Consider the following 72,089-nt stretch of genomic DNA (forward strand, 5'->3'; position numbering starts at 1 on the left):
CAAAATAATGGCTTCCTGTGAGCTGATACAGTTTGCTTTTGATAGCGTAATTCGAGGAAATTAAGGATACAATTTCGATGTGTTTTGCTAGGATCATCCGTGTCAGTGTGTACCGGACATTGCCGGATGACATTTTGTAGACAAACACGGGCTACACGTTAAGTCACAATGTAATAGCAATGTACGATGAAAATAGTAGTAGTCAATCTGTATGCCTATATATGAAGAGCTTGCTTCCAAAAGGCGCTAAATTCATTGAAAAAAAATGATGGATTTAGCGCCTTTTGGAAGCAGGCTCTCCATATGTGCTCTGTTTTTGATGCCCTGGTCATACCATTATATTTCGTCTTTTCCTTAGAGTTTGAATATGAGTGAAAGTGCCACGGGGTTGTCAAGAGAGCTGTAGTGGTATGCAGCGAATATCATCAACGACATACACTACATGAAACTGTTGTGGACATGTTGCATTATGCAGGGGCCTTGTGCTAATTGAGAAATGAGAGAGGTTGTGTTTAGGTGCGTGTGTGTGTGAGTGTGAGATGTACGTGTGCGTCTGTTTGTGTGTGTGTGCACGCATGCTCGAGTAAAAACGTGCATATTATAGCCTGAGGTTATACTAAGTCTTGTGGATCCAAACAGTTGTTTTGATCGCCGCCTGTTCATGACACTTTGCCACGGTTCATTCAGTGGCTTGTTATGTAAATAGACACATCATGATTTGCCTGATGAACTATAGGACAAAATTAAAAGCTAAACTCGTCTCATATGTTTTATGCTTACGTAATGGTTTGAAGTTGAGTGTGAAAGTGTAACAATGTGTGAATAAAGATTATATTTGAAGGGAAATTTTAGATATAGAAAATATAGTTGATGTCGACGCTGACAAAGCTGTGTAAAGTCGAATGCTATAATTATCATTCTCACATTTTCTCGTTGATGATAAAACTTTAAGACAGAACAGTTCGGGAATACATCCGAATTACATTACGAATTTTGAAGTTGGCATGGCAAGTGTTGTGGCGAGTCTGGGTCATCAGTTTCCATCATCGATATCAATGCAAATCATCATGCACTCAATGACACAATATTATATGCGATATTTCCTCTTGGAACTATGTATGTCATCTTTGTTATGTTTGTGTACTTGTGACTGGGACTGGCACTCTTAATACTGTGTGTTATGAGATTGGCAGAAAACCGAGGAATGCAGGCACAGCCAAAACTCGTGACCGTCATAGAGGGGCCTTGACACATGCCCCGGAAGTTCTTCCAGCTTGATCTCGCATAAAGCACTTCCGCTATTGGCGTCTCTCTGCCATTCAACCGGAACTTATTGTGCTTTCGATTGTTTTTCGGCGGTTACGGTGACCGATTAGATAATGCGCGTCTCTATCGCATTTCGCTTTTTTTTTAAACTATCTGCTAGTACTATGGAGTGTTTACAAATTCGAATCTTCATAAGTAGGACAAATAGGTCGCATTTTCTGTTGAGGGTTTCGAGTAGACCTCAACAGCACGGATATTACCCCGATACGAACTTGGACTTTCAGACAGCCACTGACAGGAAACTAAAGTTTACTTTAATTGATCCAGGGTATTGATTTCGATACGCATGAGAAGAGATAGAACAAAAAAAGATATAAAACCCTCGATCTTTCTCTCCCGCATTATGTCGGCGGCTAAACAGTATGATTTATGCACTGCTAGTTAGACGATGCTCCCTCAAATCAGATTGTTTTGATATTTTCTTCCTTCAATATTTCGTTTTCTTTTGTTATTGTTGTTTAAGAGGGGCATACCTTAAAGAGGGGGATATAGTGTAAAATCTTAGCACGTATTACGAAATTATGGGGAAAAAAATAAATAAAAAAATACTGTAGGACCCTCTAATGTTTCATCCTTCCCAACCCCATGCACACTTACAATTAGATTTTGTTGTCTTCAAGGCAGCGCATCACTGTATAATCTTAAAATAAGTATTGCGTAAAATCATTCGGAGAGTTTAAAAGATAAAGGCTATATATTATACTAACAAAAAAAATATTGATTTTCATACAGATGCTACACCATAGGCGGTTATTCGTTATCTATACATATGGTATAACCATGAGGGTATATATTATATGTATATTAAATGTACATTACTATTATTAATAGTAGTAGTAGAGGTAGTAGTATTGTTGTTGTTGTTGTTGTTGTTGGTGGTGGTGGTGTATTAATCGGTTCGACTATACTTCTCATGCCGGAAATAATTGATAACCCCTGAAATAGCCGAATTTGATATTGAAAAATACTGTTATTAAAAATAGAAAAAATGGTTATTTGGTAAGTAAAATAAATTCGAAAAAAGAAAGAATCTAGATGGTCTCACGTTCAGCCTATCTTGTTTTGATTTTTTTTTCTCTGTTCAACAGTTCGGCACGACATTCAACAATATATACACCTCTCGAATAAAACACAATTAAGTATAAAGTTTATACATACCTTACATAACAGTGATATAAAAGCTTGCTGTTAGAAAAATCATAAAGTCTTTACATTACACTATTTATAACTAAGATGTAAATAAAACACACACACACACACACACACACACACACACACACACACACACACACACACACTCACACACTCACACACACAAACACAGACATATTATAACACATACTTAAGTGTTTGTGGGTTTGATACTGCCAGAGAAGAAGAATATGCTGTCCCACGTTCCTCACAAAGAATTAGCAGATGGCGACACTTTCTTTTCCGGGGAACCATATTACAAAATGTTCCATTTCATTTGGAACATTTTCTGCATGTTCCTGACATTAAGGATCATAGTACGGATTAGTCAAGGTAAACTCAGTATCTATATCTTAGACTTGTCAAGAAATCTTCTTTAATTTATAGATCATCCTTCTAATAACTTACGAGGTGAAAAAATTGACACCGGGACATTTGATTTTATTGACAAAAGGTAAGTCCTTTTATTCTTATTCTTAAACAGTTTTTTAAAGACTTTTAATTTAATACAAGTTCTTTTTGGGGGGGGGGGTATTCTCTTTGCCGTTTGCTAGCGTCTGTCATTGATTTTGCCCACTCGAAATCAATTCTCCCACGAGAGAGCAAAATATCGGACAGTTCTTATCTTATACTCTCATAGTTGAAAGTATAGTCCTCCATGGTAGTATTTCTATCGTGGCACGCCATGTAGTCATTCAGAATTTTTTCGAGTGCATTTCTCATCCTCCCGTATCTGTCATCGGGATCATCAATGATCTTCGCGTCTTTGCCGGTCACTGACATTATATAGATTGATGGGTCGTGATTTTTGCAGTATCCGACGAGCTTAAATGGTCTCCAAAATTCAACAACCAGACATGTTGCGCCTTGTCTATGCGTTGTGTGCTAAATATGGTATATCAACTGTATTTCTTTTGACAGAGCGAAATAGGAAGTAACGTTATGTGTGCTCCCCCAATTGAAGTTAAAAGAATGCATGCGCGCACGATCGCAGCCTCCGCTTAAACCTCGATTAAAACGGCGGCAGCGGGTTTTAGCTGGGTGGGGGAGCGCTTCCCCGAGTAACGGCAGGAACGACGTGAAATACCAGCAAAATCGCGCGTGATCCCGCATTTGAGCCGGGGGATGTTCGGCGAAGGCGCGCACCTCTTGGGATCCGCTTTGCTTCTTTTAGGGCTAACAAGCCACAAAGGATGAGGATTCCTAGCCGGCTTAGCGATAGTGATGATTGCTCCTCGGAGTAAGTAGGATAAACGTTTGACAAGTTCGGAGGGCTGATGGCATTATCATAAACTTGATCCCCCTTAATCGCGCCAATTTCTTCCTCATCAGTAGTCTCGCCTGCCAGAAAAATCAATTGTAGTCCGACCGTTTCCAAACAGTCACCAAAATTAATTTCCAGTTGAAAGCGAAAGTGATCAGCAGACAATAAAACAATCAATCCAAGCAGTAAAGTAATTAAAACTATTTCAACTTCCCTATAGAACTAAACTGTATTTCGAAAACTTATATTGTGATTGATGCTAGCGTAATGGCTTGCTACCAGACTACGGGACTTGACGAACGCAGAGTTCCAGCGCTATTTATCGTGTGCGCGCAAACTCGTGTGGGGAGATTAAGACACTGATGAGCGGGAACAAATGCGGCGTTCAGCAGTCTCCTAGTTAATCTAACTGGCTGTTGATTAACGGGCTAATTGCGTATCAAGCATAATATTGTTATTGATGTGAGTGATACTGAATCGTTAGTCCACGCAGATGAAGCGTGCCCACTGAAAGCATATTTTAATATTTCTATGAACACGGACAAACGGAAACAATGGATGAGCTCGTAAGCGTTTAGGGGTCCAGTGCAATGTTGTTAAAAATATATTATCTTATAGCTAGGTTTTGTAATTCATTGTCAATAACAGTATTATCTTCCATCAAAAGGATACAATGGATGAAAAATACAGTTGTTTGAACTGTCATATTTCTTCTCCTTTTCTCGATCTTCTTCATCGTCTCAACATAATCATATTTATTATTTGCACAAAAAGAAAGAAATATTAGTGCTTGTTATGCAGTTATAAAACAATATAGGAAATAATTATGCTAGACATTAATCTTCAATATTGTCATCATAACTATTGGAATACTGTATGGCATCAGGCCGTACTCAGAAACACTGACAGTCACAAAGGACTAAGTCATATAATGTCGTATGAGTGTGTCTCTTTTACTTTGCTGCCACGACGCGTCCTCCAAAATTCAAGGTTTAAAATCTCCGAATCTCACCCGTGTCTCCATTTCATTTTCGTTTTAATCATTGCTTTCATTCTCGTTTGCAAGATTTTTCTAGTGTTGAAGGGAGAACGAACATCATGGGTGATAGTAGCCGAAAATCGGACTCGATTTTCGCGTCTTTGGAGCAAACAGAAGAAAGAAAGACAGAAGAAATACAGCTGCCCCACACTTCAACCCTCCGACAAGTCGTTACGTCAGTGCACAGCTGCAGTCAAGATGGCAGGGAAAGGCGAGAGGAGGAGAGCAACCAGGCTTGAATTCTCTGTCTTGATATTCCTGTAGAAAGACTCTCCGTGACATGAGTGATGCGGAAGAAGACGTAATTAAAGGCGATAAGTACATCTCACACCAAACGCGAACACCTTGCACATTTTTAGCACCGTAAAAGCAGACAGGGAGTTTATGATAGTGGTGGAAAAGAATTGATTACGACGCGCACGTTGATGGTTTGCAAGAATAGTGGGGAGGAAAGATTTCAATCCATAATCTATAGCTGGACAACTTTTCTTTGACGAACCAGCAAGAATCTGATTGGTCGCTGTTGACTACAATTACTTGTGATCACGGAAAGAGAGTGGAGGATAGGTGATGACAACGGCTAGAAGTTCATTTCCTACATCGTCCACTTTGAATTAGCCCCAAGCTAGCACGCAGACGTTCCCGAGAGAGTTTTCACGCCATTTTCAGACATTGGAACAAGGAAGAAAGAGAGACAGAAAAAGAGGGGAGGGGTGGGGAAGAGAGAGGGGAGGGACGGAGTGGGCGAAGACAGCGATCAGTCTTTGACGAGTTCTTGATGAGATTGTGACCTAGTCGTGTGATCTGAATCGCTCAAAGTTTGATGCGAACGCACCGCCACTCGCTCTGTCACAACCAATCAGTGCACAAGGGTTACGAGTATTGAGAGCCCGGATGTGGTGATTAATCGACCCGCAGGTGATTGACAGACGGTAGTGCCGAAGCTCCGCCCACTCAAGCGGACCCTGCTTCTTTTTTCCCCTCTCAACTTCGTGCCTATTGTTGGCGCGTGAGTTTGTGGATACTTTGCACTGAGTGGGAACACTTTACCGTCTGCTCAGATCGTCTGCTGTAATGGTGTCTACTAATAAAGATCTCGCTAGCCAAGGATTCGGGGCTAAGTAGGCGCGAGAGAGGGCTGCCTTGGCACTAATCTTCAACTTCGCTCTGACATCACCTTGCAGGTTCTTGTTTGTTGTCATTTTCAGGATCCCCTTACTAATTTGTGTACACTCTTATACAAGGTCAGAATCGGAGCAGCTACCAAGCCGGTCGGTTTCCATTGATCAGGACCTACAATTTCTTCTTTAGGCTCGAAGGATTTTTTCCTCACATGTCTACCATCCAGTACGCCATGCCTACCAGCGGAGCGGGCTCGGGAGGTTTGGGGATGGTGAACCATCCCAGCCCGCTGGTAGCTCCAACTCCCATACAACAGCTACCTGGCCTCGCTGGACATCATCACAATCTCCTAACCCACTCACATTCACCTTCACATTCCAACGCTTCTCACACGCCGTTTTCTATTGACAATATTCTCGGACAAAGTCGAGCCGCTGCGCTCCAAAACATATCTGCCCTCTCACCTGTCGCCCACCCGACTACTCCAACGAGACCTACCCCGACGTTCCCCGGGCATTCATTTGGCCCGTCTCCATACGGACAGCCTCAACATCCTACCGGAGCGTACTATGATCCCGCAGCCGTGCCCGGCGGCCTGGCGGCGTCAGGACCACTCGGTTACAGCTCAGCTGCCGGATTTACCTCGCCCACGGCTATCTATCCGTACTCAAGGAGTGATTACACTCAGTCACTATTCGACCGAGTTGACCACTATCAGAAAGGTATGTTGAACCTTGCTTTCTCGGTGAACAAAATTGCACAATCATTGCTCATTTGGTATCGTTCATGCTATGTAAAACTGACGATGAACATCACTATTAAACTCCAAATTTTCACCAAGTACAATTGGCAATCTTACGTCCGTCGTTATCACACACATTATAAAGTTCGTTGATGACATGATGATAATCACGTATTGCATAAATTGGCATACATGGATTTTTACTGATAGTTAAACAAATTAAACAACGGATTAATTCACGTAATATGTTTCTTGCTAAAGAGTTAACATACTGTATACAAGTAACTAAGAGTCCGTTAATGACAAGTCATGATAATAATCAGGTATTGCTTGGCATGATTGGTATGCATGGTTGTTAATGGTAGTTAAACAACTTAAAACACGGATTAATTCGTGTAATATGTTTCTTGCTAAAAGTATAAACACATACACAAGTCATGAAATCCGTTGAATACATGGTAATCAGCAATATTTCATGAATGATAGGTGTAAACATGAATTGTTAATGATTATCAAAACAACTTCTAAAAGAGACTAATTCGCAAATTGTAAATTGAAAGTCCATGGAAAAACACAAATGCGAATGTTTTTCAGAGAAACATGGAAAATACAAGCTTAATTCCAAAATGCTTGCTTTGTAAAACTGGGTTGAAGAATCTCTTCGCAACGGTGATTTGATTTTGTGGTATAACTTAAATGTGACAGGTGTTTTCATGTAAGTTTTTATTAATATGTCTGATAAGATTTGTACAAGTTTCTAAGAAAGCATATAGTTTTATTGCACCATTGATGAATGTTTAAGGTTTCTTTCATTATTAGTTCATGGGGGAGTAACTGGCATAAAAAAAAAGTGTGTGAAAATTCTTCGCCTACAGATTTACTTTCGCGAGAATCCTTCGTGAGATATCTGCTTCTAGCTGTTTAAGCAGACCGAAGTATTAAGATGCGTTTGGGCATTATAGAGCTAACTGTGTTAGCATTGTTGCACTACCTAAGTTTAAGATTCAGACCAGGTCAACCGTCCACGGCGTGGGAAGAGGATAATATCTCATTTTCATTGTTTCTTTCTCAGAAACGCACCTCTGAAAGATCTGATGTTTAACTCATCCAAGCTAATAAGAAAGTTTAACTCTATGATAAGGAAACCTGATTCGCTGTGAAGACGATAATTTAGATATTCATGAATGTTTTATGATAGGTTCCTGTCATTCTGGGTTTTGTTTCTTCCTTTCTTAACTGTTTTGACATCTTCTCATTGTTTTCTTCTGTTCTTCTCTAGCTGTAAGCTCATCTTAAAAAAAAAATATCTAAATTGCCCTGATTTATTTCTCTGTATGCCAAAAAGCGTGTCAAACATCTCATTTGCTATAGTTATCAGTTCACCCAACATATCCCGCGTTTATTAATCTTTTATTCTAAAGCTAAGTATAACTCAGGCACACAGAGAGACACGTGTATTTCTTTATATCCAAGCATTTTTAAGTAATGTTTGTGGATACCTAAGATGAGCAAGTTACACACAGATCACACGAGAGAAAAAGACAAACAGAGTGTTACCGCAAAACGTGCCACTTTCCTCAGTGCTGAGATCATACAGGTCAAGTAAAACTTGTCAGAAATCTTGACATTAATTATTTCATTCAGCTTTTATAATTTCCATGCAAAAAAAAAAGTGTCACTCCAAGTATTTTGCCAGGAACAAGGTAATAAGATGATCAGTTTATCAATCTTGTCAGTTCAGCCGTAGACAGAAGTAAGTAAAGGCAAAACTGAGTAAAGTTATTGTAACTGACAAATTGCCCTGTTATCGACGTAGAGCTCGAGTTAAAGTAAAGCTTAGTTGGTAAACATCGAGTATAAACTGATGAAGTGTTATGCAAAGTGTTCAGCAAGTGATCGAATGAAATCTGGTATTTAAGGTCCTGAGTTGGTTGAGAGTTTGCAGAATTTAATCAGTGTCAGGAACAAATGGCATATTGTCAGGTACGCCTTGCTCCTGGTTCAGAAATTCCCCTGGCGGTGACGGTGTCCTGCACACTTACAAAATAGATTCGCAGGTCGAAGGGTGTGCTTTGTCTTAAGATTCCGTTTTCCGAAAGCTATATGCTCCCCTAACGTTTTATTGGTGGCAATTTTGTATCTAAACGACAGGAAATAGATTATATTGGCTTCAGTCAATTGCTGTCTTGTCTGGGTGGTATGATAGCCAGAGTATATGGAGTACGAGAGAGACAGTGTACCGGGCGCTGCGGGGACCATAGTGTGCAGCTACCACGCTAGATCACGCGGGATGTGAGGTTAAATAGTTCAGGATATATTTCTCGCGAACGATCGCTTCCTGATTCCCCTTATAAAGACATACACTTCAAAATGGCGATAGTAGTATACTTTAAAGGCAATATAGCTGCCATGATTGCGCTAATGTTTGGCTAAATACTTCCGTTGCAGGTCTGTTAGCATAATAACCGACCCTGCGAAGTTTCCTGTATGCTGGCTACATCCACTATCAATTGCTCGTATCAATATTTATGTTGTGAACTGAGCGTGTCGCGTTAATTTTTCTTCGACGTGATTTGATTGCGTGCATTTATTCTCCCATTTCCAGGGCGATATTTTTCTTTCAAAGTGTAACCTTTAACTGTCACGCGAGCCTCCACAATTTCCTCTATAACATTATTTGATGCAGTTTATCTATGGCGACCGCTTCCTCTATGATTCTGGAGCGACCAAGTATTTCCTCTTGTCAATAGTTTTTCATCGATATGTATACCAGGGTGCTGAAGCAGCAAACTCGACACAGGATGTGAGGTTTCATCGGGGAAATTAATTATTTGTATTATACGGTGACAATAGTTGTATATCCTGTATTTCGGAGTGTATATGGAAATACAAAACAAAACAAAAACTGAGCCATATGTTATGGCTACATCCACATCAAGTGTGGTTAGATAGATAAAGAGATAGATATTAGTTTATTTCGCCAAAATAAGATTGTTACATAGCAGCCCAGAGGCTGAAATGCATGCCATTGATGTAAATGCACAAACAAATCTTGGTACCGGTATATAACCTTTCATTGCATAGCAGTTTCTGCCATGTCCAACCGTGACACCAGCAGCGTCAGGTTGATACTAATTTATAGTTTAATTTTGTTTCTTTATGATAACACGAAGCTAAACAGAATACCCTGTGGTGTTAAGTTCAATAGTTTGCAAACATTAAGGGCACAAAATAAACATCACCCTTGCCCAACGATGAGGGCGTTATGACAAAGGTCGGCTTGTAATGAAGTTATGACTAATATAGAGTGAAGTGAATTCACGTTCAACGATATCAGCAGAGACTCCAACTCTCCCGTTTTCGACGGGAGATCTCCCGCCGAAAACCCATATTTGCAAAATCTCCCGTTCTCCCGTTTGAGATTTAATTTCTCCCGCCCTGGCTCTTTGTCACATGTTGGAAAGGATTTCTTACTTATTTCTATCGTATGTTGAAAAAGTAAGCCTTAGATAGCACCAGAGAGCATCTAGAACCCTGGGAATTTCGCGCTTCGCACACATCAAGTTGGAGTCTCCCGTTTGCTAAGGGTTTCAGGCGGGAGAATCTCCAGATCAGAAGGTGCTTGGGGTTGGAGTCTCTGTATCAGTTATATTTCAAAGTCAATAACGGTCGTGATAATTAAATCGCACATTACTAGACTGTTGAAATTCTCCATTAAAGAGACTAAATGGATTTAAGTCATAAAGACTTCAACAGGAATATCACAATGCTGTGTCTTTACCTCGGATAGGACATAAAATGGAGGTCCCGTGTATGAGAGAGTCACAGCTCATGCACGTAAAAGATCCCGCTTCATTCATTCATCGAAAAGAGCAGGGTGTCTAACCCGGTGAAGTGGTCCCACCCCACATCCAACTGGACCCCATGGAAGACCAGCTTAGTGTAGCTGAATATGGGCTATCCAGCCATCTTCACAGATGGAAATGAACAACAACAACAACAACAACAACCACTTATTTCCTGACAGTAGACTTAACCGAGTTTCCGTGACACGTTTATGTATTATTTCATATCAATCGTTCACGTCCCTGCCAGGAATCACGAGGCCCGGGTTATTCACCAGACACACACATGCACACTCGCATAGAAAAAGGTCCGAAAGAAATAAGTGAATTAAACGACTCGCCAACGAATCATAATACAGGCGTGATTCAGTCCCTATTTGATAATAATTCAATTCAATTCAACCATCAACTTGTTGCCCCCCCCCCCCCCCCCCCAATATTAAACCGAAAACAAATGCAAACGTTTAACACACTTTCACCTTTCCTTTAAACGCCGTTTTAACGTAAGGCTCATAACACTGTACTGGAGTGAATCAGTTTCGCTTGTACCCGTGGGAGTAATTGTGTCTTTATCGCCAACCCGTGTCCCTTGCGGGGAGCAGCGGAAAGCAGCCCAAATTAACATGTCTATTTAGATTACTGGCCCAAATCAGTGAACATTTTATATTAGATTGCAGTCGATTTCGCAGTTATCTCCGCCTTCTTCGTTAAAAGGAGGGTTTAAATGTCACTGTTATCCTGAAAACTCCCGTGATAATTTTCAATTTCACCTCATGCGCATGCATAATGCCAATAACCGCGTCTTGTATCATTTCAAGACCAGTATTATGTTTGTCATTTATATGTATTTCTGTTGGATGGAAATAAAAACACAATTGAATCGAATTGAATTGAAGAATTGAATTGAATTGAATTGAATTGAATTGAATTGAATTGAATTGAATTGAGTTGAATTGAACTGAACTGAATTGAATTGAATTGAATTGGATTGAATTGATTGAATCATTATAGATAATAAGTATGGTGTGGTAATCATCCCCACCCATGCTATTAACCATAAGAATCCCGATTAGGTATTATGTTTGTCAGTATTGATGTGGAAGAAAAATCAACGACAACATAAAACACAATCAGAAAACCAAATGCATGCCTTGCGGTGCACATACCATTTTAGTCGTCGACAACACAGATGAGACAGGAAATACAATATGTTCTAATATCTGATAAACATCAAACACCAGTATCGGACAACGAAAAGAAAGTCAGTAGGTCGTATCCATTCGGTTTGAGGCTGAAAATGGTTTGCATACTGACAGGCAATTTGTGAATAACAGAGGGTATAGCGTTTAGCTACGAGTTTGTTTAATGCGAGTTTTAATATTTTATTGTTACAATAATGATAAACTTGGAAAAGCGGGCATTTTTCGATCCTATAAAGATATGCAATCTTCATGTAGGAGAAAAGCAACAACAGGCACATGAGAAAAAAAAAATGATAATAAACTGTTACGAGCAAGATCAAATCTTCTTAGCGTGCGACCAATATGTCAGCGTTGATACTGCAAGGCCTGGGCTGACATTCCGAACTGCGTGTGGCGGCGAGGATTATAGCAATCTATATTCAGCAATATTATTCGTCCATGACTGTTGGTGTTTCGACACAGCCCCCCGTGTGGGGATGGCCAATGTTGATAAGCGCTCGGTGGTGCCCTATCACACAGGAAATGGGCCATGAGAAGCACACATACAAAGTAGTGAATCACTTTCCGCCTGTAAGCTATCCTTTGTTTCAACTGTTTCCGGACTACACGCTATAGTTGGGGCTATTATGATCATCACCGAGGTTTCTGTGTAAAGCGCAAAATACATTCCAAAGTGTCTATCTGCGTCAGTGGGATACCCCCATCCCGCACGCCACCCCAGCAAACATCCCTGACCCCCCCCCCCCCACATGTGTATAGGAGTTTATTGTAAGTTCTTCATAAACTAGACCTAAATACGTGAACTTACTGTGTAAATTCACTTTCACAAAGACGTATGTCGGTTTACTGTGAGGACCGAATGTTGTATGTCATTAACGCAGTGTGATACTGCAGGGCTCACGGTAACAAAGAGTCGAAAGTTCGTGGGGCGTATTTTCTTTTGTTTTGCTTTGCTTTTTGTTTTTGTTTTGATTCATATAATTCATAACCTCTCATCGTAGTTCATGAAGTATATAATTGCTGCTAAAGTCACTTCTATAATAGACGAGTGAAGGTCATTAGATACGCTATCGGATCTGTGCGCAAAAGCCGAAGTGCTATTTGTAATAGTGTGTAAAGTGTGATTTGTAATACGGACTATACGGTAAGCGCTTTACGCCCATTTCGTCTCCTTCATCTCCCTCCCCCTTCTCTCTATCTTCGATAATTCCTAATTTGATAATGGGTCGTCTGTGCCCTCCCCCTTCGATAGTTAATTCAGAAGGATCGTGTTGATCACATTTTGTTTTGCCACGATCCGGGAGAAAATCGTAAGAGAAGACGCGTCTGTTTCAGTAATCCCGCTTCATTACGAATCGTGCCAGTTTGGGTCATCTGTTCAACAGGTGGTTAGCTATATACCTCATGATGGCAACATTGCGCCTCGCGAGATTTTTTTTTTCCGACGATCTATCAGGGTGCAGAGGAAAAGTGCAAATCAGATGGACATTGCAGACGATTTTTTTTTCTTATCTAAATTCAATGCAGGATGAGGTTGAGAGAGATGCTGTATGTAACGCAGGAGAGATACGAAAATGTAATTTGCTAATTCCATGGCTTATTCATCGAGAGAAGAGAGGTACGATTCGAACAGAACAGGCGTACGAGTACCCGATTTGAGTAGCAATATCGTTCTTGTTGGCGCATGAAGTGTAGTAACAAAATGGCGACGTCACGTGACAGTCATTTCTTGTGTTTATTTTGTCACATGTTACTGAATTATGCTTCTTTTTGGCATTGTCAAGTGCAACACTCGAGCTTCCAAAATACAATACAATTATTATGATCAAGAATTTGCTTTTCTGCGCAAGCATAGAATTTAGGATGTCATTCCCGAGAGTTTTTGCAGGAAAGAAAATGACAGTAAGAAAACACAGCAGAAATTCAATGTGTCATAACGCAGGCCCATGTTTTTATGGCGCACTTTACCGCAGCATCCGCATCAGCAACTTTAATCATCCACTTTTTGGCGCGTAAACGTTCATGCATTGTTTAGCGTTTTCCCGTCAAATCAGCCGGGAGAAAGAATCAACCAATATAACAGATATTTAGTCATCTTGTAGGAGGGTTCCTTACACTCGTCTAAAATCCTGTTTCGTGTTTTGTTCACCTCTGTTTTATTTGGCTTTTTTTTTTCTCGCTTAATCAGAGGGGAGACGTGTGACGGAGTATATGAAGAAAACGAGGGAAACCGCTGTTGACGTTTATCTCAATCTCAAATCGAGTGGCGCGATATATAGAACCGACAGGGGGTATAGGGGTCTATACGGAAGCCAACAAGTCAGGTCTCATTATAGTATGAAGACATCAAACAACTTGTGCCAGTTGGGGAGAAATGTGGTCGTGTGACGTCACACCGTGGTGCGGCTGAGTGACAATGTGCACATATTGTTATTGTCTTTAGCATACCGGCGTGTAAATGTTATGATTTCCCCGTTCTGGTTCGTCGCAGACGCGCAGGTGAATTTAAGTCAGGATCGTTTAGAATAAATGTCACCAGTTTAAGGTCCGACGCTGCAGTCAGCGACGATTCTTTGCCCTGCTTCGACCCTGGAGAAGAAAAAAAGATGGCGTATGGAGTCAGAAATCTTATCTCCCCCGCAGTCAGGTTCAAGGTGGCTAGAGGCGAGGTGCGAAAGATTATCTTCCACTCTTTGATTTGATCCAAACTCTCACTGAATCTTTCACTGATGTTTCATAACTCAACTCGGACTCTGGGTGTCTTTTAAGTCAAAGAGGAACCCGATTTGAAATCGCAACAGTCCCGAAAAGACTTTAGCGCCATTGCTTTTCAACAACAAACAAAAATCATGTTACTCCCCCTCTATCTGAGTGGCATGCTGGTGCACAAATCTGACAAACAAAATTGTACAATGCAGAATGCTGTTTGTAAATTGTATCAGAAACGCAAACACATACTCTCACTTACAATCTTTCGTATAATGATAATAATACTTGTATTGACATCCTGATTTGTCTATTATTTCAGCTACATCGACCGGCTCTGGAACGATGATTATTTCATTAAAATTACAAGTCTAGACTGATCGTAACAATCAAGCTTCCCGTGGGCTGAAAAAAAGGGGGCTCTTCGCTTGACGGGAGGGTATTCCCCAGATAGCCGTTTCGTTGACACTGTAGGGTGACTCACCCCTCCCTACAGGTCCCGGGGACTGCGCCCGGGGCTCTGTCGGCCGCAAAAAGCCCCACCCGCTTATTTACGCTCCCCTTAGTCCCACACGCACTATTTTTCTACCGGCAATGGGTCGTTGCGGAAGCGACCCTTGCGAAGTGGGCTCAGCGATAATTTCCTGGATGCGTGTACAGCATCGTTAGTGAATGTCAAATTTACGTCGGGACCGACGGTTAAGTAGGGCTGGATTAAAGGATCATGCAAGAACAACACACAACCTGATTAAAGTAAAAATAATGGCTTATGCATTCAAAAGTTGTTTGTGCACAATCCGCCAAAATTGAACAGCGTTGAAAGAAAAGAACCCTTGCAGTTTGAAAAAAAAGTAAACTCTCCCAGGCCACTAAATAAGCATATATTGTAAGCCATGTTCGTAGCATTAGCATCCTTTTGTTGTAGCTCCTCATTCTTTTCTTGAACGTTTCGTCATACCAAAGAGGTACTCTAACTACTTGAGTCTCTCCTTGGTCATACTAGACCAATTACACTCTGCCATGATTTTGACGCACACTCACACACCAAAAAATAATGATAAAAAATAATAATTGTTTTTGGCAACCATTCCTTTCCCCTAATGCACCGTTGCTAGATCATTGCAAGACCACTATAGTTTGATGCGCAGAATACATCTTATTCTTATTGATTCTTGTGAAATAGATTGACATTTACTGAAGATTTTGTGTACGAATGGAAGCTTCGATGACGTCACCATCTCCTCTGCCAATTCGATTGCTGTGATCCCGACTCATGTCACTGATTCCTAAAGACACAGGGAAACTTTGAAATTACATAACTTTCTTATAACATTTTACGTTTGAATTTGTTCGACTTTTACAACCGACTTTTATTACAATGTTTCATGACAAGAATGTTTTGGTATTGTTTCAATATACTTTGTTCATTTCCACAATGTATTGTTTACATTATTCTTTTATCACAAAAGAGTGTGAAGGATATGTTATTGTGTTATGTCGAAAAATGAAAACACATTCGAATTGAATTTTATTGAATTAATGAAACTTCCACCATTTTGTGCGTCTAATTTATCCAATTAACTAAAAACGAACTCCATAGCATACATTGTGGAATTGCACATTTTAGATGATAACGATGATGAAGGAAAGAGTTTAAAGATGCAGTGATCAGGATGATAACGAAGAGCTGAAAGTTGATGATTAAGCAGTACATATGCCTTGTTCAAATCATAGTTGAAATTAAGATTAGGATCATTTCAATTCAGGTTACCTCCATTCTCAACCGATATTATAAGGATGTAACTGCCGAAGTGAATTTTGTTTCAAACATAACCACAGAGCGCATTATTGTAATTTTCAAACTCGAACATAATTGTCCACGACCGTAAAAATGTTTTTATCTTTCGCAGGAGAAATGTCAATGAACATCATTTCACTCTGTCAATGGTAGGCGACTTGTGTATGAAGTATTGGAAGATATAAACACAAGCAAAAATTATAGCAAGGTGGATGGTGGTCACGTCAATAAATGAAAACTTTACAGCGATATGAAACTATAGATCATTCGGCGTTATACAAAGTAATTGAGAAGAATGACCTATCTGGAAAACGTCCAAAAATCATTCTTCTTTGTACAAAAACTGCAAAAGAGGGACAAATTGTACATACAAACTGAATACGAAAGCTGTGTTCCCGGTTTTTCGGTTCATGTTCGCATGTTTTGCAGGACACATGCCATGTCACTTTTTTTTCTTTTTAGAATTAATCATCCTTAATGTGATCTGCTAGGTACCCATCATGATTTTGATTGATGAACCATGCAATGTTTATATGGTGGTTGAATGATAATTAAGCAGCATGTGAAAGTCACAGCGCGTAGCTTTTATACTCGTTAATTTGTCATTATGATATTAAAAGGTGAAACTGAAATTGTTCCATGCCATACAAATTGGCGCTTATTGTGGGCTATCTATTAAAATGACAAAGGTCTCGAAAGTATGCGTATGCAGAGAAAGCCACAACGCATCTTTGGAGAAGCGAGCTCGCAACTTGACCGCTCTTGATTTTAGAATTGAAGTCAAGCGCTAACGCTTTTGTAAATAATGTGTGCCGCGGAAAGCGTGAGTCTCTGCCTACTAATAGCTCTGATTTGAAATAAATGGTAATGACATGTTACTCTCAAAGCGAGATTTAATTAGCAGGGTGACGTAAGTCTGTCTCAAACTGGTCTTGCAGCCAGCTGAAATAGCCGGAGAAGTCATAGTCTTATCACAAAACCGAAACTGTCTTCTCTGGTATGAGGTTATTAGAAATCGATCCAATTTATTGCCTGTGATATAACTGCAATCTATTTGATAAATACATAACCTACCATGATTGTAATGAGGTATTTAGTCACAATGGAGTAAGGATTGGTACTCTACTGTCATTAATTTTAAGTAAAACTTTCTTCACTCATAGCGTGGTGAGATGTAATTGCACGCTGTCACGAAATTGAACATGGTTATCAAACATGATGATAGTCGTTATAGGTTTTGTTTTTTTCAAGTTAGTTTGCTGCGATGGTGTAAACGTTTCAGCGTCACCTCATTTCATCCAAAATAATATTCTCGTCAGTACTGACAAGTAATGCAAACATTTTCATGCTGGACAAGCCATAAAATCCGCTTGTATTGATCGCAAATCGAAATATCAAAAAGACCTACTTTGGTATTATATGATTTCCCCAGTCCGAATGCTGGAGGTCGTGGCGCATGGCACACGAGGTCTGCGTATATAACTTGGCATGCGCTCATGCTTATTATTGGCGGATAGATAACACATGGATTGATGAATGGCTGAAGAGTGAAGGGGTGGAAAACGAAAATAGTTAAGGGGCAAGGATGTTCGGACGCAACAAGACCTCACGGCCAGTCCTCGCCTGAGTGCACAAACTCGAAGACACCAACTGGCAGTTGACTGGTGAGCGAAGCTTGTTAGGCGCCACAATGCGTTTCGTCATAATCATACTAGTTATTATATCGCCAGTTTAGATGTGTCACTCAGTGCTTTGCTCCAAGATGATTGTCTACCAATGTCTCTGTTGCAGTATACATCAACGATGGGATGAGACAAGTCAAATGTATGCCTCAGTTTATTTTAGAGGCAATATCGAGCGGAAATGGTCCGTCAATTAGCTATTCAGACTTGACACCGACAAGGGGAAGACTCCAACATTTCGAGGGACATGTGGTATGAAACGCCCCCTAAATGTAAACTTGTTTGCCCTTAAACAAACCACATAATGGCAACTGGCAAAAAAAAAAGAAAAAAAAAAAGAAGGAACGCGCAGAATTCGGAGAATGATTGGCATAAGATTGCGGCAATTATACAAATTGGAGAGGTTCTGCTTTTCCGCGCTGTTGTTTTTCATCGTCGGCAGGTCGACACACGAGTGTCGTCAGCGACTCGGCTCTGTGTTGACGACTGAGGTCCGGGCGAAGACGTGTCCCCAACGAGATCGGAAGTCTGACGGGGAAAAGCCGTCAATCAGTCGTGTCGCAGGGGCTTGAATGGTGCGAGAAGCGACTCTTCCCTCCATTGTGTGGACGCCGTTCGCGCTCACGACTTTTATGTGTTTGCTCCTCCTTCTTTTATCATAGCCATTGCTTGGTTGGCAATCTCAATATTTTCGCGGCGGGGAGTCGGCAGGTCTCATGCATTGTGTCACTGAGACCGCGCGGTGTCTCGCAAACTCGTCTCCACAAACACGCCCATTGTTCATCCCCCCAATCCAAACTCGCCTGCCTAATCAGGCGTGCTAAATGATTCATTTAAATAATTATATCAAAACTAGTTGTTTGACTAAGTGTATGTATGTGTGTGCATATGTGTGTGTACGTGTGTGTGTGTGTTGTCGCAGTATGGTCATATTTCTTATCTCTTCGTGCTTCTTGCGGTGAAAAAGAATTGAAGATCAAGCCATCAGCAATCCCATGAACACAACAGCTACCAATATTACTCATTGATAAGGTTTTTGACTATAACTACGTGTGCACTTCAATCATCATGCACTAGTACAAATCGAGTGGAAGCTCAAAATCTATGGCAGATTACGATATAAAAAAGTGTTTATGTCGCTCAAAAAAAAAAACAAGAACAACGATCATTTTTTGGAGCACACGGCGCGAATTGAAAGAGATAATGGTGGAAGCAGCGAATAAAGAGAAGGACCAGTAATAGTGTCGGTGCGCTTTTGAAAACCGTATCCTCATTGTCCGTGAATAATATTGGAACTTTTTTTTTTCCAGTGGGGGAAAAAGAGGACGTCGTTTCGCTTTGGATAATTTCCGCTGTTGGGCTTATCAGACGAGTCCAATAGACACGATTATCCTCTACAATAACAGCTAAAATCGACGGCTAAATGGTATTTGCAAATGTTCAGGAGATACTTGTTTTGGGGTATCATTTCCTTGTGTACGAGCGCTTTACTGCCCGCTTCCGTAAGCGCGCCGTTATCTGGTCCTAGCACGCGGGTCGCGGCACGCTTTGGGGACTGGAAGGCAGAAACAGACCAAGGCAAAAGAGGCCAGGAGACAAAAAAGAAAAAAAAAGTGGAGGAGAGTTTCTCTCTCCCCACCCCCTTTTCTCTCTCCTTTTTACTTCCTGTTGAGTTAGGGAATCATAGACCGGAAGTTGCTTCATGGTTTCTTTGTTGTTTGACTCGGATGCTCAGCGCTCCCTCGAAACGAACAGAATGTACCCGTGTCGTCCCATGAGCCTACTTGCATCGTACCCAGTTTTGCTTTAGTTTTTTTTTCCCTCATAGGAGAGAGGGAGAGAGATGGAATATCACGTAATTACCATAATGCTAATGGAATCTCACAATCTTTTTCACTGATTACGAGGCAATAAACTAATATGTTTCCCAGCCTCATGAAAATAAACTAGTGTTTTTAGATACTTTAGAAGCAAGAGGAAATTAAAATTGCAGACACAATAAAAATTCAAAACGTCGTTAGAGACACGACTTTTCTATAGATATATTGAAGGTCCTTTTATAATGCTCCCACGTTGCGTTTTTAGTTTTTTATTTTTTTTCGCTCTTTTTTTATATACCTATCGTGCGCATTATTATATACCTTGCCAAAATTTATTTTGTTCCATGCATTTATTATGGAAGAGTTAAAACTTTATGATGGTAATCTTGAGAACGATGATAATGGTAATGATAGTAATAGTAATGATAATGATAATACTTCTTCTACTACTGCTACATTAACGACTAATGATGATAATGATGATGATGATAATAATAATAATAATAATAATAATAATAATAATAATAATGTAGTAAACAAGAAGAAGGAGAGGGAGAAGACTATTAAAAGCAAGATTATATTAATCATTTTTATGGTTATTATAACATTTATTCCATTCTCATGTCGAACGACGACGGTGGTTTTATTGGAGAGCAAAAAATATTCCTCAATTTTACCATCTTTTAAAAAGGGATGATCGTTGATCACAATAAAACTTCAGTGTAAAGGATATATTAGGTCTCTCCATTATAAACGAGAATATGTATCCCGTAAAGAACATCACCGATCAGTCACAAAATCCATTTACCTAATCAATTCCAAGCCCTAATTGTGACAAGCAATGTTTCACTGAGATTACGATGCCAAGTTCTGGAGAGAGAGAGAGAGAGAGGGGGGGGGGGGGGGGGCAAGGAAGAAGATATTGATGGAAACTAAGAAGTGATTGGCGCGTACAATTGCAGGCACGATAAAAGCATTTAGGACTTTTTAAACGCTTTTCTGGTAACATGTATGACTCCAATCTACCAAGACGTTATGCTCAACAGACGAATTTTAACTGAAAATAACATAGAAAGAAACTCTGTAAATTTGATTTATAGTACAGCTCAATTTTTTTCCTTGTTTCGTTTTTGAATACATTGCACTCAGTATTGTTTGCAACTGTTTGTCCAAACCAATTACCACGTATAAAGCATGTCTGTCATTCTCTTCCAACTGCTCGCCAAACGCACCTAATAGTGTCATCTATCAATCAAATCAGGCCTGTAGATTTTTTTTTCTTTTTCTTTTTAAGTTGGCGTTCGGAGCAATATTTGCCAACTTTCGGATCGATTTCTCCAAAAAGAGATAAAAAGACCCTCGAAAATATCGAGCTAATTATAGGTTAATTAAAATTTGTTTTACCCGAAGATCATGTTAGACAATGGAGTTACGGAGAGTGCTTAATACAGCCGTGTTTCCGGTTCTGTTACATCTTAATGACACAATAATCATGAGCGGACGCGACAGTTTATAGTTAAAGACCCATAATGATAATTTTCCCCATTAATGATCTCTATTTGTTTGCGACAGTTTCTACTTCGCAACAGTCATTTAATTTGTGTGCCCAAGTCTGAGTGTGTTTGTGTGTGAATGTGTACCCGTCATCATCATAACACTCCTTGATGGTCGTCCCGCATGTTGGAAGAAAGAGAGAGGGGAACAAAAATCGATAGTTGATTGTTGTATACGCAAACACTAAGTAGGGAAAATGGGCGAGCTAGCAAAAGCCATCTCTTGCGCTGCGCTCCTAAAACTTCTGTGATATGGACAGTGGGCAAGTGGCAGTCGTTTGTCAATCTCGTTAGGATGGCCTTTGTCTTCATGTCTGCCTTAACAGAAAACAAAACAACAAATAGACACCGTTTGGTTCTTCATCGAAGATGGACAGTGGCTACAGAACTTTCGGTAGCGTGGTAAGAGAGGTAGAGAGAGACACACAAGGATTTTATGTCTTGTTATGGGTATATCACAAAGAGATAGCTCTTTGGGATATCACAATTATGTCATGCGCGTATGCGCGACCTTCCCGCGCATCCATATGGGGTGCAGTGCCACGTGCAAAAAAAAAAAACAATCATTTTACGGACACACGGACAAAAGAGAAGGGAGGAATAAGACTATACTAGTATTCGATTGTCAATTTCCATTAAAAAGGTAGTCATAAGATCAATTCAGTCGTGTTGAATCGTAGCTGAAACCACTTTTTAGTATTTCGTAAGAATGTGAGGAAACTTTCCATTATAGTCCGTTTTATAAGTCTGATTGAATTATTTGCCTCCTATAGCATCACATGGAATCACTTAGCTTGAAATGAATGCGTTTATCATTAACATGAATAAAAGTTGGAGATATGAATGGCTACTAGACTTTCTGGCTTTTTTTTTCATGCAATCAATCCATTTTCATCCATTTCGTGTTTTGTGCATTGTAACACATATGCTTGCTCTTAATAACATAACTTGTGACAAGAGAGAGAGACAGAGAGAGAGAGAGAGAGAGAGAGAGAGAGAGACACACACACACACAAACAAAGTTTTACTCATACCCAAAGTCGATATTCTATTGATGGATAGACCTATGGCTTAGGTTTGAATCTCTTTTTTAAAAAAGTTTATGAAAATCGAGAAAAAAAATCCACTCGTGGTGTTAGCACTTTGAGAGAATAGGCAAATAAAGAACACATTCTATTGTCCTGCTGGACATTATTTTACTCAGGGTATCGTTTCAATCTAACCCGGGAGAAAAAGTTAGAAAAAAAGACAAGCCCTGCATTCCATACACGATGTTATCTCCCAATGCGAGTAGAAAGGCAGGTATGACGTCATCCTTTGCATCGATCCCATACAGCAAGCTGAAATTGGCAACACAATGTTGTCTGGGATAGTCTGAAAACAGTTGGAGAGAAAAAGAAAAACGACAACAGCTGTAACAGAAACATCTTGATGTTCACATTCTCCATGGTGTAACCTGGCATTTATTATTGTTCTGAGTCATCTTCAACCAACCAAACGTCACATTGCCTCCATAGTTGATCTTGTGGTTTTTTTTCTCTCTCTCTCTCTCGAAGTGATGGTGATGTCTGGGAAAAGTTTGTCTGGTCACAGTTTTCAGCGATCTCGCTTCCTACACACTGAACCAATCCTGAGAGTTATTATCCAGAATCCGTTATTTCTGTAGTTACGCGAGCGAAGGCGAGAGGATAGGAGGGGTGGGGGGGGGGGGGGGGGGCTGGGCTATGGTGACACTTATGGTGAGGGGGTCAAGGGGGGCACAAGAAGTCTTATCAAATCAGATTATTTAAAGAGATTTCAGATCCCGATGATACAGACTATCTGAGATCAAAAACATATCAAGCTTGATTTGATTTAATTAGATATGATTTGATCTGATTAGATTAGATTAGATTAGATTTGATTTGGTCTATTCACAAAATGCATATACATACATTATACAGCACATATTATGGTGTTTTCTGATCACGCTGCAAAGTTTTCAAAAATGTCCCACTCTTTGACCGTTTGAAATGACTCGCCAGTGTCTTCGGTTAGTCCAGTCGAAGACCCTGACTCTAGACGACAATCTTCGAGACCCATTCTAGCAATAGAGCACTACACTGGCCATTTAGACAATTGCCTTTAGAACCAAAGATAGTAAACATATTAATGGTCATCGATTTTCAGCGCAAGACGTTTACCCTCTGACGGCTCTGATAAATCTACAACTAAAAGAAGATGGACAAAGAAATCGCAGTTTTCGTTTTAAGTGTTGGAATAACGATTTTCTTTCTTGCCTAATCCCCCAAAGTGTATTTTCGACAAGCCACTTGCCCTGGATCGATACTGTACCAAGCACATTATTTCCTGGATTACGTAATTGGCAATTGTTCCACACGTGATGGACGTTTTAGCAGGATTGCTCTTCTGGCTTTCAGGCTTTTTTTTTTAATCATTCACTACATTTTTGCTCTAAAAAAATTGATGCATTATATAAATAGTCATCCATGTTAGCAATTTCAGAAAAGGTGGATCTTTATAAATGTATGCCTCAACAAGACAAGTAAGAGTCAAATCATGTAGGCAAACTGTTACGCTTTGAGAGCACCAATAATTTTTTGTTGTCCGAAGTAACATGATGACCCCCTTCTCTTTAGTCTAGAGTAGATTTTTGTCAATTCTTGCGTTGATGAAGATCAAAGCCCTAAAACGTATTTTCCCGTCAACCAGTCTTTTCAAGTCTTTATGATTTGAAATGTGTCTGTATTGTATTAATTTTGTAATGTATTTTTCTTCTTTCAATGAATATGCGAGTAGGTCTCCTCTCTTTAATACCCTTGTTGATGTCCTACATTACAATCAAAGAATAAATGGGAAAAACACTGTCCTATATGTTGTAGATATTCACAAATGCTCATTTTTGTCGTTCTCAACTGACTGTTTTATGGGGTGGTATTGTTGTGGGGGGGGGGGGAATCTCACTTTCTATTTGACAGGACCGCATCTCTTCCGGCGCGTTCAAAACAGAGTGACTGTATGATTTGTTTAAGGTATTAGCTCCGAGATTTCTGGCAAATGTGCGAAAATTACACCACAAAGGATACAGACCCGAGAGGCTATAGAGCCGAAAACCTCTTTAACACTTATCACCTTCCCAGCAAATCTCGCATGAATAGGGTGCGCTTCTCCACCCATCGGATAACGAGCCGAGAAGGTTGGGTTAAGCGGTTGTACCCCCTTTGCGCGCTCGTGATGTGTGTATGTGTGTCTGTGTGTGCACAGTACTCTATTTGAGACAAACTGCGAAGTCAAAGTAATACAGTGTGAAAAGGATATAATGTTCCCCATGTGGTCACCGTAGGTGGCAACACGCTGACTATTTGGATTTGTCATCGCTCCTCAATGGATGCCAGAATGTATGCATTGCTGTATAAAGTCACGTGCTTCACTCGAAAGGAATTCGACAGTCATTCGCTAGACGCCAAACTGATGTTTCTGTGACCACATATTCACTGTGGTCCTGTTTATAGTAACTGCTTTTGAGTGATAGCGCCTCCAAGCGGCATGTTCTGAAAATGGTTCTATAGTGTATAATAATCTCTGAAGAAAAAAAGAGTTCAAGGTAAAGTAGCAAATATGCAACTGAAATATTGATATATTTTCATATCACAATGAAGATACATTTGTTTCATATCCTTCTAATTGCTAAGAAAAACAAATATTTGAGGATGTTTTGGATGGTCTTAGTCATGTTGTATTCTCCAAGTTTTGAAGATGATTTTGTTTCTTTTCTAAGTCCTTGCTACAATGAACTAGGATCAATATTAATAGACACGATTTTTCTGGTATTTTTTTCTTTTCTTTTGTGTGTGAGTGTGTGTAGTATTCGGAAACACATTTAACTACCTCGTCTGAACTAAGCAAGGTTGCCATTAATTGCGTATTGGACACATAAAGAGTTAGGGAAGCTGTGTTGTTTATCGTTATACTATCAACTAGATTGTTGCTAGGCACTGTCGTAACAGATTCATGTGGCCAAAGGACGTAGTTTTTTTATTGTTATCTTTCTTTCTTTTTTCACGGCCACTGTTTGGACCCATTAAAAGGCAGACGGAGTGAAAAGTTGGCAAAATCGCTGACAATTATCCCCCAAATAAGTAGGCCGTTAATGCGATTCGACGAAAAATAAAAGAAGTCATTTAAAACAAAGCAACAGCAGAACTTTAATGAACAATTTACGCCCGAAGGATAAAAGCCGCGCAATCATGCTCGAATAGCCTCAATCAAAGGCGGTTCTCCTTTTCATGTCTGCTTCGTTATCAAGATAATGAGATAATACGGGTCATCATTGACATGTTTGACGCAGTTAAAAACCCAAACAGTGGCCGGATTGGCAAATATTGCAGCCGCGTCGTTAACGTGCGACTGGGATTCGAAACAACTGGAAACGGTTGCTTGGAAAGGAGCTGTCGAGAAATCGGCAGAGCTTCTGTATTTGCCTTGGTAGGCAACAGTTTGTACGCCACTTCGTCTTCTTCTTTTTTTTAAACGAGAATATACTCCCTGTGTTTGATCACCTGTGTTTAGGAAATATCAATCAATCGTTTGAGATAGGATTGCTTGTAAAGAAATGGGATGGCACTCTTAGAAATGAGAACGTTATTGGCAATAGCTTGGACAAAAATAACTATACCCTCCTTCACCAGGAGGTCAAACAAATCAGTTTTTCCAAGTGAACCAAAGGATTATCATCTTTTTTTTTCAACTTTTTGGAAAGTTTACGATGAATGATGGCAGAGAGTCAATTGGTGATTGAATTCCTTTTTTTTTATATGTATCTGTCAGAACTTTCCCTGGAAGAATAATTTTAAGGTAATTATATTAATGACGAGAAATTACTTCATATAGTACAACAGCCAGCCATGGAATGCTTTGATAAAAATTAATTGTTCGAATAGATAGGGCGATAGTACATGAACCACCGTTCATTTGGGAACAAAGATAGGTAGCATCAATCTCCAGCTAGTTATTTGTGAACGTTTTTTTTTTTTTTTTTTTTTTTTTTGGGGGGGGGGTGTATACTATACATTATCGTACGCAGGTCATGCCTTCACTCACATTTAGAACTGATGGAATACATCTCGATATAGCCATCTTGGACGATTATTAAGTTTGATCAATTACTTTCTTTCCTCTCGAAGTAGTTCGTTAACGGTTCCATGGCATTGGTACCACTGATGCATATCTGACAGCAATTTCTTTGGCATTTCTAACCGAAAAAGTGTGCGAGACAGTTGCATCTCAGATTCCATCTCGACAACCGTTTCCTTTAAGATTTGTTTCTCGGAAACTGTTTTAAATGTCATGCACGCAGAAAGCACATCAGCGAACCCCCACCTCGTATTGTGTTCCACCCACCCACCTCCTTTTAGCCTCAAAGCTGGCCACGTCCGTCGTGTGTCAACCCTATCCCCTAACAGACAATGCACTACATTGGCGTAGAGTTGCTGCGAGGATACACGGCCCACGAGTTCATCTCAACAAGTCATTTAAAGTGATATAGGAAGAAAGTCGTTAATTACTGGCCCTTCCTTCATTAAGGCGCGAAAGAAGTGATCTGAAATTATCCAAGCAAAGGGAGCACGCGCTATTGCCGAATCCACCCCTCCGTGTTGCCCCTGCGGCGGGACTTGAGTAACCTACTACCCAGTTTCCTTTTTGAATTAAAGTGGGACGAATTGATTTGCTTCATATGATTTTCTCCCTTTTATAACCTTGTCAGCAATACTGTTGAGACAAAAGAGAAAATATGCCTTGAGCAGATTTAGTGTGACTATTCCTCTCATTTCTTATAAATTATAACAATGAGGCCGTTCTTTTTTATTGTCGTTTAACTGGAAACACCCGCGCCATGTTAACCCCAGCGCTATTTTACCTGGCGCTTGTCATTGAAATGGCACTTGCATTAGTATCTCCTTGCTTGTACTAAATTTGGGAATCTGATTTAGGGATACAGGGCTGATGACGTCACAATGAACTAATCCGAAGTCTAGACAAACATATTGAGTCGACGTAAAGACGTTCTCCCGACATAAACATTCAAGAAATAAGAATAAATATGTCCATGCGTGTGATATGGAAATTTCTATTCAGTACCAGACGCATTTCAATCTGTTTCCTGCCGGTCACAATTACCTACAGTGCCATCACAACACCGATCTGAATGAAAACAACCGTCACAGTCTGCAACTGTTTACAACTTTACCCTTGGCTATTCACGCGATTTCTACACGTACTACATACAACTTCAATTGACCGGCAAGTAATTTCGTCCTGTGGCAATTCGCCCAGTCAGTCAATCGGCAACAACGCTTTGCACATCGTGACGTTGCCCCTGAAACGACTCAAAACGAGGTTGGACGAATAGGAGCAGACAGAAGAAAGGGAGATAGGTAGGGAGAGGGCCGCAGAGGATCCGCGCGTAAACTGTCACAGATCTGATGGTTTCATTCGGGAAAGCAAGCAATCCTGTTTCAAATCGGTGTATATCCCTCTATAATTCGAGAGTTTAGACACAATTTCCTGCGAGAAGCGGATAAATTTGTATTGCACTTGACAATCGATTCTGTCCGACTTTGTCTGTCTCATTTGCTGCCCCAAAATCCGACACGAGTTTCGCAAATTCGTCACCCTATATTTCGGTGGATGAACCCGACCATCCTGCTACTTGTAATTGAAAACACGCAGCCCGACGTCTTCAAATAATTTAGCCGCTACTCTACGCACGTGCTCCTCATACTTGTTTGATTTGTGAACTTTCATTGTCTCTTCGTTGGCATCCTCGATACATTCGATAAAGGCTTTCAGTGTTGGGGAAAAGGAACAGCATCAGATGTACAGATTACTGAACCGCTGTGGCTTTTCTTTCGTTTCGTAATAATTTCATTTTTTCCCCTCAGAGCAAGGTGCAGCATCCATATGCCCTCTTGTTAGAATATGCTAGACTTTCATTTTATTCGTTTGTTGTCACACTCCCTCTTTTTCAATGTTTGTTTTCACTCATTCTGCGAGTTTTAGGGCCCTTTATTTTGTCTCTTGGAAGGAATTTCAAAGGAAGGTAACAAAGACGTAATATAGACGTAAACTCACATTGCGCTCACGCTCTTTCAGCGTAGTGCATCGTGAGGCCGTGAGGCGTAACGTGTTGCTTTGATTGTATTTCGGCGTACTTATTCGGAATCTCATTTTCCTAATACATTTTGTCTTTCATTCTTACTCTTTCTCGGTCCAGTGTCGGGGAAGCAGTTCCTGTGGAACCCATTCATTCAGAGACCGATGCACAAACGTAAAGGGGGACAAGTCCGCTTCTCCAACGACCAGACGATGGAGCTGGAAAAGAAGTTCGAAAACCAGAAATATCTCTCGCCGCCGGAGAGGAAAAAGCTTGCCAAACTCCTCCAACTCAGTGAACGACAGGTACGTGATAGTGAACGATTGCTTGTGATCCCCAGTAGCACAATGAAATAATTCTTCAAAGTGCTTAAAATGCACTCATTTTGTTCATTTTTAACATCTTACCACACCAGGTACGTGGTAGAGAATTCTTGTTATTTCTGTTATTAGCATGAGGTCGTTCTTAAAAGTGTTTGAAATATAATCGTACAGTCAACCAGAAAGTACATGCTAAGACAATACGGTACTGATTACTTATCACCAAATCTTACACAAAATGTCTTTATATCTTTCATTTGTTCATATTTACCCACTAAATGACTTTGCTAGGGAATTGCTTTTCAAACTTCAAAGAACTTTGCTGATTTCACTCTCACAAGATAAAGTTGTATCGAGTAAAATCAACTTCAAAGTTCTATCAGGTTGAGGAAACTAGCGAGTCAAAATTTGAACCTCAAATCTTAGGGAAAGCTACAGTATCGTATGACAACGTGGTGCTTTTTTCGTCGTCGTCGTCGTCGTCGTTGTTGTTGTTGCTGTTTTTCTACGTCGGGAACATAATTAACCTAAGACTTAATAAATGATAATTCTTTGGTGGTCTTGATCATGTATTTCTCAAAGAGATGACAAAGATCAAATTCAGCGTAGACTTAAAACGATGTTTGCCTGGTAGAGAAGGCAATTAGAAATAGGAATTTTCTCCGTTTTGATCGCAGTATCAAGAGACTTCCTGTCTCAATATTAGTTTCAAGTTTACAACATTTTGATATGGCAACGATAACAAATGGTACTTTGTGCATAGTCGCTTCCCTTTTTTTATACACTCTCGAAAAAAAAAATCGATCTTATTATTTTTTTTAATGATGACGATAATGTGGATTCAGAGAAACAGGAATAATGTTGAGCAAATGAATCAGTAAAACTGCACTCGGACAAAGAAACCCCATTGGTTATAATCTCCCAAGCAAGACAAATATGTCAGTCTGGCACATAAAGTGCCTTTTTAAAAGTCGGTCGATTACCTCTTATCATTGCATGGTGATAAGGCCATGCATTATACAAACACATCTTCCCGGTAGGACGTTAATGTCGCGACTGTCATATTATTACCAGCCATAGCATTAAAAAAAAAAACCAGAGACAGAAATAATTCAGTATTATTTCTATTAAAAAAAAGGAACAAAGATCCCCAGCCATTTGATGCGATCAGATATGGCGTATCTTCAGTCGGATATTCTCAGTCGGAAATTTCCTCCGTTCATTGTTTGAGACTTGACGAGAGAGGCATCAACGTGAGCTATCCGCAGACGTTCGGCACTGCAGATCTTTCTTCTCCACAAACCGATCAAACCTCCCGTAACTTTTTTTTTTCTTTTATAGCAGACGAGCAGCGGAAATGCGTGTAGTGTCCCATGGCGCATTACTGTGCAGAAAAGGGTCCATTTTTTTTTTTTCTAAACAGCGCCAAAGGGCGACGTATGAGATACATAAGTTCCATCACTTAAAGGGAGCGGCGCTCTCTCGCAAACACCCTCAACGTCCGCTACGTTTGATCACTGACCTACAACGAAAAGGTCCATAGATTGATCTGACGGTGACATTATCTTAGATACCAGTAACAGTATCGTACGTCAGACGCTCTAACTTAAAAAACAACAACACACACACACACATTGGAATTAATGTTCTCTGAAGTTCTCTGGTTTTCTTTAAAATTAATGTTAAAGCTTTCTTTGAGTCGCTCTAGTATAGAAATCGTGAAATCTGCAACTTATTATTTCTTACGAGTACGGGCGTGAGCGTTGTGGCATATGATATATTTACATAATCACGCGATAACCAATTTCCAGTGTTCAATAATGGTCTATGTTACACACACACACAAGCGAGCATGTATTAGGTAGCAACATTACTAATGATGACATGATATCAAAGTCGACGATGATTTTGCATACACATTAAAATAATTGAGAAATTTTGGCTTATTTTATGGGCAAATGCAAAGTAGAGTCGATCTCTCATCAAGACCCCGACAATGTCCTCGCAATCATTGGCAATTAACTTTAAATAACCCTGAAATATGAACATTTATACCCTTCTAATTTCACCCCAGCGGTGTCTGATCATATATCATGATCACCTTTGCGGACACTTAAGCCGATGTGGCATAATCACTGTACCTATGATTTAGTATCGAATTTAACCTGGCATCAAAATCGAAGTAGACGTTTTACTTGCAACCGTTACTAAAAGCGAAACATAAAGGGGGAAACATGTGAGCCAGATAGAGCGAAATACAGATAAAAAGAAGGAAAAATTAAGGAAAGAAAGAAAGGAGGCGATGATCTAGGAGAAGAGGAGGGGGAAAAGGAAAATGTTTGGAGAGACAGAGAGACTAAGGATAAATGTCACACATCAAGCAATCAAAGCAAGATGATATCATTGAATCAGTATACACAAGATATATCTTCTGAGTAGATTTGTGGGAACAAGGACAAAATATTAATGAGTAGAATATTAATTTTATCCCAAATATGAAAAGATGAGTAACGGAGCATCTGTGTAGAGCATTCATTTGCAAAATTCCATGACGTACAGGCCTACTGCGATTCGTAACAGCACCTTCCAAATAATCTTACAGGCGTGCATGTTTATGTTTCATACGTGTATTACACACACACGCACACACACACACACGAAAACATACCAGCACGTGAGTATCATACATTTTCGATAGTTTTAGTCTTGTAGATCACTTGGCGTGATGTCAGAACTTTGTTGGGATGAACTCAAAACGAACGTAAACACCCGAACGCGTCATCCAAAATGAGTGTACTCAGAAATGAGGTCATTTGGGGTTTTTCCCCTACAAGGGGTGTCCGTCAACACATTTTGAACGTAATTGCAGGACCTTACCACAGAACCTTAGCATAGGTACTTAAAACATATTCGTAGAACAAATCGTGGTGATGAATGCTGGTTGGATTTATGGCAAATCACAGCTTTACTTGCTGGAATGGATTCCTCAACAAACAGCTATACCCCATTTTGGAGGTTTAGTAATGCCTTATTGATTTGATATAGTATAGTTGCGGTGGGAAAATATACGTAACCACATCAATCTATATTATCTATGATATTGAACTTTCTATTTCTCTCCATCAATGTCAAATTCACATAATATTATATTTGATTGCCATGATGGGAGATGATCAGAGAGAGATCGAGAGAGAGAGGGAGAGAGAGAGAGAGAGATAGAGAGAGACCTCACAAGTTTAGCGTCATGTTTGTTATGGTCATGAAAGGTTTGTGATACCAATATTGACGGTCGTAACACGTCCACAAATTTGATTGATGGGCGGTTGAATTTGCGCGGTCCTGATTATGATTGCACAGACGTGTGTATGTATCTCATCATGGTTTAGCGTTATAAAAAATATATATATTTCCTAACGCGTCAGCTTTAATCAACAATGGACGATCAGCGGCGCGATTAAATTTACCGAGCCAGACAAAATTAGAAACCGTCTTGTCACTTTTCACCAACTTTTACCGACCATCATACCGTTATAAATAGATCGATATTTTCTTCAAGCAGCCCGCGTCTTTGTCTGTGAGAGTTCGAGGATACTCGTAAGAGGTTTGATGGGTCAAAGGTTTATGCCAACGATGTTATCAAAGACAGCGTCAAGGATCATAATCTATGTGGAGGATTTCTTGAGCTGAAACCGTATTCCGTGCTGTGCATGCGAATGTATCTCGTGTTGTCAGGGTATAATACTCCCTGATGGTACCGACACTTCAAAAACAATCACTATGAAATTAGATTGAACTGGAAGGCGGAAGAAGGAGCGAATGATCTTACGCCAGCGGGGTTTGGAGGATCAGAGCAGATCTCTTATCTGCTTTGGGGTGCATCTTGGGCATTCTTTAGCGAAACCAGCCAGCATTACAATACCAGGTCGATAAAACACGTATAGCCAGGTCCCGGGTGTTTGTCGAAGGCACATTTTTTTTTTCTTGTGAAATCACTCCAAAAAAAAAAAGCTTATTCGAAGCTCTACTCAAGTCGTGTCTACGACATTCATGTCATATAGATAAGGAATCATTTCGGTGAAACAATAATTAAAAGATAAATGATTGTACGCGGGGCATTACATAATTCTTTTCATTCTAGTTTAAAACAAGACACACATGTTTCAAATTCACGAGATATTTCTAAAATTCAGTAGGGGAGAAAATATTTCATTGATAAGTAAACACCACCTGTAATTGCATAACAGTTAAGGTTACAATTTGTAAACAGACTTAAGAGACTTACTTTGCTATATTACTTCATTGTTTTCAAAGTGCATAAATACCTATGTTGGAAGTTATCGTTATGCAACTATGGTAGCTGATGTTGGTGTATATGTTGTGGTGTGTGTTGTTATGTTGTGTTAAGTTATATGCTCTTTTGTATTAGGCTATTTGTTTCGTTTTAGGTGATATCAGATCATGGTATGATGTATGATATTTATTATTCATAATGCCAGATTACTTTCTTTTTGTTTTGCTGTTTTTCTTTGTTTGATTTTAATTTTGTGATGATCGTCTCATTACGCTCAGTATTCCATATTGGTGAGACAGCTCTGTAGTTTGCGGTTGTTTTCAAGCAACCGTATATCTTTGATTTCCTCCATTAATGGCTGGAAAATAACGAGGAAGGAAGTTGACTGCACATACCAGCCGTATACCGATACCAGTCAGAGAGTAATCCAACCGTCCAATCACAACCCACAACGAGTGAAATCAAACGGCAGAGCAAGTATCTTTATTGCCCAGATTACCTGGCAACAACATCCGCTCCAAACTCTAAATTACCGCGTTATCGGACCAGCCGTGTTTTTATTTGTAATCCTATCATATTCTTTCTGGTAGGCGTTTTATCATTTTTTCCTCACTCTCTCGCTCTTTTTGGCACATCCTATCGTAATCACGGTCACATCTGGCGACATTTACCCGGAACATGCACCTCAGTAGATAATTGCCTAATGACACTTTTTTCCTATTGAGATGTATCTATTGTATTATATGGCGGTGGCCCGGGGCCACTGAGAATTGGTGTCGGGCCACGAAATTTATCCTTTGATGGCTCGATCGGGCAACTAATATTCGAAATTGATTGTTACTTTTCGGGGGTTTTCCGGGCCACTACATGTCTTTTTTTCGGGCCACAAAAATTTCAGATGTACAGATTTTAGTGTGTTCGGGCCACCAGACAAAAAAAAAAATGATGTCGAGCCCTGATGTAGGCCCTATATACATAATTTGTAAAACGAAAATGTGCAATAACTTTTAACAATATATTGCCCGCGATCCGTCCTTCCTTTACTAATCCGTGGAGAGACTTCGGTCAGTCTTTACGCAGATTTATCATGCTGAAACGTTTTCTCTTCCATCGATACAGAAAGAAGGAATTAATCATACATTTTAAATAGTAACATTATTCTGCTTACGTGACCATTAGTGTTTGCGTTTAATCAACTCACTTGAAAAGATATAATTGTTGGACAACACCAATGTAGAGGTTGTTTGGATTGTTTGAATGACGCAAAGATAGATTACATGAACTATATAGAACTTATTTTCTCTTCGGAGTGTGTGGGAGGGGACTGGGAAGGGACTCCATTATTATTGTGATCTTATTTCTGCAAGATCATCTTCGAAACAAGGAACTAGCTTACACATCTATCCTTTCTTTAAAAAAGTTATTTGAAGAACTGAAATACTGAACATCGCATGATCGTGCAGTCTCGTATGCGGACTTCCACGAAAAGGCGTTCCGAACACATGACATTATGATGCAATGTCGAATGTCAAAGCATTGCCTCCACATGAGCGAGCGTGCACATCATCAATACAAAGGTCCTTGTCTGCGTCGTTTAGATAAATACGCAGTGGTGATCCCAATAATCATGATATCATTGATATGAATGAATAGGTGTCTGCATATAGCTGAATTTTGATCTTGTATGAAATCTACTGGTGATTTGGAGTAGAAAACGACTCCCACAGTGTTACTGCATTCACTGTGTTTGTTAATTACATCAAACTATAATGACTTGAATTCATATCAATGTAGTAATCACATAATATGTGATTTTTACATTGATATGAATTCGATCGATACCTAAAATGGTTTCATTCGATGCTATATAGTTTATCATATCTCCAACGAGTAATTCTGACACCATAAAGTGTGTTGGTGTTTAAAATGATTTCACGCGCCATTTCAATCTTGCATATCAATTACACTACGGAGCTACCCGTTGTAACTCTATAATTACACGATACCGAATGCCAGTTCAAGTGTAGCGAAAGTTGAAAAACAATGTATTCAATGTGTATTGGTATAATGACGGAGTGTTCCTGCGGTATATTCCTACATCTACATTATGATTTTGTTTCCAGAAAGAGCACCCCCCCCCCCAAAAAAAAGGGAAAATGCCATCGGTGTTCAGGAAGAGATTAAACAGTCTAACAACACGCTGCCTTCCTGTCCCGCTGCCTCTGTGATCGATTTTCCCTCCTCTGACTCGGCCGCTACTTCCTGCATTTTGCCAAAAATGGCGGAAACGGTGGGCGTATTATTGTTATTACACCAGTCTGCGGGGTTATTGCATATACGGCCGTCATGGATATCTACTTTACGGTGTAGTGTAATCGCTGTAACATTTTTTATCACAATATTGCTCGCAGTAGAGATAAGTACTCTCGTATCAGGATTTTCCATTCGAACAGCCATTTGTTATTAATGTGAATAACAAGGGTCGAAATGCCTGCCAGCTTTGCATGCTTTGCCACCCGCTGTCAAGCTGGATGTCCGTACGTGTGGTTCAATATCGGCAAACTCTTGCTTTTGTTTGATTGGCTAAGATAAATATTACACACATAAATACATACACAGGTACAGGCACATACAGATATATTATCACTCAATGTCATTATGATATGAATGATATGTACTTTGGTGAGTATGTTTATGTTTATGTGTCTGTGCATATGTGTGATCAGTTTATGGTTCTGGTAGATGTGTAGGCCTACATACTGGATATGGCAAAGATGTCCAGCATGTTGCACATAATCTTGACATACCCTTACTGCGAGTTTGCAAACACATAATACAGATAAAACATATACCACATGACGGAAGTTTGACACGCTTTGTATAGCCTTGGCAGACATCACAATATATATATAATATATATATATATATATATATATATATATATGTATAATACTCTGATTCATGTCAGCAAAAGTCAGAAGATGATTATGCTTTCACTTCAGCTTAGCACTGTGCACTCGCCATATTCATTTTTTCTCATGGTGTGATGTAGACGTCACCGAGTGTGGTCATATTGCAGTGAGATAATGTCAATATGATGTACAACTCATCTCGTTGCTAGGCAACCAGAGTAGAGTCCCATGTTGAAACCACACTGAAGTGAGAGACGGAGTCGGTCCGAGAGTTATAAAACTAATGCTCCGCCAGCATACATTCATGCGGAATATATTATGGCAAGATGTGACGCACGAGAGAAGATGAACACACACAAGGTTGTGGAAATGGGATGGCACGGAGAAAAGGAGGTTGAAGAAACGTCTCTCTTATTATAGAAGCTGGTTTTTAAAAAGGAGACGAGATTGTTTGCAAACTCACCCGTAAGAATTCCAAATCGGCTCTTATGGGCGACATTAGACCTTGTTAAAACAATCATAGCGGCATTATAGGCTACTGGTTCCCAAAGCTTTCAACCTGTCTACAGAGAAAAGAGCTAACAGACGAAAAGTTCCTTTCTTTCCCCCCTCGAAGATGTAGAACTGTCGCTGTTTAGCGTGCGCCGTCAACGGACCAACTTTCCCTGGTTTTTGTACGGTGTGTTGACCGAGCACTCCACGTAAAACCCTTAATCCTCGTAAGCCCGTTGTCTTGAAGAGGGAGCAAATAGGGGTAGGGTGGGAGGGGGTACCCATCGGGAGGATGCTTGGGGTGATCAAACATCATCATGGAGCCAAGCGAGAGGGGATTAGACCCTTACTGGTATAGAGGGGCAAGTACCGGGCCGAAGGGGTGATGAGGAGACAACGAGAGGTACTCGAGTTGTGGTATTTGAAAGTGAACAGGTTGTAAGAGAAGGCTAGAATGTATTGTGGTACAAGGTATTACGCCTTTTATCGATACCATCCCAAACAAAATAAAGCAAAGCAAAACAAAAACGACATGTATATACAGACCAGCAGACGTTCGGATTAAAAAAAAAAAAACGAATCATGTGACGTCTAAACGTTCTACTTCACTTCATCGTCAATGCAGTAAACATGGAACCAGAACACACATTTTCAACTTGTAGGCTATGCTTTATTGTTGTGTATATAATTATGTACTATGCTTGAATATGAATGATTGTGAGTTTGCGATGAAATCATTTGTATTCTGTGTTAATTTTGTATACATATCATTTTCTTCAACATATGTTTTCCCTTAATCTGTATATCAGCTTTTCATAAATGTATTTTCGTCAGGTATGTTGGATGGTCATGTTGTCATAAGCATTTTTTTTTTTTTTGGTGACAACCTCTTGTTATATAAAAGTTATAATTTCATTTTGTTGCGAGAGAAATCAGTCATTTACTTTCCCATAGTAACATGATAAATAAACGATTCAAGATATTTTTTTTTCTCTTAATCCGTATATTAACTTTTCATAAATGTATTTTCGTCATGTATGTTGGATGGTCATCTTGTCATAAGCTATTTTCTTTTTGTGACAGTCCCCTGTTATATAAAAGTTTTAATTTCATTTTGTTGCGAGAGAAAACACAGTTATTTATTTTCCCACAATAACATGAGAAATAAACGATTTGTTCTGTTACATAATTTACTTAGAACGAAAATCAATCATTAACATTTCTATATAATTATGATATTTTCATGTATCTCTTTGAATGTTTCACTGTATACTTCCTTTATTGTGAACTTACCTTATGTATTTCGCTCTTTATGATAAAATTTTTTTCTTTCGACTTTTGTATCATGAGAAAGTTACAGAAACAAATGATCTGGACTGAACTGAACTGAACTGAATAGATACCTTTAAAAAAACCATCATTTCCTTTTTACCTTCTTTTTACACGGCAGATTTTTGTTTATGTATTCTTTGAGGCTAATTTTTACATTCGGAATATTTACATCTTTGCCGTTTCATTTTGTCAGTGAAATATTTGAAAGCTGGTGGTATGTCAATGCACTGCATGTGTTCTTTCCCATGATGTAGAAATAGAAATTTAATGAAGTTGACTAAAATAGCAAGGGTTTTTCTTACTTTGATCTTAAAATGTATTGAAACTATAGGAAGAAGGCGGTCACTAAAGCATCTTATACGTTGAGGCAAGAGGTTTAAAGATCCAGAAACCGAATGCCTCTTGTAAACCTAGCTAATTATTGACGAAGACTTATCAGTGTGTTGATGGGGGAATACAGCTACTTCAGCTGTTCAATGAGTTTCAAGTCAAGTGCTTCCATATTTCAAACATTTGATACATCAGTATACGAGGAAATTCTATCCCTTCAAATCGCCAAGCCTGTTAGTCTCATTCATCTAATTTTAGTCAATTACTATCTCCTTTTCAGCTTTCGATACGAAAAAGAAAATACGAACAACGGCTATGGATGATCACGATATGATGAAGAAACTTTTCAAACATACATGTAGTAGGTACTTCTTCAAGTGGATGGAGGGCACTCCGCATCTAAACCGAAACTCCGGTGATCGTCGAGTTCATACGAGTCACATGCGCGCACGATAAGAATAAGAAGTGTGTATGCAGGCAGCCTAATGGCCTCTCGATTATCAGATGCTCATTATAGCTCGTCCTAGTCAGCCACACTTAAGAGGAACATTGTGTGCAGCTACTCGACATTTTGAGCACAAGTGATAAGAAATCAGGAAGTTTTGACAAAATGGATCGAGAAAGAAAGAATGACACTGCTGTTTTGTGCTTCTGCATATATCGTCCTGTTCTTCGAACGCTTTTGCGAAAATGCGGAAATAGATACCACATGTTTCTTTTTGAGTTACTCGTAGCAGCGATCGAATTACATGAGGATCATTTGATTTAGTGATATGATAGCTTGCCATCGGTGCATAATTTATTTCATTTGTGAAAACAAAGAAGGGCCGTCAGGTCAAAGTACTGTTCTGTTTGAAATGAAATCATTATAATAATGATGAAATCATGTTTGTAGAAAACATCATACCGTTATTAATCATCAATCTTGTTCAGCCCTCTTTGTGAAATATCATGAATAACAACTCCATTTCTTGTGCCTATTTTTGTATTCCCATCCAGGTCAAAACGTGGTTCCAGAACAGGAGAGCCAAGTGGAGGCGATTGAAACAGGTATGCACATCTTTTATATTCCTTACCCTGTTTTAAAGACATCCTCTTAAGAATGGGATAAATTACGACATTTTATTAAGAGTTTGCGAGCAGTGACTCCTTGTGTTTGCCGTTTTGATGGCGGCGCTTTTTTTTTTTCGAGGTCGGTGGCTTAATTTAAAGTGACTGCTTGTGAAAAGCGCAATTTGTCTGATTAAGAAGGAGGTGTCACTTTATAAGCGATATTTTGATTGCCACAGGTGAGAGCGAGATACCACGGGGTGTAAGAAATGCATTAACCCACTCACGATTGCCACCACATAAAGCCATTTGACAGTCAGTGCAAAGAGTTGCAGATGGCAATGGCAGGGTTAAATGGATCTGTTGGCGCGGTACTCATCAGAACGGATATGAAATAACAGATTAATTCTGCTTTCATTAGCGTTCGAGAAGGTGATAAGTAGCCGTTACTCGTAAATGCGGGGAAAGCAGACATTAAGACTCGTAAACATGATGGGCTTCGGAGCGCCCCATCTACCAGCGGGGATTTGCCGCGTTTATGGTGGTAGTGTGAGTGGTGGTAGCATATACCCTTCTCAAGGGCGCGTCAAGTGCTTTTCCATCAACCACTAACATCGGGGAAGATGTGTGTCTCTTTTCCTCTCTCTCCCTGTGTCTCTATTCGGTATTTGTCTTTCTCTTTCACTGTATATCTCTGTGTTTAGACGCCCCTCTTGCCACTTTATACACACCCTGAGACTTTTCCGCCGTGGCCAATCAAGGAGCTCACAACGCTGCCGAAAGCAGACGAGCGAATCGACTTCCACATCAATTTTAGACGAAAATGGGGGAAAGTGACTGCGACGCCTTGAAATGCTTAGTAATAAACTCGCATTCACATGGCACTTTTGCTACTTCAGCATCAGGTAGAGTCTGAAATTAACGAGAAAGGGATGCAGTAATCCGCAGCAAATACCATAAACTTAGAGCACCCCCTCTACCGTGTATCCATCCCATTCCGTCGCTCTCAAAACCCTGAGGATGGTGTCGACAGCTCTCAGATTGGGAGAGTCGCAAAACAGTCATCAACCCATTGAGAGAGAGAGATAGAAACCGAAAACAAAATTAGCTATCGCGTGTCGAATGGCCTGACGATAATGAACAGGAGCGATTTAGAGTTTGAGAAGGAAGATGTACCTTTATTAACCCCTTTTAAAGAAAAAATGAAATAAAAAAGAGAGGGGTCACAATTGCTTTCTTTAAGTCACGACCAATCTCAACTCGCCTTTTCACAAGAGTTTATGCGTCTGAAATGAAATAAAATCGAGTGGATCAATAACAAGAAGTCATGGTTAAAGTGCGCTCCGTGCCCTGCAACGAAAGCAATGCATATCACGTGATAATCGACCCAATCATAAATCAATTTATGGTACACTGTTTACCGTGCAGTTTTGCTTCACGAGAGCTAATTTCTGGATGGTTGACTCTTTCCATTGAGTGTCGAAGTTTGATTTATTTTAATCATGTTAAAATCTCCAAAGCGATGAAAATTGGACCCAAGTGAAAACCTGTCGGAAACTAGGCAACCTGATGGTTTAGCAAACAAGGTGGGAGGGGGAAGATGAGAATCGCATGTCTACGTTTCAACCAGATTTGCTCAAATTTCAGGCGGGGGTAAGATGAAAGCTTCGTCATGACTTAGCACGCGGGTAGAACGGGGGTCCCGGCGATATGATACACGCTTAACCCACCACCTCCCTCGCTTGGGGACCGAAGCTAGAGGTGCGGCACGTCCTGAATGACAGGCGGTAAACCCCACGCATCACTCGCCTTGTCGCCGCTGACCTTTCGCGTGTACGATGAAGACATCACGTCGCGCTCCAAACGACACGGTCCACCAGCAACATGGAGAGGACTGGTAATTTGAAGCTATTAATCACAACTCCCTTTTGCTCCCGCTTTTCCCTCCTCTCCTAATTTGACGTAGAAAGGAGGGGGAATGACAGACGTGGGCTAGAGCAAGGGGAGATGAGGGCTAGATCGGAATTGTCGAAGTGACAATGTTTGTTTCTCAACCCTCGTTCGAGGGGTGCGATTTCCCGCCTTTAGGGGGTAAATGATGAAATTTGGGGCATCGTTTGAGAAGAGTACATGTATTAAACGTACGACTAGTATTGGAAGTCCTCTCGTACGAATTAATCCACTTTCTTACAAGTGATAATGCCTAATACCATTTCAGTTTATGTTGGATATTTCGAATCATGGCGATATAATTCGGTATCTAACTTGATCACTCATTGATCATCCATGAGATATTTGATACTATAAAACCGTTTTGTCAGAAGATGCTTTGCTACGCTTTCAGATATCCGATATCCGATATCCGATATCGGCCTATCAGAATTGAGTATTCGGAGACTTATGTCTGATTTTCAGACTTATGTTTTATCTCAATTTTTCTGTAACAAAGTCCAGGACTGATTTCTGTCAAAGCGATCTAAGTACGGTCAAAAATATGACAAAAGCGAGAAAAGCTGTCCCATAAATCTGGGAGGAGCTGGCTTAACATCAAAGAGCAGGTACGAGGGTGTACCTGTGGAGTACCCGTAGTATATATAGTACAAGCCATGATGATCGTTTCATTTTGGCAGTCAAACTGGACATTCTTTTTAAGCGAGAGAGAATAGGCCATGATGGTTTAAGAGGGCGTTCCCCCATAAAATTTTGAGTGAAAATTATCTGTATACCCTTAACGACGGAGTATGTGTAACCAACATAAAATTATCAGCACTATCCTCATGATCAGCTTGTAGGGAGTTAAACACTTCACCTCTATCGAAGCCAGTCAAAGGTATCACGCTGTCGGGTGAGGTTTTATTTTGAGATGAGAAACTCTGTGGTGGCGCTTGTAGTACTCCTAAGACGCGGGTATTCGATAAATATCTTGAGCTGGAGATGCGGCGTTTTGAACGAGGGAAAATATCCGCATCCGCATTGCACGCACGCCAAACCGGGGCAAGGTTACGTCTGAACTGTTTGACAGAGGTGATTACGGCGATGATTTGGCAAAGATCGTTGGTGAAGATACTCAAGTTGTTTTAGGAGTCTGTAGAAAAAACATTGGTTCTGGGTGTGAGCTTGTGCTGAAAGGGTACAACCGCACGATAAAGGGTGCCATCACTCTGCAGCTACTCCGGACTGTAATGACAGCAGGCAGACGGGAGAGACTGCAGGCGTGTTGTATTTGACTAGGAAAAAAGATGGCTGCCACATCAAACTAGGCTCCAACAGAGGAACGTTGTTATGGCGCCAATTAGAAGCGCCAGTACTTGCTCTTTCTCCAATTTTCGTGGCAGAGACTAATCACCCTTTCTATCTCTTTTTTTTCTTTGTCTCCTTCTTGCAGGAAGTGCCAACGGGCAAGGGAGAAGGTGAGGACAGAGATAGCGAGTCACGTGACGAGATGAAGTCACACCACCAGCCAGGTCACCAGCATCACCAGTTGGGCGACAGTAGGAACGGATCCCTGACCGACCACGAGGACGAGCGACGGGACCCCGGCTACTATCGGATGTCCAACGGCGATTCGCTCGACCATGACAGTGACTTTGACAGGGACGCCTGATGAAGACTGACAGTGCTTGGGCCGAACCCGATGGACATTTTTGCCCTGTCGTACTGTAGTCGTTGTATCGGTCAGGGACCGTTGCGCGCGTGTGTAGGCATCCCGATTCCTTGTAGAGGCTGCCTCCGAGGCGGCTGGAGTGTCCAAAAACAACCTGTAGAGCCCATGCACATAGTGGTTCTCTTGTGGAGGCGGTGGATGTAAATCGTGCGGACACAGCTGTGTTGCCTTCTAAAGGTCGTTGTAGAGCTTACAGCCTTTCCTCACTGCTCAAAGAGGTGTGATCAAAGGCACCTGCAGAAGCAAGAGAAGTGCGTTGAGGATCAGGGTGAACATCCTCCTCTCAGGAATAAAAACTGTTGACCGACCATTAGGGAGACGTGCAACGACAACACAGAGGTCGCCTTCTTTTGCATGACGACATTGTGACCACTACGAGTTTTTCCGTGTAACCATGGTAACATTGAATCTCACCCAAGGAAGAGACAATGGTTGTTACCCTCGTTCTCTTTAGAAGTCCCAAGTCAACGTTTGGACTTATTTGGATCGAAACTGTTATGACATACTATCATTGCGCATATCTCGATAGATTGAAGATTCATACCTTCAGATGTGCATTAATACCCTCGTCTACCTTACGAACGAATATTGTCCTTAACTAGATTTGACCTCAATGACTGCGTTTCTTTTTTTTTATTTACCACGTTGCTAGGTATGTCTAAAACGACTTTACATTTTACCGTACTAGCGCACCATACTACTTAAATCGATAATAAACCCTCAGCATCAGTAATAATTCAGCGTTTCTGTATTTTTTTTCAAATCTTCAACTTCTTATTAATGAAGGGCTAGAACAATATGATCTGTTTCCAATTAAATCATTAGGAAAATATCAAACAGATGAATGCGGGTACAGGAAGAGGTCCAGCTTCAAAAGCCATAAGACATCGTTGATTAATCAGGCTTTACGTATTTGTGTAGTGTGACAGAGTACTAATTCTATCTGCTGTGACTTTCACCCGTAAGCCAAGAAAAGTCTTCATCGCAGCATCGCTTCACGCACGACACCTGCTGCTCATGCAAATCCACGTTACGTGATAATCCTACCATCACTTTCCACGGAAGCACACTCTTCGTGTTGTCATAATAAAGTCAATATAATCTGTGATACGAAATCACACCATTTAATTTCGTAAATGCCTTATAGACAAAGCACCTTGAATTCTACGTGTTGTTGATCATGGCTGTGTGGATTTTTTGTTTTTGTTTATGAAATACGTCACTGTTTGATTAGAAAGCAAGTTTAACTCAATGGATTCAGCTGGGGTGGTATATTACCTTAGTGTGTTTCCATAGGTCAAAAAAAATAGTCAGATGAACTCCTCTAATAGTGGTGTGTTTCAACGATCACTTGGCTTGTGATAATGAGAATTGACGTGTCATTTGGAATACATGAAATACGTTTAGTTTTCCTTGAAATAGATTTTCATTCGGCAGTGACAATCTATCATTGCGAATGGAGATATGCGTGGTAGAATATTATGTGTTCATGATAAGCACTGGCATTAACTGGTGTCTGACCCACGATGTGTCAAAGTTTGAAATGTCGATTTGAGTCAAAGCTCTACCCTACGATTCAAGAATTTTCAATGGAACTTTACGCCAGACACCACTTCGCAACCACATTCTTCGAAGAGTTCCGTCAAGCACTTATTGAGTTTGTTTGTTTGTTGTTGTTTTTTGTCTCGCAGTGATGCATTTTTTTCTGTACAAAGCTACTGTTCTGTAAAAAAATTGTAAAATGACAATTTTCGTCCTCTTTTTTTTTTCTCCTGTTTTTACACTGATCGACGAATTTGCGTAGTGGGTGCAATCAACGACGGAAAAAGAACTTGTGTATAACGCGGATGTTTTATGTACAGTGACAACTTGGTACTATCTTATAATACACAATGTGACTCTTTCAATAAATATGTGAAAACAGAACGAAGTGGCTGTACGTTCCTGATTGCTGTTGTGTTTGTTTTTCTAAACTGTCTTACTTTCTGCACACAACACAATGACTTCACGTGAGTGCAGTGAGAGAGGGGGGAGGCAGAGGGGGAGAGATGATTGGTAAATTAAATATTGACCAACAAAAAGACAGGAAAGGAATATATGAATGGAGTAATATATATATATATATATATATATATATATATATATATATATATCCGTGAATGCCCTTGTCTTCTCGCACTCTATAGAAGAGCTTGCTAACGGCGCTAATTCCATCATTTTTCAATGGATTTAGCGCCTTTTGGAAGCATGCTCTTCATATATATATGTATACATGAATTTCAATTTATTTCTCTCTCTTTTTTTTTTGAAGAATTCAATGCACCAACGAGCATACAACAATAGATCTGAGATTTGGTTAATTATATTTTCTAAAGAAAAACAAGTTTTGTAAACAAGTTCAATAAATCACTAACGTGATTTATCATATGAAAATATCGATAATAAATCATTATGATGGTTTCTTGAAGAGAACGTAATATAAGAAGGTACAAGGGTATAGATGACGGCTGCACGGATGTGGGCTTGTACACGTGGATATGATGGAAGGTGTGGTGGTTGTTATTGAGTGTTTTGTTTTTTTTCTTTTTTGTTCGAACATATTGATTTATGACGGAATGATGGAGAAAAAAAGGGAAAAACGTATGCTGACCAATCAACGCTGCCTAAGATCCGACAAAAAACCTTGACGTGGCGAGTCCACGCAAGATCACTTCAATTCCAGAAGCAGACGTGATAAAATCTACGGCTTAAATTGCACAAGACGTTATCAATTACCTTGGTGTCTAATTGAATGAGATATCCCATCATTGTGTACATGATTATTACTCATATTTCCTCGCAGACTCTTAAAAAATTGCTTAATTGATACACCTTGTCATCGTTAGCGGGTATGCCTCAGACACGATGAAAAGGAGTTTCGCAGTGTGTCGGTGATTGTACATAAGGGAGAAGGAGAGAGAAAGAGCGAGGGAGAAGGGGATGAAAGATCGGGCCGAGTATGTATAGATGATCAGGCCGAGTATGGGGAAGATAATATGGCCGAGATGGATTGCTCGAGGGAAATTGTATCAATTTGCCCCGCTGCTCTTCTTTCAGAGTTTCATCGTGAGTCACTGTTCCCTGCTAAAGATCATCGAGACAGGTGAAGGCGATACTCCTTGCCCCCCTTAAGAGCCTCTACCCCATCACCCCTCCCTCTCACTGGTTTCACTCAACGTTCTCCGACTACCATCCATACCCCCCCCCCCCCCCCGTGGAAACCCACTGAGACTTGCAAAATATGAGATCAAAACTTTAAGGAATAAGGGATCGAACATATCGTCTGAAGAATGACTATGATTCTCTTGCTCTACAAAAGGCATAGAAAGCATCGATTGTCCTATGACGCCGTAGTTTTGAAGTTCGCGTAACTTCACCCACTTTTTCTCTCTATCTTTTTTTTTTCTGGAAATGTCTGATTTTAGGAACGATGATACTTGTAACTGATGACATCCTCTTCATCGAGAGCTTCTATTGCCAGAGGAGGAGCCAAGGTTGCCCCGCTCCGGCTGTTGCGGCTACTGTTGTTGATGACGAGGCCTCGGGAACTCGCGTGCTGTCGGAGCCAGGAGAGCACGCGCTTGGTCGGTTCTTCAGAAAGAAAAAAAAATAATCAATGACTCGTTGAGAAAAGCTGACAGATCCGGTTATGATTTGCCGTTTAATGTGAATTATCGGCCAAACAGCCAAACAATTGTTGCGTATTACGTCCCATGAGCTGGCAGACGCAAGAGATGTTTTCTCGTGGGAAAGGGGGGGGGGATGTGCTTTTTTTGGCGGGGGGGGGGGGTGAGGTGTGAAAATCTGTGTTATAGTGTGGTGCTTGCATCAATGTATGATATGCACGCTATAATATATGGTTATATGCGCATATATACATTGTTATCATAAATTGTATATTAAACCAGTGTGTGTGAATGTTTGCGTGTGTGTGCGTGTGTGTGTGTGTGTGTGTGTGTGTGTGTGTGTGTGTGTGTGTGTGTGTGTGTGTGTGTGTGTGAGTGTGCGTTTGCGTTGTAGGAAAACTGAGATCTTTGTGAACCTACTTTACTCAGAGGGGGGGGGGGGGCAAATTTAACGCCACCGCAAAACAGGGGAGAAACATTTGTGCAAGTCGCGACAGGTTGCTAAATTCAGACCGTGCAGTGGCGCCCTAAGGTTATTATCTTTTTTTTTTTTTCGTTTTATGACAAAAATGTTACAAACACCATGTTCGACTCATGTCACAAGGCCAATGTTTATGAGGTTGAAATGAAGAATAAGTCTGAATGGAAAGAGGGAGAGAGAGAGGGGGAAGCAGCCAGATTGAGTGAGTGGTTGTGTGTGTGTGCGTGTGCGCGCGCGCGCCTGCTTGCGTATGAGGATGGTTTCTTGAAACTAGTGACAATGCATCTACGTGAAAGGTATTTGAATGTATACAAGAAATGTAAAATATAATCATAATAAAAAGCACGATGATTTAAAACAAAAAATACAATGATCATGATCATGACTAACATAGAGGATTATAAAGATCTACTCACTTTCCGTTATATCGTTGTAAGAGACTATACGATGTTTCTTTTTCTTTTTGTTTCATTTTCATTATTTGTTTTATCTTATCTTTCATTGTGATAACATGGACGCTGATTTTTTTTCGCATTTTCAAATGACGATGAAACCTGTCCTTCTTTTTTTTAAACATACCAAGAGGGAAGAGTTGCACACAAAGCAGTCTTGATTTCGATATGAGTCTTTGTCGAGCTGACAAAGATGCCAGTGATGTAGGCCTAGATTGTTGAGAAGGAAATGGAGGTGTGAGGAAGTAGGCTGAGGAGGAGGAGGGAGAACAGGTTGGTGATATCATCGGTGTTTCCCCTGTTTTATTCGACCGTGGTCTCGCGACATCCAACGCATCCCTGGATAGCCGTGGAGCAGCGATGCCCCCTGAGTATCGGGGACTGCTGCCGCTGGGTGCACGCTGGCGTCTCCGTGTCGGCAGCGTCTTCGTCAGTTGCTCGGTTACTCAGGGGCTGTGTTTAACAAGTCAATATTTCAATTATTCGAATTAGCAGCGTTTCCGGACGACCATGTGCGGTGATTAAAAAGCCTGGCATGGCTTGTTCACGCAGACGACTCTGAAAGAGGTAGGCCATTTAGGGAAGGGAGAGAGGAGAGCGCGGGAAAAAAAGTTTACTTTAGTACCAATTACAAGTTTCCTGTACACAACGCTTGTGATGCGGCAAGAACATATGCACTGTCCGATCAGAGAGAGAAAGGTGAATTGGGATGGGGGTGGGAGAAGCTATAGTTAGAGTCATGTGACCTTTGATGACTAACACCCCACCCCCTTCGAAAATCTCTCATCTACCTGTTATTCGAATTCGCTTGTATCTCATCACGCTGTTGTATTGCCTCGTAGCTAGTCTCTGCTCAATGCCAACTACGCAATAATCATTTCATGAGGTGGCAAACAAGTGTTGGAGCAAAGGGTTTGCGGCAATCCTGTTTGTGTTCGACTCTGGCGCTTTCTCCTTGGCTGTCGCTCAAGTTTGCCCCTTCTGTTCTTGAAGCCTGTCACATTAGATCATCTCTTTATCTTCAGAACAAGGGGAAGAAACTATGGATGTAATCAATGAATTGTTAAAGACGTTTGTTGGTAATTGTGAAGCTCAGGTTCTGGGAAAGTACTCGTCTCCAAGTCATGCCAGGTTGACGAAAGCATGGCATGAAGAAAACAGACTGCTTCATAATGCCCTAATCATAACGTTGTTGATGTTTACACGTTAGCCAGATCGCATGAATTCCTTCTGGATGCCCAATATAACTGTTGACGACGTTTCATGATGCACAATAGCCATAAAGTAACATGACACATTTCATCACGTGGTCTGTACTGTAACAGCTTTCAGTCACAATCATGACTACATTTCGTCGTTCCGGAGGTTCAGTAATCTGAAAATGAAATAAGGTCCGTTATTACGAAGGTTCATTGATCCGAAAATGAAATAAGGTTTGTTGCCTCGAAAGTTCGTTAATACGAAAATAATCTAAGGTTCCTCATTTCGAAAGTTCGTTTATCCGAAAATGAAATAAGGTTTGTTATTCCGCAGGTTCGTTAGTTTGAAAATGAAAAAAGGTTTGTTTTTCCGAGGGTTCGTTAAACCGGAGATGAAATAAGGTTCGTTATTTCGAAAGTTTGTTGATACGAAAATGAAATAAGGTTCGTTATTCCGAAGGCTCGTTAGTATGCACCTTTCCTTCAGTTTTGGATTAACAAACCTTCAGAATAACGAACTTTATTCTATTTTCGGATTAACGAATCTTTGGAATAACGAACATTCGGAATAGCTGCAGAAATGTTCAGATTATACGAACCATATTTTATTTTCGAGTTAGCGAACATCGAGGTATACGGCATTTAAGTGTTTCGGAACAACGAACCTTCGGAATAACGAACCTCATTTAAATGATTAACAAATCTTCGGAATAACAAACATGACCATGTAATCATATCCTTCAGGATGCGACTTTTATAAGAAAACACGCTGTCTTTTCAGAGTGGAATTGAATAAAGCGATAACATATTATGACAACTAACCAAAGCTCTGTTCAGTAGTGATTTCACGTTTCATTGAGTTCTTGATTGGCCGGAGGTGTCGGTCATACCAATTCATTCCCATCCGCCTGTTTATTCATCAGTTTTATCTATGGGGAGAATTGAGATGAATTATGTTAAGGACCTACTCAGAGTTTGCATCATAACAAGGATTTGGCATTCTCATTTATTTTTCATTCTTTTTTTCACAGCTTTATTTCAAAATAAGGAAAAATATAGCATATACAGGTACAATTACCTCAGATATCTTCTTTTTTTTTTCAAAAACCGGAATGTGTTGAATTATATACAATTGAGATCATACATAAGACAAATATGTGAAATATTTCTAGACTTGGTGAGAGTAAATGGCAAAGCGAAGATCGAGAAAATGTTGACTCCCTGGCACCATTCGGTTGTAAATTCTGTTCTTTCAACATTCAAATCCATAAAGGAAAAAAGAAATCAAGGAAGAAGGAAAAGTGAGATATTATAGATAATAACGGTAATATCATAAGCTTTGCATGAATGCAATCAACTCGTACACTGAATTTTGTTGTGAAGACTTGTGTTTATGTGTGTGTGTGTGTGTGTGTGTGTTTGTGTGTGTGTGTGTGTGTGTGTGTGTGTGTGTGTGTGTGTGTCTGCAACACTGGCAGTATTGACACCAACGGATGCGCTTTTAATCTCCAATACGCCATCTGAAGAAAGTCTGTCAAAATACGACGAATATAATTAGCCAGGTTCGCTACGACAAGGACAGAGAACAAATCTCGCTAGGTGTCATATAACAACAATGATTATCTCATTACACCTGACGTGTTATGTAAGAGTGACGTTAAATAGTTTACGGGCAGTGCTTCTTTGTAATCCATTCTCAATCATTATCAATGTTAATATTCTCCTAGATCAACACTCACAGATTTTGGAGTGATCCCTGAGGTCACTCTAAAATGAGTGAAAATGAAACATTTTCACACAAAATTCACTCCAATTTTACTCTAAATTCACTCTTTTCTGTTATTCACTCCTTCAAGAGTGAACATTTTCACTCGATTTTTTTTTAGAGAGTACGGGTAACTAGACGTGGATTTCATCGACATATAAAAGATAAAAAAGCTAAACAAAACAAACAAACAAGCACACACACACACAGACACACACTTGCTCGCATACACACATACGCACAGGCATGCACAAGCACACTTACGCACGCACACACACACACACACACACACACACACACACACACAGCAGTCCCTGTGACAAGCTTATACCACCTCCATTAACCCTTTTCATCTGCCACAGGGTTACTAACCATAGGTTTGATTTATGCTGCATCCGTTCCCATACTCAATGAGTTAATAAAGACACACGCAGGTAGCCGACACAAAACATCAACAATGTAAATTTCTTTCTAAATGTGAACCTTTTTTAATGATCGTATCAATGTCAAATAGTAACAATATGAATAACAAATCGAACAAGGAAAATGCCATTAACAGTACTGACGATATGATGGTAAAAACTCACGAGAATGCAACATGAAAATATCATGTCATGTGCAACTTTAGCATCAGTATTGCTAAGGAAAAGATCGGCTGTTACTGTGAGAACCAACAATGATTTTGATATTCACAATAATCGAGATCAGATTAAGAAGTAAAGAATAAAAAGAAGGAAAAGAATTCAAAAGCAATATAGTTTGATTGGTAATAACATGTACTTGCGTCGTTAAATGTTACTGCATACATCACTTTTATCGATCATGTGCAAGTATACTCATCGGAGGGATAGCGTTCGCCAAAGTTTGAAATTGTTACTCCAAGCTCCCTGAAGATAGACTAGGGGGGACGTTGGCTAGGAATACTTGGCTGAGATCTCGGGCAGATTGCGAGAGGAGGTGACTCTGGATTGCTCAGTGGAGGAAGTTTTTCAAAGGTATTCCGTCCTCGTCGGGGGGAAATTCAGAATTAGTCTCAACTACCCCGTTACATAAAGACACCGACAGGCTCAATGTAAAGCCTTCATTACGGCGGTGACGGCTCATTAGCGAGAGCAAAGAGACCGCCGAGTACGACTAGGAAGAGGAGAATAAAAGGTGAGAGAGATGATGATAGAGGAAGAAGAGTTGAAGAGACAAAGAGAGAGAAAGACACAGAGAGAGATATGTAGAGGGAATATATAGTGAGCGGGAGAGAGATAGTATATAGAGGGGATAGAGAGGGGGAGAGTTCGTGGAATGGTATGTATCCCGCCAAAGTAGCAAGGTAAACCCTAAATTAAAAGGATGGCGGGAGCCTAATTGAGACATGGTGAGTATCGCTTTCAACAATTGCATTATGTTTAACCTAACACAATCATGCCAGCTTCCCCTCTTTAAAAATGAAATTTATACTCGAAATCATGTCATCAATCACTAGTCTAGTTAGACTTTAAGGGGTCCCAACAAGGCCCTGTTGCACACTTTCCCCCTCCCTTTCGGTCTCCTCTTCCTCCTCCTCCCCCCCCCCCCCCTTGTTTCTGGCCTTGCCTCCTGTCTCTTCATTTCATTTCCTATCGAATTTTATGTAACTTTTTTTTTCAATTTCAGTTCAATTTCAATTTATTTCTGCAACTTTTCTTTTCAAGAATGCAATGTCCAAACGAAAATACAACAATAACAGTGATTTTGATAAAATAAGATTTTCTAAGAAAAATCAAGCTTTACAAACAAATTCGATTCATCATTTTGATACGAATTGCAGGAAGCTATTGCATTTTCTCTTCCCTGACATGGTCCATGTTGCAGGGGCATTCACAATAAACATACATAATGATTCTTGATGCGATAACATCCTTTTCCTCATGAAGCTATTCTCAGTGATTTACTCACAAAAGGGGGGAAAGGTGGAGCAAGGAATCGTAAATGGCTTGGTTTAATTTTACTTTAAAAAGGTATTTTTAAAAAGGTATAATTGTGCTTATAAAGGTACCGTAAATTAACATAACTTAAATTTTTTATTCTCTATTGTAGTAACTTGTCAATACTACACTAGTGTATATTTTAAAGTATTCTTATAAATATGATTACGTGTAACATTTAGTACATTTTTTTGACGGTTAGATTTTGAATTGAATTGTTTTCGGGGCTCACCGTAAATTCCAGTACATTACTAGGCTACCTTTGCAGACCCATGTACTGCATGTGTGTCCATCATGTATATTTTGTGAAGAAAGTTCGTCAACACTTACAAACATTTCTATATACATTCTTACCACACACTCTATATGTTATTACATCAACTCTAGTACTTTTAGATTTGTGTCAATAGATCACAAATACAGAAGAATGCAACAAAAAGGCTTAAGTGTGGCTGACACACAGAACTACTGAGTAGTTGAGTTTTGTGCATTATTCAAATTTTAGATAACGGTTGACTTCCAAATTTCTAAGCAGTGGCCTAAGCAAGTCCCCTGAGGTTCATATTTAATGTTTTGCTGCATTTTGGGAGGTCTGTAAAAGGTATCCCCTACCTTTAAGGATTTGTCAGCCAACAGGAATCTTGGGTTATTCAGAATGTTATTGCAGTCACCGGTTGGATATTAATGAATATTTTTGTTGAATAGTAAAATAATCGTTAAAAGCTTGAGGTAACAATTTTTTTTCGTCTGCTTGAATATAGATATTCCTATTTGAAAAGCATTAATGTAATCTGATTTTAAAAATGTTTTATTTTTGAAATAAAGGATCCGTATGAAAGGTGGAATTAGTACAAATTCTCACAGTCTTCTTTTGTCGATTTACCACACTTTACCCATTTGAGATTACAGCATGTTAGTCAGAGTAACAGTATAGTGTTATAAAGCATTAAGCAAAGTGTTAAGATGGATTTTTTAGTCAAGAGATGTATTACCCTATACAATATTCCTATTCCTTCGGATAATTGTGAAGTATAATCTCTATGATAATTCCATCTGAAATGATTATCTATTTTTACTCCAAAAAAATTTAGTATAATCCTTTTTTTTCCAATGATAAACCATCACTCTTTATATCTTAATCAATCTTCGGATTAACAATTCAATGTGCATAGCTTGAAAATGCATGAAATCTGTTTTACCAATATTCAGCAATGATTTGTTGCCTTTAAACCAAAACGAAACTAAATTTGATAATAGGAATAAGATTATGATGGTTTTTATGAGAAGCTAAAACAGTAGTGCCATCCAAAAACATTAAAACTGAAAATCGACGATGAATCTATTACACTATCTATATATTTCTTAAAAGCATTTTGTGTGTTTGAGTGTGTGTGAGTGTGAGGGGTTTTTTCTGATTGAATGACTTAACTAAAATAGTCATATCATATAAGAATCAGAGTGTTTAACCAGGAGTGAGAGAGAAATTACAACTTCCTGAACACGAGTTTAAAGCTGACCATACTTTCCGGCAGCTACTAAATCTTCCATTTCACGTAATATAACAGAAAGCAAAACTTAATTGGGTCGGAAATTCAGGGTTTTTTTGCCTTAGAAAGATTACATCGACAAACAATGATCCTTGTACATAAAAGGAAAACATTAATTGCCTTTGTATTCCGTCATAGTCATCCTTTTAACATGTGGTTTATTTCTATGGTCTTGTTAGGATTTTGTTCAAGTGCTTTGCCACCGCATAATTAAGTTAACATTGATCTACAGGAAAAATAAAAATCACGTGCAAACAGATTGGTGTAAATTTACTAGTAACATATATCAGACTTCATAATATAAAGGAGATGAACTTCAGAGCTTCAAGACTTTTTGCCGAGTAAATATATTTGACGCCATTTTAAAAACTGTGACTGTATAATTCCATAATCTACATAATTTATGTCCGACTTCAAAGACTTAACTTCTATCATTCTGATTTCACTCTCTATTTAAAACCGTAATATTCAACGGGGTGTAAAATTGCGCTTAATGCACTTTATCTTACGGTCATCGAAATTAAGTTATTTCTTTCTAAAGAAAGCCTTTTCTGTCTACCTCGTCTATTTCGGTCATAAAGTTAACTAACACATACAATTTATTGTTGAATCTGATTGCCCTTAGACTTGATTTCATTTTGATGGCGATGTTGTGATCTTCTATTGGTTATTGCATTCTCATTGCAGATGTACACAAATTGTTGGTATAAATGTAATACATAAGTTGCTTACAAAGTAATTTTGTCTCCGTTGGATTTACAATGTGTATGCAAAAGCGTTTAGCGATTGATACAGAAGGACTGCAGCCTTATATATACGCTCTAAACATTACACTGACAACAAAATCATTCTAATTATACACTTATTACATTGCTTTTTTTACATGCTTCACTTTAATTGTTAACACTCATTCAATTATATCTTTTCGTGTAATGAGTGCAAATTATAACTTCCCCATCTTACTCATATTATTTCAAATCTTTATCTTATTTCTATTTTGTATTTCTTCCACAGCTACGGAAATTTCTGAGTGTCATGTCACGTACAGGTGTCATCAATTAGCTTAACACCTAGTTTCCAGATTTAAAAGTTTTCTTCCTACTTTTTCACATCAACGCTCTTATTTCCGTAGGCTTTTTGCCCAGACATGCCATCTCTTTTGTTTTTTCTTTTCTTTTCCTTTTCTTTTTTTTTAGATCAAGCTGCATTCACCCAGTGAGGGAAAAAGAGAAATTCGTGAAATCAGAAACCTTGCGGGAATCTCTAGAATTTGTTTGTAAACCACAAGCTTATATTTGCACCTATCCAATGATAGCGAAAAGTCGCATCCTTTAGAGAATCCAATCACCGCATAGCCCAGCGGAAACGATTGATTTGAAATTTCATTTGTGCGCGATCTCTACTCCTGTCAAAAGTATTATTTGTTATTATCCTCCCCAAGCGCGAGGAGAAGACGGGGGAACGGGGAGGGGCAGCTTGAAAGCAGGAAACGTAGCGATGTAACAGGGCTCGATTAAAATCAAATGTTTTGTGTCTACTACGACCCATCATCGCCTTATAAAGAGTGTTTCGAAGGCTTGTGTCTGATTAATTAATGCGCCCACCTGCTCAAATGTATTAGACTGTCGGTAAAGGCAGCGCGTTGTTTGAGTTGTCTCTGGATGTGCCACGTATTAACCCGTGATCCGTGGCGCCTCGAGTACGCGGGTTGACTCTCATCGGGCCACGGTTTAAAGGACTCCCTCCTCAGCTCCAGGGGAGTCTCCAAAGTTCATAATAATGATTTGATATTTCTTATGTATACAATGTAATATATTCTATTTCTTTATACATATCATATTTCTTATATACGGTGTCACATATTCTATTTCTTATATATGATGTCATATAGTACATAGTCTTATAATAGTTTATGCATACAGTGTCATTTATCATATTTCTTATACACATGTCATATATCTTGTATACGGTGTCATAAATTATAACAGTGCCAGAGAATAAAGTGAATATTTTCATATGTTCTAGCTGGTGTAATTCAATCAAAATCTTAACCATCTCTTTCTTTCAATGGTCATTTAAGTGATTCATTCCCAAATAATTGTAAACTCTAACAGCTGTAGGCTGCATGTACAGAGACGTTGATTCCGACAGGAATGCGAAAGAAAGAAAGACAAATTGAATTAAACATTTTATGAAAGTGAGCGATCTGTGCATTGAATGCAGTTATTTCTTTATTTGTTTATTTGTGTTTTTTGTGTAGCTACGTTATTTGTGTGTGTAGATACGTCTAATACCGCTATTTAGGGCCTAAAAAGATACGCTATTTCTTCTTATAGCTGATGTCAAAATGTGGATGATACTCAGAAAAAGACACTGATCTGCCCGTGAAACAGAAGACTTTGAATTGTTTTGAATAACTGCTTGTGACTGTCCTCTACGTCTTTTCACAAAATATCACTTCTGATATGAATTTTACAATAGACTTATAGTCATTTTACATTACGATATCTTATTGGAAGTTATTGTCATGATTAAGTGATAAGCAGTTACATGTATACGCCTTCACTGATGATCGTTGATCTATGAATTTTATTTCGTTCATTTGAAGTTAAAAGTTCATAATACTCAACTTCTCCTTTCCATGCAACGGCCTTTAAGTGGCTTAGAACTCTTCTTTTGGCACACTTAGCCAAAGCCGCCGATTAAGATCCGAGCTCCAGCTTCAACGCCCGCTAGCAACAAGACGCTCTTCATAGCGGGAGGAAGAGGGCGAGAGGGGGAGGGGACCCCCGATGAGTCTTAATGGCGCGCCCGTCATGGCTCCATGCTAAGCACCAGGCTAAGTCGGCCATCGCAGCTTACCTCCGAAGTGCATTGCACATGTCGTTGGGAGTCCGTGTCGCTTCAGAGTTGGCATTAATTATCACCGCTTCCGCGCCTTACATCCTAAGCGACAAGCCTAAGATGTAACGCAGGGGGTAATCCCCCGACAGAAACAAGGAGATAATGCCACTTACTCATCACAAACACTTGTTTTAATTAATTAGATGAGCGCTTAGATAATAGAGTAAACTTATTCACGACCCTCCCCCTCCCCTCCCCGCACACACATGCCCTCAGCCTTGATAAGTCTTGCACTCTTCTCTGCTATTTCCTCAATTGTAAAAGTAATTGTAAAAGTATGCAGTGTATGTGCATACATTGCTTGGGCGAGGATTATGTTCTCCATCTTTATTTTGTCTACAAACTGTTTAATATCTTGGACATGATAAGGTGCATCTAATATTCTATACCTATTGCTCTTTTTACCTATTTGAATAGATTTCCCACGCTAGTTGGTGTCTGTAAAATGCGTAAAGTCCACGATTACGAATTCCGGTAAACTGTGCGGAGCAGACGTTCTTCGATATCTGTCGACCCGGTCTGTCGAATAACAAAGCACAGCCCTGCATCGTAATCGGCGCTCAGCAAGCACAAAACCTTGCAAACATTTAATCACACATTTCGTCGCATGTTTAACGCACTGATGCATCGCATGACCCCGAGAGTAACAGTGCAGAGCGGTTGGTAAACTATCAGTTTTCAGCCCGCTGAAAAAGATGACGCCAGGAATTGATCCTCATCCCTCTGCTGAAGTTACAACCCGAACACGGCGGAAACTCTCCCCATGAAAGACGCACCCTTCCTCCCTTTTACTTTTTCTTACGCTACAACATTACAGATCATTCAAGGAAATTGGTCTTTAATTAGAAAGCTGCGAACAACCTAATACTAAAAACTGAACTACACCTCGTTTGCAGACGACATAGTAAGTCATGACACTCCCTTGTTAGCAGCATCTGTGATGGCGCGAACGGAGATGATTGGGCGAGCATTAAGTTCGCTTTCCTGAGTTTACCTGAAAATTTTACAGGAATGTCAGGTGTAGAATGCTCAGTGCAAAGCAAACCTCGCCCTGAACTCCAGCAGCGCACAGTCATGACGACATTATCTTCATCGGCACATTTCAAACCTTAATCGTAGCCCAAATCTTGTTGAAGATGTGAAAAACAACCACACAAAACCAAACATTAACACTAAACACTGCTAAAGATAAAGAAACGAATACTTTTAGATCTGTTCTAAAGAAGAATGTCTCTTGTTTCCGCTCTGACCCCACCCACTTTATTTGGAGAGTGTATTTCTTTTGAGAAATCAGCTGACAACACATAACCATAATTTCAACTCCACACATCAGTAAGCATCAAACGACACCTTATTCCTATATTGGCCGGCATGCTTAAATTTCCGTACATCGTCATTTCATATATCATATATTGTATCTTCATTAAGACTCTTCTCGGTAAGAAAATGCATAAGGGAAGTCATTGGGCCAGTATAAGTAGTAAGTTAATAGTCTGTTGAGATGACCACATACCTTGTACTCTGATCCTGTGTCGATGTGAGCCACATTGTTGCATCTTAAAAAGAGATGTAGTATTTTTTTTTTCATTAGCAGGTGATTGGACGATGCGTTAAGGCGTAGAGAGTATAAGTGAGAGGAGAGTTAATGAAGAATTTCATACTGTTGCTTTATAACTAAGCTCGCTTGTAATTGTCCAGTAATATTAACTTTTCTGCCGACAACATCCGTTCGTCACCAAGTTTCGCGAATGGGCTGCCAAAAAGGACATCCCCCTTTAAAGCAAAAGGAATATGCGAACTATTCAAACTTGAATAGTAGCCAGATCATTTTAGAATTAATCAGTACCCTCGTTTTACAAGCAAGAGTATAAGGAAGAGGGGAAAATATTATCTAAGAATCGCAATTGTTGGCTGACCATCGATGAGTCTATTATGACGTCATTATGATCGCCTGTCTCGAATCTAATTGGAAGAATGACCTATCAGAGGATAGTAGTCTTAGCTTTCAGACCTTGCACACGTCTTCTGAGCTGACACAATGCCAGGTTGGACTTCTGCAACGGACAAAATTTTGCTGATTTGGGCATTCAAGTTTTGCACCAAATAGGCTTGACTGGAAAGGAACGGTCGCAAACTTTGTAATCATCTTTCATCGTCACTTTTAAAAAGGAAGAACATATTGATTTTCCTGGTTTTTCCTTATGCTTCGGGTTTGTTGGGAAACTTTGGACTTGAGGATTGCCTGAAGTAAGACTAAGAGATAGAAAGTGCAGTAGCACTTAGGACGGTGGTCACTCTCGAAAACAGCTGAAAGGTTCGCAAGATAGAAGCTTAACACTGACCAATCGGAAATAGCCTATTCGACCCATCACTGGAGGCCATTTAATGACAAGTGGTCAGCAACGGTCAATCCGAGAAGACGATGGCGTTAATGAGTTGGAAGTCACAGCATTGGGAAGGGGCGCATTCCTGTGCTAACAGGGGTGCAGATTGGCTGGAGAGGGGGTTAGGGAGTGGGTATGGGGAGGGGTCAAAGGACAGGTGCGGCTGGCAAATGGGAAGAAGGGAGGGGCTTATAGTTAAAGACTGCGATGTGATGGATTGAATGAAGACTTTGAAGAGGGGGACAGACTCTATAGGCTTGGTACAAAATTGGGATGCGGGAGGGGAGCTGGATTGAATCAATGAGGTACATTGTTCAAGAGATGATGCAGTACAAGAAATATCAATGGTAATTGTAAACGTTTAGATGTTTCCCCACCCACACCATATTCCTGTCCTGTTTGTCAGTTGGTGAGAAAGTAACATAAAACGTTAATATAACTAATTTACCCCCCCCCCCACCCAACACACACACACACAAACACGCACACACACACACACACGCGCACACACACACACACACACACACACACACACACACACAAGGTCCAATGTCGACTAGAGAAAAATGATGGCTTGGCATGGTGTACATCCAAAGCCATTTTTAAAACACTTTCCAAATTTGAAAGTCTCTTCAATGTTATGATACACTCATCTGCGATTCCATAGGCTCTTGATGTCAATTAATTTCCCGTTGATCTAAAAATGACGTAAGGTCCGTTGATCCAATCATCATGTCCCATGCATTATTCCGAATGTTCGTTATTCCAAATGTCCGTTAATCCGAAAATAGAATGAAATGAAAGAAACTTTTGGAATAACAAACTTCTTTTTTTTCATTTCGTATTAATGAACCTTCGGAATACGAACCTTAGTTTATTTAAAGAATAAAGAACCTTCGGAATAACGAAATTAATTTCATTTTCGGATTAACGAGTCTTTAGATAACGGAATTTCGGAATAACGAATCCCATTCCATTTTAGGAACAACGAACCTTCACGATGACGAACCTTCGGAATAACGAACTATGACCCACATAGTTACCGCAGTCTGAACAGTGTTACGCCATGCACGTGATTTTGAATGGAATATAGTAATATATGAAGGCTAGAATCCCGCACAGAGTGTCAGAGAGATACATTATGACTAATACTTTAAAGAGAGGGAAATATTGGGCAAATTGGCGGGGAAGGATAAAGTCTGAGTGTCAAAAGTTCACGGGCAATTCGGGTCAAGGTAATTAATTTGTGTCTACCTCCGACCGTATCACTTCCCCTGCGCCTGTTGTGGTGCTTCGAGTCATTGTGGTTATCTGGATTTTATTTTTGTTTTTACTTTTTTTCCCTAATGACATCGGAGGCAATATTCTCCCTTTCTCCTGTTGTCTGACCGTTTAACTGCCAAAACTTTTGTGTTTTCCAAAAATCTTTCTATGCAGATTGATGATTAGACTCATTGATTAGACTCATTGTCTGTTTCTTTTCCATTTCTAAAATAATGTCTTTGCCTTGTTCCTGTAATCTTTTCTTGGCACAATTTACAAGATGTGATATCATATTTTGATCTAACGTCGACACTCCTGACCAACTGTTTATTCCAACCTCTCCTGTGATTGTCTTGTTTATTATTTCATTTTGTAGTGGTGTGGTTACGTGTAGACGCTCAGGTATATATCTGCTTTTATTGCAGGCTGCCATCCTGATCAAGCAATATGTTCAAGATGGCAAGATCCTGCATTGTCCACTTTAATTCATTTCAAATCCTTATTTTACTTCTTCTTTTTCTTCTGTCTCTTACAAATTAATACAAAGGGGAAAATTAAGCTGTCGATATATCATGCTTAATGCAATTTAAAAATGAAGATCAATGTATTATATTTCAAATCGTGCGTCAAAGCATGCTTTTTGTTGTAATATGCACCAAAAAAATGCATTGTTTCCGACATAGAGTCTTGTACGTTCTGCAACCTTTTTTTTTTTTTTTTTTGGTTTGTTTTTTGTTTTTGTTTTCCTCATTGTTAATAAACCAAATGTCAATAACTATCGGCTCTTCATAACCTGCTTTAAAAACGGTGATATCATTTTGGAGTGACAAAACCGTAAAAACCAAAGCACGGCATTCAGGTAGCAATTGACGCATACACTTGAGTGAGTCACACGTCATGCAAATCTGAGTTTACTGTCACGCCACAAGGCGATCAGATTCATTTAAAAGGAAAGAAAGCGTAAATCCTTGACTTTATACTGCGTCACTCGCACCTCTCATCTTAGACCTAACAATATTGTCTGAATTAAATTAATTCTGTGACGTCTTGCATTTCAACTGTACATACCTTTGGCAGGATAACACAGTCTTTGCTGTCGTAAATTCATAGTATATCAAATTTTATGTTCAAGGAAACAGTAGGCAAACAAAATTTCGATCATGGCATTAAAATGTATCAAAAAGTATTAAAATGTATTTTTTTCACAGTTCATTATTAGGTAAACTGGTAATAATGCCACTTTTGCACATAGCCCTAGCATGTTTTATATCAAAATTATATTTGTGATTCATATCTTACAACCAATCTTTATGAGCTATATTCATTTTTCATTGTTTTAATCCTGTAACATCACTTTTCTGATAATATAACAAGATCACTGCAATTTTTTCAATGATTTTTTTATTTAGATGGAATTTGGTTTGAGGAATGTATGGCCCTCATAATTCTCTTGGTTGTTTGTGATCAATATTTCAAACATATTGTTTTAGTTTTGTAAATTACGCGTAAAGCTGATGTTTTGTATTAAATAGGATTTGTTAAGAGAACAATGCGACACGGCCGAGGTATATCAGCCATATTGACATTTCTATGTAGTTGATTTATTCATGTTATATAACGTTCATTGTAATTTTCATGGAAACAACTAACTGTGATAATGATAATGATAATGATAATGATGATGATGATGATAATGATAATAATAATGATGATGATGATAATGATAATAACAATAATAACAATAATAATAACAATAATAATGATAACAATAATAATGATAATGAATGATATGATTGAGTGATATGAATTGAGCTTGTATTATTGTAAATTGCCAGTGGAAGCAAAGGTTCTATGAACTACAACCATACATCAATAGAGATACGAAGCTGAATCTGAATCTGAATCTGAATAGAATAGAATTTGATAATCTTGATGTATGAAAATTTGACCCATGACCATAGCAAATACTCCTTTATCACTATCTATCCTTAAAAAAAATATATAAGTAGCAAAATCTGGAGTTATTCATCCATGCGTCCATAACGGTAGTTGAACAAGCCATATTGCAAGAATTTTATGGGTCAGTTAGCTCAACAACATCCTACCCTCCGGGAAAACTAAGGATGTACAGATTTTTCCGGAATCCTAGAGCAATGACCCATCCAAACATTGACTTTGTGTGTATACAAGGCGCGAGCATTGGTAAATGAAGGTGTAATCACCTACATGAAGTCTGTAAGTGTTATAGGGAGTGTATAGTGGCTGTATTTAATGTCAGGCGCGTGCTATTATTGTCAAAATAGTGGCCATTCTCTATAATTTAAATTCGTAGTCATCATTTCCCACATGTCAATAAAAATTTTTCCCTGCATTCTACTATTGCCAGCTGCCATCAACTTCTAGCATTGTCACTACTTCTATTACTGCTCCTGAAATTAAAACTACATAAAGGCTAGCGATAATACCGTATGTCAAAAAAACAAACAAACCACGGGACCCTCCGCAATGATAACTTTAAAATAGTGAATCAATCTAAATACAACTTCAGGGTATGAAACTATATAACTTATTACCCATGTCTTGCAGAAAACCCCATCCGATTTGCTTCAGTGGTCAAAGAGAAATGATGATTTTTGTAGAGCATGTCAGGAACCCCTTCCCTCCGAGTTCCGTCCATTGTGTTCACACATTAATATGCAGTTCCAAGAGCATCCAAGTGCTAAACTTGAAGAATCACATCCACAACATGCTTCACAACGATTCACATTTCTCTGTGATCACATAACCAAATTGAATGGGGTTTTCTGCGAAATATAGGTAAGATGTTACATTTTTAGACCCTGAAATAGCGTTCAGACGATTTAATCATATAGGAAGTTATCAATGCAAAAATCCGATTGTAATTTTTTTGGGACATACTGTATAGTGAGAACGATATTGCCAATATTACCGTGTCAGATGTATAATGATACAATATAATAGTAGTCGTATAGGAATGGAAATAACAGTTCTGACTGGTTTGGAGGTTAAAGTTATGTATACTATACACACTGATAAGAAAAATAGGTTCAACTTTGCATCTTTACTAGTGTTACATTGGGAGCACCTTTACGGGTGCAACTTTGCACCTTTCAGACCAGAAAGATGCAAAGTTGCACCTTAAAATGTGCCCCCATCGTGGCACTGGTCAGAAAGGTACAAATTTGAACCTATTCTTCCTATAGAGTGTATAGTATACATAACTTTTACCCCCAAACCAGTCAGAACTGTTATTTTCATTCCAATGCTACATTATTGTAGCGTTACATCTGACACGTTAATACTGGCAATATTACCGCTTGTACATGAACAAATAATGGCTATTTTTTACCAGCACTGAACTGCTTAGTGTCACTGCTATTCCACAGCTTAATACTTCAATTGACGTATATAGCCCCAGTTATATTGATAACATTGAGGAATCGTTTTTATAAAAACTCTAGTGATACGAGTGATTTAACTAACTTCCTCATACTGTTATCGGCATAATATCAGACCATAACTCTACAGCATTCAGTATCATTTGTCATCATCTGTGCTTTTTCACTTCTATTCAGATATTTATTTCCTACTTCAAGATAGTATGATCTTATAATTACTTAATGGCCTATGAAACTGAACCCATGTATGCTATTCAGGAAAAGGAGAAAAATGTGTTTGGTTAACCAGTTGTTTTGATAGGTAATTGAAGGACCTACTTCTATACCAATATATTTTCGAGATATCATTTTACGCTGCTACTGTTAAACTATTGAGACCTCTCAACTTTTGCTTTCAGATTTAGCGTATGGGCTCACAACATGTCGTATCATGTTGCCTGAATACAAAGAGTATAAAAAATCATCTCTTTGTGAACAGTTATACTTTTAAGAGTAATTTAAGAGTTTATGGTTTCTACGTGGCACTCTCGAATTAAAAATTATTTAAAGACAAAATCTTTGTTTCTTTCGTTTATGTCTGCTCTTCATTTCAGGAATCAAAATAACTGCATTAAGTTCTGAAAGGCAATATTAATGTTCGTATGCCTAGAATCATAATTTATCTGTATCATCAGTTGTGAGGTAGTTTAGTTTAAAGTTTGGGTTCATGAATTCCTAATATCTTTCATTATATTGTGCGTCTAATTGCATTACCCAGCAACACAATGTCGCCTTTGTTATACATTCATTTCACTGCACAGATGTGTTTAATGTTATTCTTTTACAGCAATATAGACGAAACACAGCGCGTAATGGAGTATAAGAGAATAATAAATCGACAGATGACTAAGAACAACATAGAATTGACTTTCACTCAAAGGAGACAATGGCGGCCACGTCATGTGATCCCATTAAAACATTAGGGATCTTCATTTGCACCTGTTACGTGGATAAACACTCGTATGCTTGTAGTCCAACATCTTGCGTCGCCGAGCTCGAGATCGGTTAACGGTAAATAAACATGATTCGATTTTCCCCGTGCGTAGAGTGTAGGTGAGTCACTAGAAATTCTAGAGGAGTATTGTTGTTTCTCATCCACTAAGGAGTAGCTATAATGCTAGGTTCGTCTTGTTGTTTTGCCAAAGAAAAGGAGTGATTATGTTTGCCGCTGAGGTCATTACAACAATGAGAGCCTCATGAAATAGAGATACCGCGTTGAAATACACGAATTCATCATCACCCATCTAAATAAGCACTGATATCGCATTGCAAGCTTTCCCTCAGCGCCCTTTGTGTATTAGCTCGTAGAAAATAATGTACTTCCTTGTCTTTGCGGAGCTTTGTAACTTCAATATATTTCAACTCTTGAGTTTAATATATTATTAGTGACAATGACATGAAACAGTTACAAGTAATAACATTTGTTTAAAATGCAGAAGACCGTGCGTATCATTTCATGATCATGAAATAAACACCAGCGATTTCTTTCAACGAAAATCATTAGGTCCTATAATTCCACGCCCCCCCCCCCCAAAAAAAAAAAAAAACAACAACAAACAAACAAACAAACAAAAACAAAGTCAATACATAATTATATATTTATCATGTGCAACAGGATTTTTTTTTTTTCGTTTCTGGCAGCTTTTATATTTCAATAGAAATCCACATATCAAAAGAACATAGGTAAAGAATTTTGGCTATTTTCACTAGCTCTGCTATAACCTTTAAGTCTAAAAAGTACGTTTTTTGGAGGGGAAAGCGGAAAGGAAACGAGTTGCCAAATGCTTGGATCTATCGACAGGCCGCCAGTTGGGAAATCATTGGGATATCAGATGTTTTCGTCAAAACGCATGAAAGAATGTTTCCTAATATAAAAAGACGCAGTCATCCCTTCCCAAATTAGACGAACGGTATCCATGCATTACTCGCAAAGCCGTATTCATGGTATTCATTCGCTTCAATTCCTTGATTGTCGTTTTGAACGATAAAAGGAAAGGATGCAATGTAATGTTTAAAAAAAAAATTGTACAAGCAAACTCCTGTCGAGTGCTGAATCCAATTGCCATTGTAGTAGCCAAGATGAGAATTTTTTTTTTTTGCGATCCATTTTCCATCAGACACTGTCAACGAGACTTGAATTAGAATAAAATTCATTTCAAGCTTTTTTCAGCATTCTTATATGAATTGAGATCCATCCATGTGGAAGTCAGAATCATTAAAACCGATTAGTTCTTGTCTGTTATATTTTTATTTTTTATCGTATCTACATAGTATTACTCTCAAAAGTGGCCATTATTGATGGCTAAGGAAATATGGAAGCGAGGTACCAGGCTCGTTCATTGTAAACCATGATATGCAGTGAGATACAAGTCAGAATGATTAATCTTTAATTAATTGACCGATTCAGTAAGCACTTTGCCAAATGATGCCAGGAAGACATGTACCTCGAAATACATAATTATTCACACGACTACGTCAGTTCCTTGTGTGTGTCTGTATGTCTGTATGTTACGAGTAAGATTAGAGGTTCCCGCTTTTGTAATTTTCTTTGTAAATTTGTGTGTATATCTGTATATTTGTACAAGTGGACAAATAAATAAAATCAGATCATGAATACATGCCTCTTATAGCTGTTCATTCTCATCATGATGGGTTCCATATAAACGTTGAATTATAAAAAGATAACTTAGTATGTACAGAACTGGACAAGTACAGGTCCTACAGTACTGATAAATGGAAAAGATAGGCGTAAAACATTACTTTTTGTTAAGTACGTGATAGTCGTTATTGATGTTAATTTTTTCATCCTTTCTTATAATATTTTTTTTTTCTCATGAATTGGTTTTACAACAGGATTCTGCAGAGGTAAAGGAAACTACAATTTGTTTATCTGCCTTTGCTCAATTAGAGTAGCTTGCGAATATTTAGGAGCTGTCAACAGTTCAGATGTAGCAAAATCAACACCACACAAAGAGGGGGTTGGGAATATATATACATATATATATATATATTTTTTTTTTTTGGGGGGGGGAGGGGTTATGTCTACCAGTTTTCGATCGTCAAGAATCTAAAACTGTGCAGCGATTTGATAAATCTTTAGGACACTTTCGCGTAGTTATTCTTTTTTTCTTTTCTTTTTTGCGCGCGCGATATTTTCTATAAAATATTACAGTCGCCACGAAGATGCACAGCGGTACAGGTGCACATCCTATAATCGAGATAATCCCAACGAGCAAGGAAGGAAGCAGCATTCACATTGCTGTTTAACCCTAACAAGGGGTCTTCTGGCTTCCTTTGGGGCAGGTGAAGGGGGTAACGAAAGATACTGGGTGGGTCTTTTGGCTGGTCTTCTGTCATCCCCGCACCCCTCCACCACCTGCTTCAAACGTGGCCTACTTTTTCCCCCCTCCCCCGCCAATCTCCCTCCTCTCCTCCCGTCGCGCTCCCATCGCCTCACGGCTCTGTCCGCACCTCCAGACAGCATGCATTCCGTACTCTGCCATCCGATACTTCCTTGCCCCTTTCCCCCCGAACCAGCCCGATGAGCTCATCAAGCGGTAGGGGGTTGAGCGGAGCACAAAATAACAGACTACTTACATCGTTCCGATCCATCCATTTCGATGTTTTTTATTCTCAAATGGAACGAAATGATTAAGCACTTATTGCGGTCGACTGGGATACTCAGAGGATAACTTTTCATCAAACCTGTCCCTTTCTTACCCTCCCCCTTCTCTTTCTCTTACCCCTTGTTTTGGTGTCACGGGGACCTTAATTCACTCCAAAGACTCTAAATTACTCCTCAATCTCTTTCAAAACCATCATATCAAAGTGCGTGTTCTGTATACTGTGAGCTACGAGGTGAAGTAGATTCTGTAGTCTGGACCTCATCCAATCTGTCAATCTGCAACAAAGGGTGTTGCTAGGTTTGTGATGGTATGTATGACTGCACACTTATTTCTGTTATTCCTCACCTACATCTCAACCATGTAACCTTTCTAATGATGGCGATGGTTATAGTAGTACAGTAGTGTAGTAGTAGTAGTAGTAGTAGTAGTAGTAGTAGTAGTAGTAGTAGTAGTAGTAGTAGTAGTAGTAGTAGTAGTAGAAGTAGTAGTAGTAGTAAAAGTAGTAGAAGTAGTAGTAGTAGTAGTAGTAGTAGTAGTAGTAGTAGTAGTAGTAGTAACAGCAGCAGCAGCAGTGGTAGTACGTAGTAGTAGCAGCAGCAGCAGCAGCAGCAGTAGTAGTAGTAGTAGTTATAGTAATAGTAGTAGTAGTAGTAGTAGTAGTAGTAGTAGTAGTAGTAGTAACAGCAGCAGCAGCAGTGGTAGTACGTAGTAGTAGCAGCAGCAGCAGCAGCAGCAGTAGTAGTAGTAGTAGTTATAGTAATAGTAGTAGTAGTAGTAGTAGTAGTAGTAGTAGTAGTTATAGTGGTGGTGGTGGAGGTGGTGGTAGCAGTAGTAGTTAGTAACATGGGTAGTAGTAGCAGTAGTCCTAGTAGAATTATTGATATCATAGCATAAGAGTTGTTGAAGTATTGATAATATCAAGGACAACAACAACAACAAAAACACAGTCGAAGGAGACGTCATAACAGCAGAAGCATTCGTTATTTCCCAATGGTAATTTTTTTTAGTAATGATGGGGTAAAGGTTAGTGGTCATCATTAGGCATGGCCCGAACTCTCATTTTTTTTTATCATCATCGTTCATTGTCTTTGCCGTCACCAACACGTTATTAACTTCACAGCCCTATCTCAATTGCATGAGTTTATACACATACCGTATCCTCTGACTTCGCGCGTTCCCGCGAACAAATAAAACAAATTTCGAACGCTGTTAGTAACAACAGAAATGAAATAATATAGCTACGGCAATCATGTATTCATCGACAAGGTTATCTGCTAGAGGGTTCTTGCGAGGAGGGGAGTAAATGAGGGGCTTATTTACCCAAACAATCATACTCTAAGATCTTTTTTCCTCCCTGCCACCAATCTCGCCTGTATTTCTGTAGAAGCGAGGGTTGCCTGTAGCGATCTTGGCATCTGATGATGTTCAAAGAGCTGGCTTCGAATACTAATGAATCAAGTTATGTCGAGGATGGATAGAGCAGGGAGGTGAGCTTGATGAGGAATGAAGTAATCTGTTCTGAGCGATCTGCCACCAGTCTCGAAGACTTAACTTAAAAACCATTCGGTGTGTGATTAATTTATGATAATCAATATTCCTAAATTGTGCAGGATGCCGTCCACTTATTATTGTGTCAAATAGCTAGGAAGGAGAAGACTTGAGTGAAAAAAAAAAAGGAAATTGGCTTTGTTGACAAATCTACCAAAAGATCGTTCAGAAACGAGTTTTGTGGAATCGAACAAAAGTTGGGGAGCGACCTAGCTCCTGTTTTCGCCTGATAAAGCGATTCATTCAACGTCAATTGATATCATGAATGATGATGATGATGATGATGATGATGATGATGATGATGATGATGATGATGATGATGGTGGTGGTGGTGGTGGTGGTGGTGATGATGATGATGATGGTGGTGGTGGTGATGGTGATGGTGATGGTGGTGATGGTGATGGTGATGTTGATGATGATTATTATGATTATGATAATGCTGATGATAATGGTGGTGATGATGATAACAATGAGGATAATGAATATAAATAAATATATATATAACAATAATGAGCATAATGATAAAAACAATAATTAATTCTGTGGATGAGATGAAGTTTACGTGTACGCAATGAGAATATACCACGGACAATTTTTGATGGTGAAATCTAACAAAGATTGAGAAACTTTGAACGTAACAGCAAGGATTGGCTTAAAGGGATAACAAATAAAAATGGATGCGATTGTGACGTCGCTGTCACATGACCTCCATGGTTCCTTCCAGACTCGCATTAAAAAGTGTGTCCTTTAATATCATCAAGCAGCTTCTTCATATCTCATGGACTTCCGCTCAAAATTTATCTTTCCAACTTATTATTTTTGTGATAATAATCATCCTCTCCCTTTTCCATTCTGTCTGTCTGTCTCTGTCTGTCTATCTCTCTCTCTCTCTCTCTCTCTCTCTCTCTCTCTCTCTGTGGCGTATGTATTTTACTACGACGTGCATCAAGGCTCAATGTCCAGTCACATCGGGGCGCCTCCCTCAGTTCGAGGCGGTCCTTCAACCGATGACCGGGCGGCGCCACCAGATTGTACACAGATCAACAGAACTCCGAGTGACCATTCACCACCGCCATGCCTTCTTCTGAATGCATTTTGAACAGGGCGCATTCAAAGCGGCTGTGTTTACACCGACACCTCATCAGACGGACAACGCCTGTCAATCATGCTCGATCATAGTCGATGACAAGAAGACCGATCATTGAAACTTTCTCCCCCAAGCGATCACAATAAAGTAGAACGGTCAATCCAAACAGAAGGCTGCGACTCGCGCACTGAATGCTCGGACCGACCGGCGCAGACAGTAGCCACTCTCCATCCTATTTGAATAACGCAAGTCCTCGTTTTCTGGTGATAAACCAATTTTCCCCCTTCTCCCCAGCCCCACCTCCCTCCTCCCTCTCTCTGTCTCTCTCTCTCCCTCTAGAACACATCATAATAATGACAAAAAGGAAAAAAAAAAACACCACCAAGATTCAGAGTATTGGCAGAGTCTCCTGGAGTGTGTATGTACAGCCTTCCGTATGCCGAGACGGATAGGATAATAATCGGGGCTTAATTTGTGTAATGTTCGGATTTAGCGCCATTTGAATTATCTAGCTCAGGGGCTGCGTTGTCTGTTTTATAACCCTTTCCCATGGACCGAAAACTTTTCCAGATTCCCTGCATTAAATGACTTCAACTATGTTTGTGATGCTGTAGGCGGGCCTAAGGAGAAAACGTGTTTAACAATGCCATTATTTTCTATATCATGATTTATGTGTAAATCACGAATCAGTGCTCGTTTTCTATGGTTTTCTGGCTTCACAATTTGATTTTCACGAAATGTCCTTTTAGCTGTACGGACTTGCTCATGGGGGATTAAGCCAAGAACTACACATTCGTCGTCTACCCGGCGGAAGGGCCCTAGCAAAATAAAACAAAACAATACAATACAATACAATACAATACAATACAATACAATACAATACAATACAATACAATACAATACAATACAATACAATACAATACAATGCAATACGATACAATACAATACAAAAAAATCACCCCAATATCGAATTTTTGTTCCTGACATATTATCATGACAATTTTGAGAGCATTCATTCATTCTTTCATGTGATGCGATTATTTATCTATTTATTTTTTTTTTAGGGGGGGATTTTCCGAGTTCGCAAGCCTTGGGCCCTTCTGCAGGGTAGACAACGCATTCATACCACTTGCTGGTTGAGATTAGATCATGCATGCTCATATACGGCGTTAATTGGATGGAAAGAATGTATGCTCATAAGCGAAGAGAGGTCAAATATTCCGGTTTCCGTTTATGTCTCAAAATGTATAGTGTTGACGTGTCATCGGAGTTAATAAGTAGTCAGAAACGCGATAGCTTATCATTATTCATGTTGACATAAATAACCTTATCATGATTCTTGGGAAATGTGATGAAGAGAATGCAAAGAGAATGGCGTTTAATGATTAAAGGTATAGAGTTAACCAGCGCAATAATATCGCCTGATCCCAGTATAGACCGTAAGTGTTTGATCTCTACTACGCACGGCGCGGCGTCGTGGCTGGACCGCGAGGGCGAAGTCTTGCGCAGCTACGGAGGTAGAAGCGTTACCATGGCGACCCCTCTGACGCATCCCTCTCATACATTGACCACTTGCGTTTGCATGATGTCAATTGGTTTCCATTTACTTTCTTTTGGGGGTCTCAGTGACTCAAGTAACGGTTAGACACGAGCTCATATGCCAAAATGTTCTCGCCAAGAATGAGCTGCCACTGACTCTATTAACAATCATTACCACAGACGGTGTCATGTCCAGATTCTAATCTCACTTTACTAACTATCCCGCCAGCACAAAAATCCAACTAGAAATTCCTCCCAGTCGTTTCTCCTCTGTTCGAAATATTTTTGTCCTATTTTGTCCTATCCTATTCGCACTCCTCTGTATCTCCGTATTTAAGTCCCCCTGTTACTTTTTAATATCATGTCTTCCTTTTTACAG

General features: G+C 39.5%; 1 protein-coding gene across 1 annotated transcript; it reads left to right on the plus strand.

Moving 5' to 3' along the window:
* Positions 1 to 5,850: 5,850 nt before the first annotated feature.
* LOC139739867 (hematopoietically-expressed homeobox protein HHEX homolog) lies at positions 5,851 to 43,889 on the plus strand. Its single transcript, XM_071650471.1, has 4 exons — positions 5,851 to 6,664; positions 28,564 to 28,748; positions 39,120 to 39,170; positions 42,556 to 43,889. Exons 1-4 carry the CDS (start codon positions 6,154 to 6,156, stop codon positions 42,772 to 42,774), a joined length of 966 nt encoding a protein of 321 aa, XP_071506572.1. The 5' UTR covers positions 5,851 to 6,153; the 3' UTR covers positions 42,775 to 43,889.
* The last annotated feature ends 28,200 nt before the right edge of the window (positions 43,890 to 72,089 follow it).

Source organism: Diadema antillarum, unplaced genomic scaffold (genome assembly GCF_040938485.1).
Source record: "Diadema antillarum isolate AM-2024a unplaced genomic scaffold, OU_Dant_1.0 seq00000821_RagTag, whole genome shotgun sequence".
Classification (NCBI taxonomy): Eukaryota; Metazoa; Echinodermata; class Echinoidea; order Diadematoida; family Diadematidae; genus Diadema; species Diadema antillarum.

Bases quoted from the DNA above. Each gene is read 5' to 3' on its own strand.
- LOC139739867 (XM_071650471.1), top strand. From the start codon at position 6,154: ATGTCTACCATCCAGTACGCCATGCCTACCAGCGGAGCGGGCTCGGGA. The intron at 6,665-28,563 runs GTATGTTGAACC...TTCTCGGTCCAG, and splicing joins AGTTGACCACTATCAGAAAG to TGTCGGGGAAGCAGTTCCTG. The intron at 39,171-42,555 runs GTATGCACATCT...TCCTTCTTGCAG, and splicing joins AGTGGAGGCGATTGAAACAG to GAAGTGCCAACGGGCAAGGG.